At 42.1% G+C, this 72089-nt stretch overlaps 5 protein-coding genes across 5 annotated transcripts; 3 read left to right on the top strand and 2 right to left on the bottom strand.

Annotated features, from left to right (window-relative positions):
• Positions 1-5903: 5903 nt before the first annotated feature.
• On the top strand, positions 5904-9203 carry dmbx1a (diencephalon/mesencephalon homeobox 1a; the record flags this gene model as incomplete). The annotated part of the gene is made up of 4 exons (XM_080726716.1): positions 5904-6057; positions 6794-6972; positions 7832-8252; positions 8764-9203. 4 exons carry the CDS (start codon positions 5904-5906, stop codon positions 9201-9203), a joined length of 1194 nt encoding a protein of 397 aa, XP_080582842.1.
• Positions 9204-16317: 7114 nt separating this feature from the next.
• LOC308285066 (uncharacterized protein) lies at positions 16318-18338 on the top strand (the record flags this gene model as incomplete). Its single annotated transcript, XM_080725786.1, has 3 exons — positions 16318-17694; positions 17908-18221; positions 18329-18338. The coding sequence occupies 3 exons, from the start codon at positions 16318-16320 to the stop codon at positions 18336-18338; spliced, it is 1701 nt and encodes a 566-aa protein (XP_080581912.1).
• A 4173-nt stretch (positions 18339-22511) lies between these two features.
• nsun4 (NOP2/Sun RNA methyltransferase 4) lies at positions 22512-41631 on the bottom strand. The gene is made up of 8 exons (XM_080726271.1): positions 41538-41631; positions 40578-40803; positions 40293-40428; positions 39629-39783; positions 38865-39022; positions 38461-38585; positions 37752-37884; positions 22512-22796 (listed from the first exon to the last, which is right to left on the bottom strand). Exons 1-8 carry the CDS (start codon positions 41628-41630, stop codon positions 22743-22745), a joined length of 1080 nt encoding a protein of 359 aa, XP_080582397.1. The 5' UTR covers position 41631; the 3' UTR covers positions 22512-22742.
• Positions 41632-41851: 220 nt separating this feature from the next.
• LOC308285727 (cytochrome b-c1 complex subunit 6, mitochondrial-like) lies at positions 41852-49333 on the top strand. The gene is made up of 4 exons (XM_080726574.1): positions 41852-41990; positions 43674-43778; positions 46625-46786; positions 48638-49333. The coding sequence occupies exons 1-4, from the start codon at positions 41943-41945 to the stop codon at positions 48668-48670; spliced, it is 348 nt and encodes a 115-aa protein (XP_080582700.1). The 5' UTR covers positions 41852-41942; the 3' UTR covers positions 48671-49333.
• Positions 49334-50283: 950 nt separating this feature from the next.
• Positions 50284-61423, bottom strand: pif1 (PIF1 5'-to-3' DNA helicase homolog; the record flags this gene model as incomplete). The annotated part of the gene is made up of 12 exons (XM_080725781.1): positions 50284-50331; positions 52030-52221; positions 54269-54414; positions 54661-54748; positions 55370-55476; positions 57330-57469; positions 58281-58387; positions 58848-58962; positions 59237-59390; positions 60126-60251; positions 60569-60695; positions 60854-61423. 12 exons carry the CDS (start codon positions 61421-61423, stop codon positions 50284-50286), a joined length of 1920 nt encoding a protein of 639 aa, XP_080581907.1.
• Positions 61424-72089: the final 10666 nt, after the last annotated feature.

Raw genomic sequence — 72089 nt, 5'->3', positions numbered from 1 at the left:
ACGTCCTCGTGCACAACATAGATTTGGGTGCCATGCGCTGTATTTGGCCATAGCACAGTCAGTGCAGCGCAAATATTCCACATTCCATGAGAAATTTTGTCTGCAATTCAAATTTCTCAGGATGAGAAATAGATGCTAAAACTGCGGTTATGGATTTTCACCCCGCGCGGCCCGAGCGCCATGGATCTCTCAACAAAATATGCAAGCTTTACATTAAAAGGCTACTTTGCGCTGCCCTTAATTCCACACCTAAACGGTTTTGCTCCGGGAGAAGAAATCTTCTCTAAAAACCCTTCAAGAAGAGAAGGGCATTATTGGCCTAATCCTCTTACCCGCAGTCATTTTAAGACAGGGTTTTTTGGAGGCTGAGATGGCGTCTTGTCTTTCATATCCCACCCCAAATCCTTCAAGGCCGGGAAAGATTCTAAAGGCGCTACCCTGGCATCTATTAGCAATCTCTCTCCCTCTCTAACACGCGCGCGCACACGCACACGCACACGCACACACACACACACACACACACACACACACACACACACATTACGCTCTCTCCTCCAATGGCATGATGGCCGAAAAGCCTAAAAGCAAACAAGACCATGCAGAGTTGGTATTTCGGTTCACTAAAAAACACTTAAAGCCCGCATGCACTTCACTATCAGGGTGGCAATATGCTGCCATAGGCCTACACTACACACCCTATATTCCCTTACACCTTTTCGAAAACAACTAAATTACTTGAAAATAAAGTTCACACGACACGACACGACAATTGTTTACAGACTAATCATCTCTCAAAGCTTATGGATTTCAAATAATCGACACACGATAAATTCCATACAGAAATTCAATATGCTTGTGTCAAAAAAATAATAAATTACAGTGCATGCTTTGTTAAATATGTATTTCAGTAAAATAAGCTATATGTCACATGCACACACACACACACACACACACACACACACACACACACACACACACACACACACACACACACACACACACACACACACATATATATATATATATATATATATATATATATATATATATATATAGTTTTTTTTTTTAAATAGGCAGGCCTATATAATCCAAGAGAAACACACAATTTTGAAATGAACACTGAGTCTATATGAATATATGTGTTACCTAATATCTATAAAACAATTGTTTTAAAACCTGTTTACCAAAGCTTATGATTAAGCCTTAAAATGCCATTATGTTTATCTGTTTCAGGAAAATAAAAGTAAAATAAAATATGGGCTCTAAAACGTGTTGACAGAGACACAGGGGATTTTTCTGACATAATATTCTTAAATTCATAATTTCGAAAATAACTAGTCATTGGACGAAAGTCTGCAGTGTGTGTGTGGGGGGGGGGGTCCTCTTTACTTGACTGACAGCTTCCAGAGCCACTAGAAAGCCTGCATGCGTCCACAGAGCTCTCTTTAAAACCCACCCTGGGCTCATTCTCCACTAGATGCATGGCAGCTTCTGGTGTTGGCGCGACACGCACAGGATTCTGACACGAGGAGGAGAGTTCCCATCAGATCAGCGCACGCGGAGGAGAGCAACACATCAGCCTGTCTAGCTGTGGACTTTCTGCTGTTGCGCGAGGATAGACACACACATACACGCACACACCAAGACAACGAGCACTAATTAACACTAAATAAGTGACTGAGGAGCTTGGATATTGTGCACGGATATACGAGGAGTGTTTGGACAAGAGGTAAGTCCTTTTTCTGGTTTCTTTTTAAACCACATTATGCGTTCTTATATATTTTTGGTGTCATAGATGAAAAGAAAATAGCACAAGACTAGATTATGCGAAAATAGCCGATTTAAAAGTTCACAGGGCTGCATATCGGCTAATTTAGTCGCACCGTCGAGCGACAAACTTGAGGGGAGAAGTTCTATAGTTCTAGTGAAACTTTACAGATTGCAGCTGAATACGTTCAATAGGACATCTGTGGGAAAAATTGCGTTCATATTTTGTTTGCAGCTTATATTGCTTAATAATAATAAACACATTTTTAGGTTATCCTATATTGGTGCCAAAATATGTTCTAGTAGGCTATATACATTTTATATTATGCGTGTCAGGGGAAAAGCTGTCTTTATACTCATTTCACATTCACCCAAGGCGTATATAGGGGCAATCAAGTAATTTGAAGGTTTTTCTTCTTTTCGATTAAATACTTTTTAGCTCAAAAGAGATATTAGACATTTGCCCGGGACCCAAACTAGTGAAAATAGCAGATCTACAAGTTCACAATGCGTCACATTTGTGTTCTAATTCATGGAATTTCTTAGATTTTTTTCCTCCTTCAAATCATTGAATTTTTTCTTTTTTTTTTTTACCATGAAAAAATAAATGTTGGAAACAAAATACAAAGGGACCCATACACATCTGTCTGCGACCCACAAATGGGTCCCGATCCAGTGTTTGGGGGACTTCTCTGACCAGGCCTTCCCAATGTCACATAAATGATAACAGAGCAGATCATTATAATATCATAACATACAGGCTTACAAAATATATGTTTATGTCCATTGATTCAGAATGTAACAAGACTACTTCAGGATAATGTGACACCCACACACACGTACACACGCACGCACACAGCGTGAAATTCACTAATCAAAGTCGTGCGTCTCGCCCTTTGACAGCTCCCAACAGAAATATGAGTGACACAGCAGCGAGCAGATTGTCACAGGTCGCCTCAGGCCTCAGGGCCAGAGCAGCACCGCAGGCCACAGCAGGGCTGTTTAGCAGAGGAACATTTTTCCTCATTTAGCCCCGGATCAAAGCGTTGCACTGTACAACAACACGGCAATTTACATAATGACGTTTTGATAATCGAAGCGTTCAACGGGACGTTGCCAGGAGGGCTTTTGGAGAATATTACAAACAGGCCCGATGCCCAGAGCGAGGAAAGGGCTTTACAATGACAACAATAGCACAGACACGATGCACCGAGTGCTGTGCTGAATTTAATACACTAGACAAAAATGCACAAAGGATACATTCACAACACAGTGTGGAGGAAAATTGTTAGTAAATGTCAGGGATATATCGTGCATTGGCCAAACCATGACATTTTCACTTAAGCGCGTGCGCGCGCGCGCGCACACACACACACACACACACACACACACACACACACACACACACACACACACACACACACACACACACACACACACACAAAATCCTCAGTGATAATTTACCCAAGTTTAACTCTGCAAGTGTGTATACAAAATGGTCCATTTGGTTACACCTGCACACTCGCAGAGTTTAAATTGACTGAGGGTTTTTTACTCTGAACGCAGCCACACATGCAGCTCCACACGCTCTCTCTCTCCACACTGTACGTCCGTCCGTGTCAACGGTGATGATAAATGGAGGGCCTCGCAGTCGAAACCTATTTGCACTTCCATTAGACGGGGAGCCAAATGGGGATCAACGTGCATATTTTACCCGCGGAGAAGCCATACATCTCAGCCAAAACGTTGGCCCGGGGCGATGGGATAAGAGGCCGCTGGAGAGGGGAGGGAGGGGAGCGGGGCCCCATTCAGCTCAAATACTTGGGGGAGTAAAGTAAATGTTTAGCGAAGCACCTTCTGTCCCGCAGAATTAAACTATTCCCCATTGCCCTCTGATCACATTCATCAGCCCGCCTCGGCCACTTAATAGGTTGGGAATGGGCACTGCGGGCGTCATTCTGTGCGCGTGTGCGTGTGTGTGTGCGCGCGCAAACACGCACGCACACAATCATTGCGGCTGGATCTATGTTGCAGTCAGTGCTCGCTGAGAAAGTAGCGTTTTCAGAATTGCAAGAAAGTCTGATATTGCAAAAAAAAAAAAAAATCTTTCTTCTGAAAGCAACTGGCAAATATAATTTCATTTACATTTTATCGTTTATTTTAATTTATTTTAAAAATGTGCACTTGCTTTGTCTTTTTTAATTGAATGTTTCAGAAGTTTGTCTGCCATCAATTTCCCTGATTTAGGCTAAATAGTATGAACACACTTTTGTAACATTGATAATATTGTTGAGTATTAATACAGTTATTAATAGACTATAACAATAATAAATAGCTATTATTATTATTATTATTATATTATTAAGGCTATATTTCTTAATTTTAGCCTCCATCCCTAACTAATCAATGTAGCTTAATTTAAAGTTCGACCGATTTACATTTTATAAATCATGCCTAATTTAATTAAAATTCAATTACAAATTATAGGCCTGAGCTGGCCGATGTTGGACGAATGAATGTGAGAATCGTTGATTCATATAAAGTGGTCTTGATGTGAATTTAGAACAGGTCTGTGGTCTGACAAATAGCTATCAATAAATTACTTAGTTACATTTGACAACAAAAGTGCTGAAAAATTCTGCCTTTGATTACATTGAAATTGTTGAATAAAAGATATATAATAACTTTAGGATGCAAAAGAGTGTAGAAACCCTGTGCACAAAATGGCTGTTGAAACAGCCAAACAGGATACAATTTATGATGTTAGAAACTCAAGGTAGGCCTATTGTAGCTGCCATGTACAGAGAAGATTTATCTCATTTCCCGGTGGTCCCTCTGTAATAGTTATAATAATAAGTGTTTAGGCCTGGGAGATATCCCCTCCTGTCAGCCACCTCCATACTAATACATATCTAATCGTGTCCCGGAGCGCTTCATTTATCTAGCAAAATCTTGCTTGTGAAGGAGAACTCGAAAAATAGAGTTTGGGAAAGAGACATTTTCTGATTTTCTTTTTGGTCAATAATAGTTTCCCGTGTCCACCTTATTCACTAGCCCTAACTCTACATTATTTATAACAGTTAGCCTATCAATATTTCAGCCAGAAATAAAAATGAGTATATTACGATTTCCATTTCCAAGGATTATTATTTTCTTTTTTTTTTTCTTTTTTAAGCTTGACTGATAACTGCATTTAAGTAATATAATCAAAATCAAAATAATCCTGCTATCATGGTTTCAGGTTTGCCACCAAGCCCCGGAACAAATTGCCTTAAATAATTTTCCAACGGGAAGCTGTGATCTGTTAGAGCCATGCGTGGCTTCTGTGCCTTCTCACAAATTGAGTGAATAAATTCATGAATAACGCATCCGTCATGGTTCATTATTGGAACGTGCGATAATTACCCCCAATTTAAAGTATTTTGTATAATTAATGGAATGAACAGAGCGATAATTGGATGTTAATGGATAATGTTTTTGTCTGCGTCTACATATTAAAATGAATTGGCCCTTGAGCGATTAGACCTGCTGTGCCTGTCTAATACAGAGCCAGTGTGAGAAAACGGAGTGCTGAGTTCCTGTTAGAAAAAAACACAGATTTAGCATTAAAATGAATGAACATTCTATGAGCACTTGGTTAAATATAAGCCTATTATTTTGTACTTGCTCTCAATGGAAAGAAAAATACACAGTAAAACGAACAGTTTCAATATCTCATATCGTCGTTGTCGGGTGGAAACCTCGTATCTCCAAGTTTCAAATTTGTACGTTCTTTTGCAAAGCAAAGCCTTGCCTCCTCATACAAGGGTGTCGCACAAAAGTAGCGAAAACAGCCGATCTACAAGCACACAACGCCTCTGTGCTTGTAGATCGGCTGTTTTCACTAGTATAAATCTTTTTTTAAATGATAAATACAAAACGAACGGTTTTGGACATACAAGGTTTTCACCCGACAACGATGATATATAAAAATGGACCCTTCCATGCACAGAGTGAAACCGGCCCTCCAGATTTGACCGTATACTTTCTTTCACCTATAGTTTCCACTAAATCTAAAAAAATACAAATATGGCACCGTGTCTACAAAACCCCTCTAATATACAGTATGACTGTGTTTGTGACAGGTAGGAGTCGACATGCAGCACTACGGAGTGAACGGCTACTCTCTGCACGCCATGAACTCCCTGAGCGCCATGTACAACCTGCACCAGCAGGCAGCGCAACAGGCACAACACGCGCCCGACTACAGACCCTCTGTGCACGCGCTTACACTGGCCGAGAGACTTGCTGGTAATTGAGTACACACACACGCACGCACGCACGCACGCACGCACGCACGCACGCACGCACGCATGCACACACACGCACACACACAATTGACCATTTTGAATTATCACTGCTAAATGATCAAAATGCCCACTGCAGGACTATGCCATTGGCTACAAATAATAGCCCAGGGGTCTTCAACGTTTTCAGGCCAAGGACCCCTTAGTTGAGAGAGAGATGAAGCAGGGACCCCCACACAACCTTTTCAATAGTTTCATCGTTTGACAACACAATCATCAGTGTATTTTGGATTCGTGTCAATTTGTGTTTTCAGATATTTAACCACTTCACCGTCAATACATAATAAACTTGACCTTTTACTCTGTACTTAGTCTGCTCTTTTTTCCCCTCTACACCAAACCTCTTTGCCGAAGATAGCCGATCTACAAGCTCACAACGATCTTGTAGATCTGCTATTTTTGGCTACAGTTCTCAGAATATGGACACTAGGGTTCAAGTTGTTAATATGAAAAAGGATTGGAAGATTTGGAGGACCCCCTGTAGTAACTCCGAGGACCCCCTAGGGGTCCCGGACGCCCTGTTGAAGACCCCTGTAATAGCATATACGCTGTAAACATTGTTACTCAGAAAAAATACAACGTTAAAGTGTAGCATCATGCTCGCAAGTCATCTCACTGTCACGTCCAATGAATTAAACTCGCCGTGTGTCTCTTCCCTTCCAACGGCTGCACATTTCAAGACATCATCCTGGAGGCTCGCTACGGCTCCCAGCACCGGAAGCAGCGACGGAGCCGCACAGCCTTCACTGCCCAGCAGCTGGAGGCCCTGGAGAAGACCTTCCAGAAGACACACTATCCGGACGTGGTGATGCGCGAGCGCCTCGCCATGTGCACCAACCTCCCTGAGGCCCGCGTGCAGGTACGGAGAAGAGGAGGTGGAGACAGGCCTAGAATTATTGAATGCTTTTTAACCAGTGAAAAATAGCAGATATACAAGCTCACAGCGCGGCACCGAGTGCCACGCCACCGAGTGCCGCGCTGCGAGCTTGTAGATATGCTATTTTTGAAAAAGTCGTGAAAATTTGTCCAAATCTTTGAATACGTGTATTTTCAAAGGGAACGTTTGTAACTCAAATTTTGCTTCTGGGTGGTCCCTGGAACTAAATATTTTGAGATGGTGGTCCTTGGCCAAATAAATATCAGTTTGGGGGTCCTTCACATGAAAAGGTTTGAGAACCACTGACATAGTAGTCTCTCAAGAACAGACTAACTGAGCTCCAGTTAAGTGAAAAGGACCTTTTCTTTGACGATGGCTGGCCAGATGGCTGACATAGAAACATAGGGTTTTAAAAAAAAACCTTAGAAGGATTCAAAAGACACTTATAGAATCGGGTCAAAATTCTAATTTTCAAGATTTTTCAAAAATAGCAGATCTACAAGCTCACAGCGCGGCACTCGGTGCTGCGCTGTGAGCTTGTATATCTGCTATTTTTCAATAGTTAAAGCATAAAATAATGATACAGTGATGTTCAAATAGCCTGTGTTCCTAAAACAATTTTAGATTTATATATTGTGAATATAATACAGTATATCAATAGGACTTCTAGTGAGCATATACCCTTGTTCTGTGTCAGTGAGCTTATTAAACATGTTTTCTGGTGCTGATCACATAGTTGTTGTTGTTAGTTTTCTTTGGAGGGAGGGGGGAACAAAAGTCTGTCAAGGCAAAAGGCAACAAACTTCAACAAACCTCTTCTCTCCTTTCCCGATCTGAACAGGTTTGGTTCAAGAACCGCCGAGCCAAGTTCCGCAAGAAGCAGCGCAGCCTGCAAAAGGAGCAGCTACAGAAACAGAAGGAGGCGTCCGGGGAAGGAGGCACCGGGAAGGAGGACACACCTCCCTCCACCACAGCCCTCCCCGACCCCCAGCTCCCACCTCCATCCTCCTCTTCTTCATCCTCCTCGTCCACCACCTCCTCCTCCCTGGAGGCCGACGGTCCCGTGGTCCACCCTCTGCCCGTGGAGATGGAGCTCAACGTCACGTCGGCGGAACACTCCGGCAGCGAGTCGGCGACAGAGGACAACGCCACAGACAAGGAGGAAGAGGAGGGCAAACCTCCGGGGGACGAGATGAAGTGTGAAAGGGCCGTGTCGCCCGGGAGCGTCTCCCCGTCCTGCAAGCGCCTCAGCCCCAAACCTGGTGAGGACATCAGTGGTATATCCCTATCATATTGTATTGTATGCTGGATAATAGAACGGAAAATGTGTTGTGAATTCAATGTCCCCCCTTCTACTGCGTCTACACTGGAAACTTTAGGGTGTTCATTTAACTGAGAGTATAACAATGGACCCTTATTACATGAAAACAGAATTTTGCAGTCTAATTAACAATACAGTATATCGTCGTTGTCGGGTGGAAACCTTGTATGTCCAAAACTCTTCGTTTTGCATTTGTCATTTTAAAAATGATTTAAACTAGTGAAAACAGCCGATCTACAAGCACACAACGCCTCGCGGTGCGAGGCGTTGTGTGCTTGTAGGTCTGCTGTTTTCACTACCTTTGTGCGACGGCATTCTATGTTGAAGCAGGGCTTTACCTTGTGAAAAAACGTACACATTTGAAAATTGGAGATACGAGGTTTCTGCACGACAGTGACGATATACAGTTAGTGAAACTTTACTAATCATCTTCCTTGCCTCTCTCTCACCAGACTCTCCCTTGATATCTCCTTCGGTGACCCCGTCCTCCTCCTCCAGCGGCGGGCTGGCCGGCGCTCCGCTCCCCCAGGGTCACTCCTACTCCTCCTCCCCTCTCAGCCTCTTCCGTCTGCAGGAGCAGTTCCGCCAGCACATGGTCGCCACCAACAACATGGTGCACTACCCTTCCTTTGACATCGCCGCCCCGACCTCGCTCCCCTACCTGGGAATGAACGTCAACATGCCCCCCGCGCCGATGGGCTCTCTGCCCTGCCAGTCCTACTACCAGTCCCTGTCCCACCATGCCCAGCAGGTGTGGAACAGCCCCTTGCTCCAGGCCTCGGCCGCAGGGAGCCTGAGCAGCCACAACAGTAAGACCACCAGCATCGAGAACCTCCGGCTGAGGGCTAAGCAGCACGCCGCCTCACTGGGGCTGGACACCATGCCCAACTGAACGCCAGTGTCTGCCTGAAGGAGGCTGGACAACAACAGTCTGGGCGTCATCCCCATCCCACTGTGTGTCTGTGTAACTGTAATTCTATGATACACACTATGGTACACCCAGGGGTGTCGCACCAAATTCTGGGTCCTGGGTACAAGGATTCACTCGCATTTTGTGCTTTAACTATTGACAAATAGCAGATATATAAGCTCACAGCTAGATCTGCTATCTTTTTTTAATCGTGAAAGTTTGTGCAAGTCTTTGAATATTTCAAATCCTTCTAAGGTTTTTTGAAGAAAAAAAAGTTTTCATGTGAAGAACTCCCAAAATTATACATATTTGGCCACGGACCCCCATCTCAAAATATTTAGTTCCAGGGACCTCCCCAGAAGCAAAATTTGAGTTACAAATGTTCGCTTAAAAAGTACATATATTCAAAGATTTGCACACATTTGCACGACTTTTCAAAAATAGCAGATCTACAAGCTTATATATCTGCTTTTCTTCAATAGCTAAAGTATAAAACAATTAAGGCCCCTCCACCGTGGGCCCTAGTAACTCAGTCCCACTCCCCACCCCCCCTTGTGACGCCCCTGTGTACACCCTCTCCACATGTAGACATGACATGACACAGGGATGTCCAAAAACGACATCGCCTGGCAACGGACCTCTAGAATTGTACGGCTGTTTCACACAGACCACTCTGTGGCACCTCTCAGCTTCCAAGTCCACTAAAGATATCCTTCCAAAACAGACAACCCACAGGATAGAATAAGAGCCAGAGAATAATGTGAGTCCTGAGATCCAGAGAGGATCCCTGACTCATGATATGTTGATATACTTCGCTGGCCTTTAAGATGCTTCAGGCATCTAGGTTCGGAGCTACATAATATCTGAACTTAAAATAAATGAAAATAAAACACTCACAGTGATTTACCAGCTTGAGATAAGATGCACATACTTTAAAAAAGGCATTGCAGCGTAATGTTTACAAATATAGTATGTGAATTAATGAGGCACTTTTAAACAAATGTTAGTATTTTTTGCAAGGGCAAAAGGGTATCGTCACTGGTGCATTCAAGAGACCGCTTCCATCATCATGGGACCATTGATGATTCAATTAAGCAGTTTAGTTATGTACTTAGCACGTACTACATAACAGCACATAAATAAAAATAAACTCAAACCATGTTCTCCTCAATTGCATAATTAAAAGTGACTAATTTACCAGTCTAATGGCCAGTAATACACCACTTTGTATGGAGACTGGCTTGATAATGAGTAAATGATTTCAGTGAGTAAATGTGCAAAGCTTTTAATTACATTTTGCCCTGGGCTGAGGGAGCGGAGGCATATGCAATTACCAACATGCATACCATTTAACACTAACCCTTTTCTTTTTTTTATTCAAAAGGTCTTTTTAAAAAACGATTGTCCCTAACTCACAACAATTCATTCTATTTATTATAAAAGAACCAAACAGGATATGAAATTGACATGCTAAACAAAGGGACGTTAGGCTATAAGCAACTGCCAGTTACTTGAATCTCATATTTATTTCAGCCTTAACTTCGCTTTGTTTCACTGGGGTTCAGTGGTGAGGGTATGCAGTTTCTCATAAAGGAAGACTGACTGTTAGCACTTGGTGAGGTAAACCACACATCTGTTGCTTTGTGTTAAATATGTGTTCTGGAAACAAATGTCTCGAAAAAGATGTACATTATTTTAATATGTAAATTAAGAACAAAAAAAAAGAAGTCTATCTATTAATGTTTACCATTAAGGCAAAATGTAAAGTTCTCATGTTGTACAATTGATTTATGGACTGTCTCAGTTGTCAACTGCTCTGCTGTAGCTGTCTTGATGCAAGACAACCTTCCCAGTAGCCCTCTTCTCTCCCTGGACATCTTGGTTGTCTACCTGTATATGTCAAACCTGGGATATATACTGTATATGTATTTGAAATGCATTCAATTGCTTCTCATGCACAGACAAATCCTCGGAATTAAACACCTATACTGATTTATGTCAGAAAAGAACTGTGAGTGTTAACATGCACCCAAATAGACCCATTTTATGCACTCAAGAGTTACATTAACAGTTATGGTTTTACTGTGTGGGACTGACTGATTCGTGCCCGGGAATAGGACTATTTGGGTGGCCAGGAAAAGTGCCAACTCAACAGCCATTTTGCAACGTTAAGCAGAGAAGCAAAACGAGTCAGTAAGTAATTGAAGGGATTTGAATGACTAATTGACCCATGTCCTCTGTGTATTGCTGTCCGGGGTCTGTTTGAGTTACATTGTTCTGTTGTAGATGTGATTGTAGTGCCCCCCCCCCCTCTCCCTCCCTCAATGTCTCCAGTGGTAGATAGATTAATAATGGTGGAGAACAGAGTGCTCCTGACAACCATCAACAATGTTACTACTTTTACTCCTGCTTAATGGTGTAGATTTCAGCGTTGTTGTAAATAATCACTAAATAAAAAACATTGCTTGGAGATCTTTATAATCCAGCTTTCAGTCTCTGTATTGGGTTATGCTATTATTGCGACCGTAGGTCGCAATTAACTATGAAAAGCATCACATCTTGTCCGTACGTGAGTAACGCCTCAATGTCTATAGCTGCTGACCTGTTTGTTGACATGTCACATCACCTCATCAAAGATCAAACCCTGGATATCCATACATGGAGACGACTGATCACCACCTAGATCTCCATATATGGAGCTCAGCTGACCTTACATCTGATTCCCAGATGATGCACTGTTAGGGCAACCACACTAATAGAATCCCTTTTATGCCATCAATATTAAGCCCATATTGCGTGACCTCACCCTTTAGGGCGAGGTTCTTTTCGCCCTTAGGCGTCTTACTGGTTATATTATGTCTCTGTATTGAATCATGAATCAATTGGGTATATGTTCTTCTAATTAGTGTACTGGGACCTAATTAACACAATATGCCTCTGCTGAAGTCATGCTGTGTTTGTGACCCTATCATAAACACCTCAACAGTTGCTCAAGTAATGCTCAGGGGAGTTGAGTGTTTGCTCACACTGTTGAAAATTAGAGGGAACATTGATCTCAATCCCTGCTTTTATGGGTTGCAGCGCCAAGTGTCCTTGATCAAGAGTGGACATTGAGCTCCTAACCCCTATTGAGCAGGTTTGTGTCTTGCATGGCTGCCTCTGCCGTCAGTGTGTGAATGGGTGAATACAAGAGTTGAATAAATAATATAATTATTGAGCCCAGAAGGGAAAATGTAATGTACATTGTAAAGTGCTTTGGATAGTAGGTCGAAGTGGCTTATTGTCGATAACGAGGGTATCTATCTCTGTCTCAAAAGTGCTAGGCCCCTGGGAGATGGGCTGTTGAGGTGGAGCATAGGGATGGGACGATATGAAAATTTCATATGAGGATGATTGTGACAAAAGAAATCGCGATTTGCGATATTATCGCGATAATCAAAATCCATTATCCAGCTGGGGCGGAACATTTGTCAAAAAATAGCTGATCTACAAGCTCACAACGCGTTGCAAAAAATAAATTTGATATTGAGTGAAAAAAGGCTGTATCAAGTATGTATATTTTAAGTACCTTTTACCAATTATAGAGGGTTTAAATGATACCGGATATGCAGCTCGGCAAATAAAAGGTGAATTGATCCCAGTGCATGACGGAGGATGATATCACGATAAATGAAATCTCCACCATGCGATTATCGTGACTGTTTTTTATGACGATAAGCGATAATATGGCTTATCGTCTCAGAACCCTGGAACTAAGAACCCTGTTTCTCGAAAACAAAGGCGACTGCTCTACCAACAGAGCTACCCAGATAAAAACGTTGTAGAAATGAAGACCATTTAACCCTGGAACATGTTTAGCAATAGTAACAGGCCCTGTGATTGAACATGAATTATTTAGAGACATTACAAATCGACATTATTTCATAAATATGCTTGATGATGCTTGTAATAGGCAACATACTTATCGGTTCTTCATTAAGCTAATGAGAAAAAATCACACCCGTGTGAAGTGGAGCTGTGTGTGTGTGTGTGTGTGTGTGTGTGTGTGTGTGTGTGTGTGTGTGTGTGTGTGTGTGTGTGTGTGTGGATCATGTGTACCGATTTTTGTGACATTTGAAGAAAATATGTAGGAAAAGGAGCAAAAAGTGTGTTTTGGAGAAAATTCAAGATGGCGGAAAATCTATCATGGCGCAAATGGGCGTGGCCTATATGGGGAGATGCGTCATGACCCAAGGAATCCAGGGAAAAAATATTTTTAATTTTCCGACCTACGGTTCAAGAGTTACAGGCCAAAACGTAAAGTGGGGTGTTATGGCGCCACCATGCGGCCAAATGACACAATTATTTTTTATTTAATCCTTGAAATCATTATGAACCTCCTCTCCAAGTCTTGAAACTCTAGCCCCTATGGTTTGCGAGAGACAAATAATCGAATGTGAGTTTTTGCGATTCCCATTATAAGTCAATGGGGAAAATTAATTCACTAATAAATTAATATCAATTAAACTATAGAACCTTTCTCTTAGAAAAGTAATAGCCCACGATTCCCGAGTAAGGCGGTCGATTTGACATATGGTGCGAGTGTGTGGTGGCAAAACTGTGGGACTAGTGGCGTGCCGAAGTTTAGGACGTTCAGGCTACATACACACAGACAGACAGACACACAGACAGACACACACATGTGAGGGGGTGGAAGACAGCGTTATTCTTTTTTTCGTTAAAATGTATTTCTTTGGAAACTCTTGTGTTTTATTATTATTTCTGTTAAGTGAATGCTATTTTATATGTTTCCCTTATTATACATTTACTTATTTGTTTGTGTTTAATAACGTTATTTCTCCCTACATGAAACTCCCCTTCTGATTATGTGTGTGTGAAGAGCCTGATAGGTTAACCAGCGGCCGCTACTCGGCCAATGAGAAGAGACTGACGTCATGCCCGGCCAATGAGAGGCTAGTGTCGGGCAGGGGGCGGCCTTTATAAGTGGGACTCTGTCACTCTGTTACGAACGTGAAAGGAGGAGGACGTGTGTGTGAGGCAGGTGAACAGGCAGAGGTGACCAGTGTTATGAGGGACTGAGGACAGACACAGGAGGGCATGAGCAGTGAGCCCTACCTAGAACTATTGATGATGAACTTGAGTGAGCTCCACAGTGCAACGCAGTGAGTCAGACAACACGGTGGCCCAGCAGAACCGGTGAAGTTCCCGCGGACCATCTATCCTGACCAGGCGAGCCGAGACGAGCCGCTCCATCCGAGCTGACTAGAGGGGTCGCAGTGGTGACAGTGGTGTCGTGCGCAATACCCGCACAGGCAGCCATTGGCTGCCTCCGTGTGAGTAGAGAATCTGTGCACCATTTGTCTCTTCAAGCCACTGACCTGAGTTATGCCAATAAGTTAAAGTATACAAGGATACTGGCCTATTTTCCTTGTTCGCAGATACGAAGGCCTGAGACGTAGATGTTACTGAAGAGTTGCTGTGTCCCTCTACACGTCTTCTACTCACCCTGCTTATTATCATAATTATTATTATTATTATACCTGCCTGTGCCTATTAGTACTATATATATAACACACGTCCTATTTGAGCTAATGATTTGCAATATTCATATTATTATATATACGCCTTAAATTGCTAAGTGGCGAATATTGCACCCGCACTTTAATTGTGCGGTGGGAATTGATAAAGGGAGGAAATTACCCGGGTTGTGATCTTATTGTTGGTTGTTTTTAGGTTTTTTAGTTAGAAGCGCTATTTAGGAGTGTTAGGGTTTTATTTGTGTTTTGAATGGTTTTATGGCGTATAGAAGCCCCTGTAATTTAGATAATAAAGAACTTGTTATACCTTTGGAAATACTGTGTCCGGCTCCTTCTCTCCTGGGTTTATATTGCTCTGAACACCTGAAAAACGTACCTGTGTGTCTTAAAAGGGTTATTATTATATATCTCCTTTTCCTCTTTTATAGAGGTGGCGTTGTCGGAAGTCTTATAATTATATATGGAAATGCTAATGATAATACTGAAATAATACACTTGAATCAAAAGGTGTGTACTATAATTATTTATTTGCAAATCCAAGAAAGTAAGGTGTTGACAAAGAGTACCAGTTTATTCTGGCTGTTAATGTGAGTCTGGCCACGCTTACATTTGACGTGGGTCGGCAGGATCGGGTACAGAGCAATATAAAGGAGAGATTGAACAATTGTGTGTGATTTAAACTTGTGGTTCGTAATGATGATGATGCCGGTTTACCCAGGCGCCCCCTGGCTGCCAACGTTTAAAGGTACGGAGGGCGAAACGAAATATAGAGAATGGAGGGTACAGATTAGAGGGCTATTGAGCACCCAAGATGTCACAGAGGTAAAGAAAGTTGCTATCTTACTACAAACCTTAACTGATGAGGCTAGACGGCAGGTCAATGTATTGGATGACGGAGATCGAGACACAGTAGAAAAACTGTTTGCTTATTTAGACAGTGTGTATAAAGAAACGGTCCCTGTCTCAAAAGTACGCTCACAATTTTATAGTTGTACACAGCGCTCAGGGGAAAGTGTTAATGCGTTCATTCTAAGATTGAGAGAACTGTTTTGTGGGTTGCGACGATACGATGCCGCTACAGCCCCCTCCGATGCCGTTCTCCGAGATCAGTTTCTCCAGGGGTTAGCTGAGGGCCCGCTTGGCCAAGCCCTGCGCATATATGCTCGACGTCATCCCGACGAAGACTTCGCCGCACTACGACAGGAGGCCTTGACCTTGGACGTGGAACATGGAGGTACGCCAGCTACTGAAATTGTTTGTCATGCTATTAACCCAGTAACTGTCCCTGTGCCATCACAGACCTCTGCTTGGAGAGAGGAACTGAAGCGAGAAATAATGGAGGATGTCAAAACACAGATGAAGGGGTTTACGAAGGAATTGATGAACGAAATGAGACCGCTCATGCAAGCCGCCGCTCCAGCTGTGCGCCCCGCGCCGCCGCCACCACAGCCAGCCTACGTGCCACCGCCGCGCCGTTATGCACCACCACAGAGAAATGAATGGGACAGGGAAGGCAGGCCCATCTGTCGACAGTGTAATCAGCCGGGCCATATAGCTAGATGGTGTGCGAACGGCCAGCCGCCGTTAAACTGAGTTGTCCTGTCGCCGCGGTCCAGTCGACAGGAGGTGAGTCATCTGTGCTACGAACCAGGGCCAATGATGTGTTTATTGGGCAATGTCCCACGGTTAATGTGCTAATGGGGAGCGTTCGATTACAAGGGCTGCTTGATACGGGGTCACAAGTCACTTTAATGCAACAGAGTTTATTTACTGAACACTTTTCCCAAACTGATTTAGGGACGGGGCCGCTCGTTTTTAAGTTACGGGCAGCAAACGGGCTGGATATACCCTACACTAATTATGCGGTATTTGATCTAGAATTGGAGGGAGTACGAATCCCGGGGAGGGGGGTCGTCATTGTTAAAGATGAACACTGTACGCAACCGCTCATTATTGGCATGAATGTAATAAGTGCATGCTGGCGTACTCTGTTCAAATGGCCTGGGAGGGTTGCTTTTCCCCCGCGCCAAGCAAATTCTCTATGGAGAGATGCGTTTGCTGCCTGCCAGCGCATTGAAACGGTGACGAATGATGATGGCTCCTTGGGCTATGTGTGGCCTGGTCGCCGTCAGAAGATACGAGTACCTGCTCAAAGTGAAGTGGTTGTATGGGGACGCACGCGCCGGGGCCCGCAAGGAACTGACTACGAGGCGTTAGTGGAGGCCTTGACGGACAGGCACCAGCTGGGGGTGGCGCGCGCCTTGGTCACTGTGCGGGGAGGGCGGGTTCCTATTCGCCTCTGTAATCCCTTTCCCTATAGTGTCACCGTGGGACGGTACCAGAAGCTGGGGAAATTGTATCCGGTCCAGGATGCTGATGTCCGGGGGGACCGGGACCTGAGTCTGTCCATGTCTGCGGATGGCCTGGTGGAGGTCGCCCTGGTGAGTGCCACGGAGGACGGACCCGTGCGCACTCTGTCCCAGGAGCTCCAGGGGCTCGCCGATCGAACTGATCTACCCCAGGGGGAACAAGAGGAACTGCAGGCTATGCTGACGAAGTGGGAGAAGGTGTTTGCTGTACATGACGAGGATTTTGGACAGACGGAGGCAGTACAACACCAGATCCATACCGCTGACGCTGCGCCTATACGTGAGCGACACCGGCCGCTGCCGCCCGCCATGTATAAAGAGATGAAGATCTTGCTAAGTGACATGATGGACAAGGGAGTGATCACTGAGAGCTGTAGCCCGTGGGCCGCGCCGATCGTTCTGGTGAAGAAAAAAGATGGCAGCTGGAGGTTCTGTGTCGACTACCGTAAGCTGAATGCAGTAACGCACAAGGACGCGTTTCCCCTGCCGCGCATCGAAGAGACGTTGACGAGCTTGACTAAGGCCCAGTGGTTCTCGACTCTTGACTTAGCCAGTGGATATTGGCAGGTGAGCATGGATCCACGGGATCAAGAAAAAACTGCCTTTACGACCCCTTTGGGGTTATTTGAGTTTAAACGAATGCCCTTTGGGCTGTGTAATGCGCCAGCCACATTTCAGAGACTTATGCAACACTGTTTAAGTGGCCAAGTGGCCGAGTCTTTATTAGTTTATTTAGATGATATTATTATATACTCCCCTGATTTCTCTTCTCATCTACAGCACCTGGATCGCGTGTTCCAGCGGTTATGGAAACACGGGCTTAAACTGCGCCTGGACAAATGTAAGCTGCTACAACGTGAGGTGAAGTTTCTGGGCCACGTCGTGGACCGAGAAGGAGTGCGGCCGGACCCAGACAAATTGGTGGCAGTCCGGGGGTGGGCCACTCCAACGACGGTACGGGAGGTTCGTGCGTTCTTGGGCCTCGCAGGTTATTACCGCCGGTTTGTGGAGGGCTTTGCTGCCATTGCACGGCCACTAAATAACCTGTTAATTGGGATCTCCGTTGATAATAAGTCCTCACAGCAGCTGATTAGGTGGACCACTGAATGTCAAAATTCATTTAATGCGTTGAAGAGTGCCCTCACTCAAGCTCCTGTACTGGCGTATGCGGACTATGATCAACCTTTTGTGGTTTATACAGATGCGAGTAACCAAGGCCTGGGCGCTGTGTTGGCTCAAATGCAAGATGGGAGAGAACGAGTTATTGCTTATGCAAGCCGCAGTTTGCACCCCACTGAACAAAATGATGCTAATTATAGTTCCTTTAAACTGGAATTATTGGCTCTTAAATGGGCTGTCACGGAAAAGTTTAAGGATTATTTGGCTGGAGCTCATTTCACGATTTTCACAGACAATAACCCGGTGGCGCATCTCCAGACAGCTCGACTAGGAGCCATAGAGCAGCGTTGGGCGGCGCAACTGGCGTCGTTCACGTTCGATATCAAGTACCGCCCAGGAAAAAATAATGCTAACGCTGATGCCTTGTCCAGGTTCCCCGTACAGCCTACGACAGTTGCGGCGGTGGAGCTGACGCCTGCAGCCACGAACAGCCTTGGTGAGTGGCAGAGCGCGCAGAGACAGGACAAGGATATCCAAATGGTGATGCGGTGCGTAGAGAGGGGCACGCACCCCACCTTGACGGAGAAGAGGAATTGGACGAGAGGGGCGGTCCAGTTATTACGGCAGTGGACGAGGCTGCGCGTGGAAGGGGGGGTATTGTATCGTCATGTGACTGACCCTTATACCCAAGAAGAATACTTACAGATTGTTTGTCCCAATTCCAGGCAGGAGGAGACGTGGAGAGAGATGCATGTGGCCGCTGCGCACGCTGGTGTGGATAGGACTCTAGCACAGCTCCGCAGACGATTCTATTGGCACGGCATGGAGGGGGAGGCACGTCGCTATCATCAGGGGTGCGTTAATTGTGGCTTACAGAAAACTAGGATGGAGCCTAGGGCTCCTTTACAGCCGTTTGAAGTTTCCTACCCTCTAGAAGTGGTGGCGATTGATTTTCTCACGTTGGGGCGACCAGCAGACCCCTGTCAGAATATCCTTGTAGCAACTGATTTATTCACTAAATATAGTTGGGCTATTCCGACACGTGATCAAACTGCTCAGACCACTGTCCGTGCGCTATGGACCCATGTAATCCAGCCTTTCGGTTGTCCAGCTCGTTTTCACTCGGACAGGGGGGCCAACTTCGAGTCCGCCCTTATGCAACAATTATGTAATAATTATGGTATTACCAAGAGCCGTACGACGCCCTATTATCCGGCCGGAAATGGTGGCGCGGAACGATTTAATCAAACGTTACTTAATCTGTTACGTTCTTTGGATGCTGACAAGCACGGCCGATGGCCTGAGCACCTCCCCGAACTGGTTCACGCTTATAATAACACTCCCCATAGTGCCACTGGCTATGCCCCAACGTTTCTGATGTTTGGTCGCCATCTGCGACGCCCCGTAGATGTAGAGCTAGGAGTGCAAGCTCAGCAAAATAGGCTTACTGTAGGAGACTGGGTCCATGATCACAGACGGAAACTAAATGACGCTTATCGTACTGCAGGGCATAGGATGGGAGGTATGGCCGAGCAGAGAAAGCGCATGTATGACAAACGGGCGGGTATCCCACCGTTGGTACCGGGTGAGCGAGTGTGGGTGAGGAATCGGAACAGACAAGGCCAAGGGAAGCTGGCTTCATGGTGGGACCCCGAGCCGTTTGTAGTAGTAAGCACGGTAGGAGATGCGGGGGTGGTGTATAGGATTCGGCCAGAGAAGGGAGGGCGGGATCGAACGGTGCACCGAAACGCTTTGAAAGTCTGTATAGCGCCTCGGGAGCTGGGTGGAAGCGTTGAGCCGGTGTCTCAACCACCAGCGACTGGACCAGTCTGGAGGCAGTGTTATGGGTTCTTCCCCACGGCTCTGCGCCGTTCGGGGAGAGTAAATTTGGGACAGCCACCACAGCGGTATAGTCCGGGTTAAGCTATAGCTGCAGGGACTGCCAGCGATTTAAGTAGGGGGGAGTGTGAGGGGGTGGAAGACAGCGTTATTCTTTTTTTCGTTAAAATGTATTTCTTTGGAAACTCTTGTGTTTTATTATTATTTCTGTTAAGTGAATGCTATTTTATATGTTTCCCTTATTATACATTTACTTATTTGTTTGTGTTTAATAACGTTATTTCTCCCTACATGAAACTCCCCTTCTGATTATGTGTGTGTGAAGAGCCTGATAGGTTAACCAGCGGCCGCTACTCGGCCAATGAGAAGAGACTGACGTCATGCCCGGCCAATGAGAGGCTAGTGTCGGGCAGGGGGCGGCCTTTATAAGTGGGACTCTGTCACTCTGTTACGAACGTGAAAGGAGGAGGACGTGTGTGTGAGGCAGGTGAACAGGCAGAGGTGACCAGTGTTATGAGGGACTGAGGACAGACACAGGAGGGCATGAGCAGTGAGCCCTACCTAGAACTATTGATGATGAACTTGAGTGAGCTCCACAGTGCAACGCAGTGAGTCAGACAACACGGTGGCCCAGCAGAACCGGTGAAGTTCCCGCGGACCATCTATCCTGACCAGGCGAGCCGAGACGAGCCGCTCCATCCGAGCTGACTAGAGGGGTCGCAGTGGTGACAGTGGTGTCGTGCGCAATACCCGCACAGGCAGCCATTGGCTGCCTCCGTGTGAGTAGAGAATCTGTGCACCATTTGTCTCTTCAAGCCACTGACCTGAGTTATGCCAATAAGTTAAAGTATACAAGGATACTGGCCTATTTTCCTTGTTCGCAGATACGAAGGCCTGAGACGTAGATGTTACTGAAGAGTTGCTGTGTCCCTCTACACGTCTTCTACTCACCCTGCTTATTATCATAATTATTATTATTATTATACCTGCCTGTGCCTATTAGTACTATATATATAACACACGTCCTATTTGAGCTAATGATTTGCAATATTCATATTATTATATATACGCCTTAAATTGCTAAGTGGCGAATATTGCACCCGCACTTTAATTGTGCGGTGGGAATTGATAAAGGGAGGAAATTACCCGGGTTGTGATCTTATTGTTGGTTGTTTTTAGGTTTTTTAGTTAGAAGCGCTATTTAGGAGTGTTAGGGTTTTATTTGTGTTTTGAATGGTTTTATGGCGTATAGAAGCCCCTGTAATTTAGATAATAAAGAACTTGTTATACCTTTGGAAATACTGTGTCCGGCTCCTTCTCTCCTGGGTTTATATTGCTCTGAACACCTGAAAAACGTACCTGTGTGTCTTAAAAGGGTTATTATTATATATCTCCTTTTCCTCTTTTATAGAGGTGGCGTTGTCGGAAGTCTTATAATTATATATGGAAATGCTAATGATAATACTGAAATAATACACTTGAATCAAAAGGTGTGTACTATAATTATTTATTTGCAAATCCAAGAAAGTAAGGTGTTGACAAAGAGTACCAGTTTATTCTGGCTGTTAATGTGAGTCTGGCCACGCTTACACACACACACACACAGACCCACACAGCCACGTATAGGGAGCCTGTGCTTCACACAGCTCCAAAAATATAGCAGATCCAGTGGTATAAAAAGAATTGCTCAAGAACAAAATAATAATGTTCAGTGTTTTTAAATGTTATGGTTAATATTAGATCAGCGCACCTCAAACTACACTATGAAAAATACAGAAAGAGGGGAAATGGGTTCATGAGTCGTGACAAGGTAAAGAAAAACACATCAGCGTTGCAGACAGGAGCCGAAACTCGACAAGGATATCCAGGACAAGGACAAATAAAATATGTAAAAAAAAAGAAAAAAGGAAAAAAAAAACATGTTTAAGAGAGCTGGCGAGAATGTGTGTGTGAGCGAAAGAGACAAAAATAAAGAACCAGGTAATCTGGAAAAATAAAAAAGGCGCGTGGAGGCGTAAGCCATCCCCAATGAATAAGCAGGCCATTATCCTGAAGAATGACGGCCCGGGGCGGTGATTATGCTGCTATTATATCTTAAACAGCGTGGTTTGTCAAAATGCATAAGACCCCTCCAGACTCTGCAACTCTCCTCCTACACACGTACATGCACACACACACACACACTCACACACAAACAGAAACACACGTGCGCACACACATGCAGAGGGTTGTCGGATATCAGTCTCTTTCGGTGCGTTCCGTTATTCTTTCCAAACTATAAGCGTAGGTAGGCTATCACCCTCGCAAGTGACATTGCTCCGCTGTTAATTGAATCGGCCTTGAAAATAAAGACACCCCCCCCCCCTCATTCCGCCCACCCGCCCCTACAGTGTGTAAACACTGAGTGCACCTGAGGTTTTCTCATTGAGCAATTTCTCCACTCGTTATGGATGAGCGCTTCCCGAAAGGCGGGCTAATAGGGGGTAATGCTATCCCCAGATTAGCAGTGTTAATGTGCATGTTAACACCTCACCCTCACCTTGTTGTGTTTTATTACACCGGACATGCGTGCGTGAGTAAAACATGTCCTCTGCCAAGGGCATCCTTGTTGTATCATTGATAGGATCCTGGCAGGGATATGCAGTCCAATGTCCTTGTTATCCAGGGTGGTCGTCTATACAGGAACATAGCCACGTTTCCTCCCCGGGGACCTGGAACCACAGAACACAATGCTCCTGTTCCAAATGCTCTCTCTTTTGCACCCATCCCCCAAAACTGATTCTTATTACACACACAGATACACACACAGACACACACACACACAGAGGCCTGCCCGAGGGCCCAGCAGGGAATGCTAGATTGTAATGCCGTGGGGTCAAGTGTGTTGAGACCTTGATGCAGGATCATTTGCTTCCAATCTCTAACACTAAACGTTGTATATTTACCTCTGTCCTCTTCCAACAAACTACTTATCTATATACACATCTTCCCATCTACTTTTGTTTAATCGAGTAATGGCATGTGTTGTGTTGTGTTGTGTGACTGTCTCTCCTTGATCATATACTATCTGCAAGACATCGTTGACGTACTTGATGTTTTCAAAGTTTATTTTTCACTTTCCACATTCAGAAATGGAATTCATGAAATGGAAAAATGCACACAGACACACACAAACAAACCCAGACACACACCCACACACACACACCCACACACACACACACACAAATGTGCATACATACGTGTACATGCACATAAAACACCACTCAAACAAGTACCACTCAAAATCACAGGTAGTTCAATCTGTGTTTTTCTCTCTGCTAACTATGTGGTTCTCTTAAAAGGTCTTTACTGCAGCAGGAGTGAAAAGTGCCAGCGTTAGAAACCACAAAACCCATTGAGGAGGTGTCAAGGTCTGCCACAAAATGGTCCTAATCCTGTTTCCGGCATTCTTTTAGCCCGCTGGCATCGCCATTTCGCTGCATATTCTCTAGGCTGTCAGGCCCTGGGAAATCCCTCTAAAGTGCATTGTCCAGATACACATCAAAGTCCTAAATGCAGACTTTTCATTCAACACCTAAGAGTGTAAAAGAAATTAACTCTGCACTGTGTAGTAGAGCTTAGAGGCAAGGGACAACACACACACACACACACACACACACACACACTCTCTCACACACACACACACACACACACACACACACACACACACACACACACACACACACGTATAGTGCCAAAGTTTGCAGTCCTGAAACCCGGGGGAAACGATTTAGCATTTTTGCACTTCTAGTTTCCTCATCTCAAGATCTAGTGGTTTTTGATTGGATGCTTGAAATAAGGCCTGTGGTTCACACAAGCTTAAGGGATTTTCACGCTTTGTTCTTTTTTTTTTAAAGATGTGTTTTTGGGCTTTTTTATGCCTTTATTGATAGGACAGTAGACTGACAGGAAATGAGGAGATAGATGGGGAGTGACATGTGGCAAAGGTCGTCCGGATCGGGAATCGAACCGGCGACGTCAGCAGGCATCATAGCCCAGTATGTGGTATGCGCCTTGACCACCAGGCCAGCGGGCGCCCCACACGCTTTGTTCTTTGACATAAAATACGTGGGTAAATACCCCCACTTTTTTCTTTCGTTTTAACGAGTGGCTAAATGAGACTTGATGCTGTCGGGGACATAGAGGTTATCACGCCAAATAGGGCTTTAGTGGTGGTGAAGTCATGTGACTGTGGTGTAGCTTGTGTTTAGATTAACATTAGATTTTTATTTCTGCATTCATGCTCAAAAATCATAAACTTGTGTATTCAAGATTATTTGGCTGAACTCTATCACAAGCTTCTATTTGACAGAGAGCGTATAGCTTATTTTCAGCAATAATACTTGTTATAATAAAAAATCCCCCCATAGGCGTCTAAGATACAAATTTCCTCCCTCCACATACAAAAATATATCATCCCGGGAACACTGGGCAGCAATAATATGATTTATTATTCCTGTGCCTAATCACTAATTGGACCAAAGAGACCAGGAAGGTGGCTTTACTGTCCACACTCCATCAATATAGTTTTGTTTTTACGGCATGTCTTTGTAGTCTAGCCGTCTAGAGAGAGTCTGTCTGTCTGTCTGTCTGTCTGTCTGTCTGTCTGTCTGTCTGTCTGTGTGTGTCTTTGGAGCTAATCTTGCAAACAGCTGGAGCGATAAGCACCAGATGTCTGGTGCACACTTCGAGCAAGCCACATATTAAGTACCTCCACCATTTTATTTCCACATTATGAGTTAGACTTTTAAGTGTAAGTGTATAACTTGCATTTTATAATGGAAGTCAACAGGCTCTGTTCAGGCTGAAACCTTGCCCAGCTTTGGAGTCATGTGTCATACTGTAGATATGACAGAGTTGTGATGCTATAAGTCTGAGATCCACACGACTGACTTCTTTGTGTTAGTAATAGTTTTGAGATAATTATGAATATGAATATTAACATCACTTGTTGCCATATTACTTTTTGCCTTTCTGGAATTCATTAAATACTTTTAGAAGAAGTCTGATGCACACCTCAAAGGTTGGTGACAGGTGTGAAGGACAACCAAAAGGGTGCAAATGTTCAGAAGGGGAACTCTGATAACAAATCAAAGAAAAAAGGTCCCGCACAGGCCGTCACTGTCTGGAACTTGCAAAGGGATGCTGTTTATTAAGTCAACGTTTTGGTTGTTACACCTTCATCAGGACAGACATAATCCATGTCTTGAAGCATAAGTAATGTGTTCTCTTGGAGCTATAATAAAAATTCAACCTTAAGACAAGTTCAGAACAGGACTCTGGTAAGATGGCTGTCACAAGAGTACCATTATGAGATTGGGAAGACTTGTAGCTGCGGACTTTACGCACGCACGCACGCACACACACACACTCTTATGTGAATTATTTGGACAGAGATAACAATCTCTTTCTACTTCACGTTTTCGGGAGTGCTTATCAAACATGCCAGAGCGAGAGACAACAGGTGGTTGAACTGTGCACATCTCTCCTTTAGTTCCACTTCATCTTTCATTTTCTTATTCTCCTCGTTTCTTTAACACTCTGCCTGCCATCTCACCCCTCCCTGGCTAATCTTCTTAGAGGGAAGAAAACTCCCATTCTCTCTCAGTTTAATCCAGGTCCAGCCTAAACCAATGCTTGCATTCCCAATGTGGGGCCCTGCCTAAACCAGCGGGTATGCTGCTTGCCAGTTCCAGGAGTTATGGTGTCAAGCCAGTATAACGACACATCACACAAAGTCATGCATGAAATCATTTGGAGCACGATCCGTTCTCATTAAGGCCAACAGAGGAGGAGGAAAAATAAATCTACACGACTGCTGTAGTGAAACCTCCATACAATAATTGGACTACTTAATGAGTACAGTGTGAATGTAAGAATAGAAGTAAAAATGTAGTGTTTATTACAAATTATGCACTCTAAATACTGTTGTTTTTACAAACAAATTAAGGATCAATTTCAGAACTGGAAGCAGATGCAAATTGCTAATTATTTGTCATCCTATACTTGCGATTATATTTCTCATACTGCTAAATCCAGATCCCCTAATTGACAAAACATTAAGAAATATCTTGTCAAAGAAAAGAGGGAGGGTGGTGTTAGACTGGAAAGGGCCTTTTACATAACCCTAACCCTGAGAGAGAGAAGTCTGGCATAATGTATCAGTGTGACTGTGACCCACTAATGTGGGCATCCCTGTTTTATAAACATCTTAAAAACATGTCAAGTTTCAAAATAAAAATAGCGAAAAAGATTTTTTTCGCTGTTAGTCTGATGAAGTATGTAGGGCATAAGTGGTTAAAATGAATGAGAAACCTGAAATACAGAGAAAATGAATGTTACTGATGTACAATAATAGCGTGTACAGCTGTGGTGGTATGGGAGTGAGTCCTGCTGGGACCACTCTTCACAGGGTGTCCGGGACAAAGACCACCACTGGTGAGATAATCTCTCTCTCCCACAGCCTATACGCATGTCTGATCCATGCCCCTGGGCTTGGAAAAACATGCACTACTAAACACACACACACCAACAATGAATTTAGCTCATAATAGAGCCATTTAAAACACATAAGAGGAGTCAGACTAGAACGTACCTTGCAATGCAAGCATACAATAGTTACTGGCCACTTCTGAAGGGGACCATGGTCGAGCCAAGAAACGCAGATTAAAAGTCAGCACTCAGCTTCAATCGGAATTGTTAAAAACGACAGCACAAAAATCTTCATGTAGTCCTGGACTGAATTCTACCAGCCATATTAACAGTGGCTCAGGGGTAGAGTGGCCGGTAGGTAGAGCAGCCGGATGGAGAACCGGCGCAAGGTTCCCAGTTCGATCCTGGGCCCGATCCTGGGACCAGAGTAAGTGTCGAAGTGTCCTTGAGCAAGATGCTGAACCCCTAAGTGCTCCCGATGAGCAGGCCTTGCATGGTTTCCTCTGCCATCGTGTATGAATGTGTGTGTGGGAATGGGTGAATGTAATGCACAATCTACAGTATGTAAAGCACTTTTGAAGTCAACCTACAATCACCCTAATAAATCAAGAATTTCAGGATTTAGAAAAACTTGTCTATATGCTTTCATCTTGACTACTATAATGGTGGTTAGGGTGTTTTGGGCTCCCTAAAATAGTTCAGATGACTTAATTCAGAGCAGCTTGAATCCTTACGAACACCAAGAAAGTGGATCATATCACTCCAGTTAGATATTTACTGACTCCCTGTGTCAAAGAAAATATTTCAAAATATTTCATGGAAAAATATCTGGAGAAATATCTCCAGATATCTGTTATCTGGCCCAGTGGGAATGGGCCTTTACTATGGCAAAGACGGTATCTCTTGATTCAAGTTAAGTGATTGGTACACACTTTTTTACAACTGTTTTTCTTTTTGTATAAGTTCACTTAATTTGTATTTTTCCCTACTTTTAAGTGTTTATGTTACGTGTATGTCAGTGTATAATGTGTGTACTTTATTGTCTGTATATTTTGTCTTGTGTTTGTCTAGTGTCTGAAAAAAGACAAAAAAAAAGACAAAAAAGAAGTGAGCGGAATGGGATTCCTCATGACTCGCGTCACAGCAACCACACTTGCAATTTCCCAAAATAGTCCAGTAAAAATAAAGCTGAGGTTGGAAAAAATTGTGTTATTTAGTTTTTCAACTGATTCTGACAGGAAATTAGGTCTACTAGCCAGGATAAAAAATCTACCATAATCTGCTCACTGCAAATACCCACAGTGGCCAAATCAAGTTGGGCTCCCATCGACTTTCTATACAGGAGGAAAATACCCAGGAAAAAAATCTGCTTTAAGTAGGATGTGAGGGGTCTAACTAGGGGTTTGTCATGATGCTGAATCCATTGCAAGCATTTGTTTTGCACAAAAAACATTCATTGGCCCCAGAAAACGCCCACAAAACTGATGAAAAGTGATGACTCATCACTTTTCATCACTAAACCATCATTTTCTGGGGCCATTTTTAGCCGAAGGAATGTTTTTTGTGCAAAACAAATGCTTGCAATGGATTCAGCATCATGACAAACCCCTAGTTAGACCCCTCACATCCTACTTAAAGCAGATTTCTTTCTGGGTATTTTCCTCCTGTATAGAAAGTCGATGGGAGCCCAACTTGATTTGGCCACTGTGGGTATTTGCAGTGAGCAGATTATGGTAGATTTTTTATCCTGGCTAGTAGACCTAATTTCCTGTCAGAATCAGTTGAGAAACTAAATAACACAATTTTTTCCAACCTGAGTGGATTTTTTCCTAGAATTACTAGACTAAAAGTGCATCTTTCTAGTTTATTTTTATATGCAAATGTCCATTCATAAGGTTTTTGTTTTGCTGTGTTTTTGTCTTATTGCTAATGTCTTGTTTAAAGCACTTTTAATTTCCTGGTGCTGCAATGAGCAATAAAACAAAAGTTGCCTAGAAATATTTGACAAATTGGCTTAAAACGATTAGTTTGTCAAAATCGTTTTCATGTGACAAATACAATCCACTCAGCCAAGGTCAAACACATTTTTTATACTCTCCTCCCAATTAACTTAACTTTGACCAATTACAATTTCTATACCTGCAAAATATATTAAATAGAAATATCTGGAAAATAAAGTTCAGGGACTTTTGGTGCAAGTACTATTATATGGATTTTGATATAGACTATACCAACTCCTAACATAAGTTCCTATTTCGGGGCTATAAGATTGGTGCACTTTCATTATTTAATTTCAATAGGTACAAGGCAGGAGAACATTATTATTTTTTTGTTGGGGTGGGGTGGGGTGGGGGATATGTTTATTAACAAATATTTACACAATATTTGCATACATAGCAGAAGAACGCAGTATCAATGGTGTGACGTTAAATCCACAATATTCATCTTTCTGATATACAGTGTTTCTTTGACGCAAGCTTACAGAGATGCAAAAATACAGCGCATCATTGGCTAATTCAATAATAAAGCAGCCAGCCAGTCAGTCCACAGATACTAGAGACTAGAGAGTAACTCATCTCTAATAGTCTGCCATCTCCTAAGTGGTAAAACATGTAAATTTATGTAAGGGCCCATAAGAAACACATATTTACAATACGTTTAGGTAATCACAAGATGCGTGCATAGGCATCCAGGGCCCCCGGAGACGAAAGCAGTCAATACTAAAATAGTTTTTATGTCTCATTAATTCCCTCTGCATTCGCCGGTACATCCCCCTTTTACCGCGGTAATACAGTAATCACTCACAATCGCACTGAAAATTATCTGCACTCATCTGTGGAGGAGGAAAAAAAAGGCAGAGGGGGCAAAGTGAGGCGAGACGTTCCCATTTTAGCACTCTCTTGCCTCTTTAACCCATTTAGGCATAGAATTATTGAATGCTTTAACCAGTGAAAAATAGCAGATATACAGGCCGAGTATATCTGCGAGCTTGTAGACCTGCTATTTTTGAAAAAAGTAGTGAAAACGTGTGCAAATCTTATATATATAATATATATTTCAAAGCGAACGTTTGTAACTCAAATTTTTCTTCTGGGTGGTCCCTGGAACTAAATATTTTGAGATGGGGGTCCATGTCCAAATACATATCATTTTGGGGGTCCTTCACATGAAAAAGTTTGAGAACCACTGACATAGTAGTCTCTCAAGAACAGACTAACTGAGCTCCAGATAAGTGAAAAGGACCTTTTCTTTGACGATGGCTGGCCAGATTGCTGACGTAGAAACATGGGTTTTAAAAAAAAAAAACCTTAGGATTCAAAAGACACTTATGAATCGGGTCGAAATTCTAATTTTCACGATTTTTCAAAAATAGCAGATCTACAAGCTCGCAGCGCGGCACTCGGTGCCGCGCTGTGAGCTTGTATATCTGCTATTTTTCAATAGTTAAAGCATAAAATAATGATACACAATAATGTGTACCCCGTTTTAAATGGTTTAATGTTCATCTGGGAGGCGCGGAGCGCTCGGCTCCTCTCTCCTCCCCTCAGCGGCGATGGGACCATCGGCTCCTGCACTCCCGAGCCGCTTAATGACAGTGGGATGTCGATGACACCCGTGTGTGTCCCGCTCGTTAGACACTTGCACACTCTCGCACACGCACGCACACACAGCTTTTTCATGCTACATTGCCTGGTCGGTAGTACAACATAAAGGGTCATCGTTGGTGTGATGGAAAAAGAGGTACCTTTCCACTCACATTATGCTGTGATAAGAGCCTACGTTTCTCCTTTGGGTTGATGTCGACGCAAAAATGGAATCACTTCAACCAGAATAATGAAAAGCTCTTTGAGACCTGCATGTGAGAAGCCAAATGGTCAAAGATGTCATTACCTGTCTGCTCATTATGACCTTGTTTTGCATAACCCATTATTAGACGCGTATATTGAACCTGATAGTAGTGGTCTACAGAATAGACCTAAAACAATCTATATGAAAACAGATATTCCATATACAGTAGAATTGTCTTTGTCATGTTAATGTATTGACACTTTGTCAAAAACGATGTTAACTCTTTTACTGCCACAGAATTGAACAAAAAGCTCCATCCACTGCCAGCTAAATTGAGAATTGTCGCTCATCTTTGAAGGCCTACTGGAGAAATTTGGTTTCGACTATAAAGACAACAATTATATGGCAACGTAGAATAGAATGTCTACTTTGCAACAGAAAAAGATTTCGAGCTTTTATCTTGTTCTGTTCATTAGCTAGAAGCTGCAGAATGTGGCCTAAAAACAGCTCTTTGAGAACATAAAGCTGAGAAAAATGCATTTTTGTGAAGAATACATTTTCAGGCAGAAATCTCTCTTTAGCCTTTTATTGTTGGCTTCAGTAACATCACACCTATGATCAGTGGTTGTTTACAAACAAATTCAAAAAAATAAAAACAAGAAAAAGTGTCTTTTTACACACTTTTAGTGTGTAAGAGAAGTAAGAGCAGTAGTAAGAGCAGTGCAGAACATTGACACAGTGACATGAGCTTCAGCCTGAATCCTGCTTCAGCTTTCAGGGTTCTCTTTATCTCACTGTGACACTACATGTCTACAGAGTGTATATGTGTGTGTGCGTGCGTGCGTGCGTGCGTGCGTGCGTGCGTGTGTGTCATTCAGCCTGCACAGGGCCTGGGGCTCCATTCTGTTTCACTCCAGCCAGGCTCCTCCGGAAGGGCTCCACCGGGTCTGCTGAACTCGTACACGAGCCCATGGTCGATCTGTAAATTATACAAATACATAATTACTATAAAATACATGAAAAATAGTACACCTTCAAGCTCACAACGCGTCACAGCAGAATGCGTGACGCCCTCTCTCTCACACACACACACACACACACACACACACACACACACACACATCCTTGTGTGACTCGTACACGAGCCCATGGTCGATCTGTAAATTATACAAATACATAATTACTATAAAATACATGAAAAATAGTACACCTTCAAGCTCACAACGCGTCACAGCAGAATGCGTGGAGGTTGGGGGCCTACTATTTTCATCAAAAGGCCGTTTTAGAAATGTCAACCCCTGCCTCTCTAACATTCTATGCACTTCCTGCTTACCACACAAATATATATATATATATATATATATATATATATAGTAATTATGTAAAAACAGCATTCATGGTCTGGAGAGGGCACTTTTTACAGATGGATAAAAGGGCAGGGGCTCAAGCCCCCTTTGATGTCTATGTGAGCATGTGCATGGTGCTAAGTCTGATTTACAGAAAAAAGTTTGTTTTTTCTTTACCTATCCTTGTCCTTGGACGACCACGATGTGGAAATGAAGAAGTAGGCTCATCATCATCGTCGACTCATCATCTAAAATCATAGCCAGGAAAATATCAAATAGTTTATATCTAAACAAATCAATTTACAATTTTGACATTTAGCAAATGACTTACAATAAGTTCATATATAACATAAAATGCAGTTATAGTAAATAGTTACCATGCATTTACTGTCACAGTGAAATTCCCTTTATACCCTGTATACCTATATAAAATGTCACAATGCAACATAGCTCTGTTTACACAAAGCTGTACTCCCTCCAACTATGTTCCCCATTTTCAACAGTTTTTATTTGTAACACTTGCTTTGGCAATGTAAACGTATGTTTTCTCATGCCAATAAAGCTCCTTTGAATTGAACTGAAAAGCTACATCATCAGCTACTGATGATGATGATGATGATGACGATAAAAAGAAACCTCTCCCTCTCTCTCACACACACACGCATCGTACGCACGCACACACAAACTAAGCCAATAAATCCTAAATTCCCATCAAATAATCTTAGTAGGCTGTGCAGTGCACGTACACTACACGCGGTACGTGCACGCGCGTGATAGGAACTCCACGTGTGTCCTGAGTAGCGACAAAAACAAACAAAGCACGTGGATCCTAACTGCTTGGATCAAGTTACTGATCCGGTCCGGATACGGAAACATTTCTTGCATGTATGTGTACGTGTAAATAGCCGGATGCAGTAGGCGGGCTCTAGACCGGATCCCAATGTCGGAGTGGCAACACGTCGCAATGGAAAACCGTTACCCACTGACCATCCCCCCATCCCAGGCTTCCAGTTCCACACGGATGCTCTGTTATCACACAGTATACAACTATATACAGTACAACTATACAATACATACATGCACTGGATTGGAAGTCTTACTTTGGACAGTAGAATCGTGGCCTCTGTTCTCCGAGGGGTCTCTACGCGGAAGCCATTCTTCATTGGCCAAATCGCCCAGTTTGTCCGTCTTTTCGCGGCGGTACATGGGTCTCTGCTGCTGCGGCGATGTGAGCCCCCGGGCGGGGGGATCCATCCTACACGGGGGTCGAGCTCCGTCGGGATCGGTTTCCACAATATCACGAGGCTCTTGATCCATTTTTGGACCCCGGTTCTTCGCGACTGGCACCATCTTAGTCTGGGATCGCTTCCAATTTCGGGCTTTTGATCCGGTCGGGAGCGGATGACGTCCTACGTTCTTCAATCTTTTTATCTTCAATAACAATGGCTACAGTGATCTTTTTCTCTTCTTCATCATCATTATCATCATCATCATCGTCATCATCACGACCACCACCACCATGGGCGCTGGTCCTGGGTCACCAACACGGGTAGGTTGTGTAATCCTAATTCTAACAAAGTTTATTTCTATCGGTCAGGGGGGGTTGGGTCGCACTTCGGCGGAATGATACCAGCAAGTTGAGGCTGAGTTGGCCTAATACATCTCAATATTCTAGTACTGCTAAATACTACTACCTACTACAATTACTATACTACTAATACTATAAAACAACTGATTTCCGACAAAATGATCGCTTTTACCAACGTTTCTCTCTCTCTTTCTCTACTAACAGCCCGATGCATAAAACAATATAGTCCCTCAATGCTGCTAGCAGCTAGCAGTGGCGTCAGTTCAGAACAAGCTAAGGTATGGCAACATGACTGGTGTCTGGTGAAGACACCAGTCATGTTGCCATACCTTAGCAACAGGCACGATGAAAAGTACATTTTTATTATTTCCCCCTGTCAAGGTATGGCAGCTGCATACCCCTGCCATACCCAATTGACGCCCCTGGCAGCTAGTCGCTCTGGGCAGGCGGAGCCAGGACAGTCTGTTTACTTTTTTTTTTATGAAAGGTTTCCGGCTGTCCTCAAAATGACACAGACGACCAATTATGCATTCAAAAGTTGCGCAAGGACGACTTTTATCATAATCCATAAAAAACATCAAACGAACGAACGGGCGTATTGGCACAGAGGTCCCTGGAGGATTGGGGCGAACAGGAACGTTCAAAGCAGTATAAGAGTTAATGTCAATCTTTTGTGTTAAGGGTACACAGAAGCACCACGAAACAGCAGTTCTATTTATCTCATCTATGGTACCTAGAGGCACGCATTATTAGCACCCTCTAGTGTCCATGGATGAAAACTCAGAACTCAGCTTCTTCAGCTTGCACATGTAGATGGGTCCAAAGTTGGCTGCTAGGTGTGGAAGGACCATCTCACCCAAGGTCAAGTCAGAAGCGAAGTTAAAAGTGTTGCTGAACAGCTTTGTGAGGGGTCGGAGGTCGAGGACCTGAGATGGCATTGGATTAGGATGAAGGTGAAAAAAGAAAAGAAAAAGTTACCATTTGGATTTAGATTAACAATCATTTTATTCTGCAGAGAGGCATTGTCACAGGGCCATACAGAAAAAAAACATGTGCTGATGAATATACTTGTAATGAGATTCATGAAAAGTTTAGAGCCCTATTATATAAAAAAATCACACCCGTGTGAAGTGGAGCTGTGTGTGTGTGTGTGTGTGTGTGTGTGTGTGTGTGGATCATGTGTACCGATTTTTGTGACATTTGAAGAAAATATGTAGGAAAAGGAGCAAAAAGTGTGTTTTGGAGAAAATTCAAGATGGTGGACAATCTATCATGGCGCAAATGGGCGTGGCCTATATGGGGAGATGCGTCATGGCCCAAGGAATCCAGGGAAAAAATATTTTTAATTTTCCGACCTACGGTTCAAGAGTTACAGGCCAAAACGTAAAGTGGGGTGTTATGGCGCCACCATGCGGCCAAATGACACAATTATTTTTCATTTAATCCTTGAAATCATTATGAACCTCCTCTCCAAGTCTTGAAACTCTAGCCCCTATGGTTTGCGAGAGACAAATAATTGAATGTGAGTTTTTGCGATTCCCATTATAAGTCAATGGGGAAAATGAATTCACTAATAAATTAATATCAATTAAACTATAGAACCTTTCTCTTAGAAAAGTAATAGCCCACGATTCCCGAGTAAGCCGGTCGATTTGACATATGGCGCGAGTGTGTGGTGGCAAAACTGTGGGACTAGTGGCGTGCCGAAGTTTAGGAAGTTCAGGCTACATACACACACACAGACACACAGACACACAGACCCACACAGCCACGTATAGGGAGCCTGTGCTTCACACAGCTCCAAAAAAACTGGTTGTATAAATGTACAGTAACATCGCAAAATCATAGTGCCCATTCATTCTCATTTCAGGTTAACATTCATAAATTATTTTGTTGCCATAATTGAGCTTGTGTGCCCGGTACACTTTTAGATGATTTAAGGCTTTGTTCACTTTATTAGACCGTATAGGGCAGCGAGAGAGAATGTGAGAGAATGCCACTAGTCATAATTTGTATTATAGCACTTCATACAAAACATGCAGCTTAAAGTGCTTTACATGAGACATAAAATGAAACAGGAAACAGATTAAAAGGAGGTAAAAACTAAATGTTTAGCATAAAACAAAAGATCAGCCAAAATGCTCAACTAACACATAAGTTTATTTATTTTTTCCCTTTTTTTATTTCAACCCGTCTCTGAAATGGATAAGGTTTTGCATCTAGCAAGACCGCAGTAGTGGGTCTAAAGGCTTTTAAAGGAATAATATAAAGCAATGGAATTTGCGTGATGTAAGCCAGCCCATTGCGATCTTCAGAAATAGAATAAACTCTGAAAGAGACAGGGAAGCAGTATAGTCCAGGTAAGTCTGGAGTGACCTGTTCTCTATTTTTTGTCTAATAGAATTTTGCTGTAACCTTTCAATGGACCTGTAAAAAGAGTGTTCAACTTACTTGAGATAAAAGCATGAATTCCTTTTTTTCAGCATTTTGCAGAGTTAGGAGTGGTCTAACTTTTTTTTTTTGTTATCAAATATAGGAGTGGTCTAACTTGAAATTCATATGAGATGAAAGAATACCATTTTGGTCAATTTATTTATAAGGGACTTAAAAGTTGCAGTGCCACGAATTTGTGTCTATGGAGAGTCATTACTCCTCTCATAAACATTGCAAGGATCTTAGTATTTTTAAGCTGCAAGCTTCTCTGTCAAACAGGTAAGTACCAACAGACTGATTCTACCCACGTAACATTAATATTGAATTAGCTAATTCAAAATAACATACCGGTCGTGTCCCATGTAAACAAACAGACCACAACAACAATCAGGAAATGCGTGTGAAATGTCTTCATAGTCTGTGTAATCCATGCACTTAAAATGCTAGTTGTTGCAGTAACATTCCATTTTCAAGGAATATATTAATAGTGTTTATGAACGTGTTTTAGATACTATTTCAAACACTATACTTTTAATGAGTAAATAAGCAACAGGCTCAAGACAACAAGTGGAAGAGTTGCAACAGTCCTGAAACGTTTTGAGTTTGAGATGCTAGTGAACTTTCTCATTGTTGCCTGCCTTTCACAAGGTTGTCTGCAGAGGTTACCGGCACCATAATTTCAGCTCTGGTGGTTGTGATTTTATTGTTAAAAGATTTTCCAAATTTAGGGAAAGAGGCTTGGCTAAGAATGTCAGGTTTTAACGCTTTCAATGCCACCTTTTCACCACTAGAGGGCGCCCAGTGGCCATAGAAAACACCCATCCACAAGCGCTGTAACAGCACAAGCCGTGCGCAGCCATGACAAGCCTGAACACTTTCCTTTGTGTCATCAACAGGGACAAGATGAAGTTAGCTTGAAGTTAGAAATTGGCTACCAAGCATTTTAGAAGCCCTATTTTCGGCGATTTAGCCATGATTAAACCTTGCACACCTCATGGATATGCATGGAACAGAGAAAATGAGCTCTAAAGATCCTGGATTGCATTGGAGTGGATGGTAAATATCGGCGGCGCGACGCTCTCGCGGGCCGTGTAAACAGATGACGGCCGGCGGCCCGGCTCGAAAAAAATAATAATAATAAATGTTAAAAGCCGAACTAGTTCGGGATAGGCACCCAGGACGGTCCAAATCATCCCGAACTAGTTCGGGATAGGCACTAAAGCAGTTAAGAATGTATCAATAATAATCTACCAGCAATGTTTTAGAATGGCTGCTATTTTCTTAGATATGGTGTGTGTGTGTGTGTGTGTGTGTGTGTGTGTGTGTGTGTGTGTGTGTGTGTGTGTGTGTGTGTGTGTGTACACAGCGTTATTGCAGGTAACCAACTATGTATTTGTTGTACAGGTAAATCCTTTTTCAGTTGCTCTACAAGACCTATTCATCACATTGACAGTGCTGTCTGATTTTCACCATATCAAGCTGACAGAAAGGCTACAGTAACTCAAATAATCACTTGTTACAACTGAGGTATACAGAAGAGCATCTCTTAAACAACAGATTGAACCATGGGGCAGAAGCAGAAGACCACACCAGATGCTACTTCCGGTCGGCTAAGAACAGTAGGGAGCCGTTTCTGGAATACTCAGCAACCGTGCCACGCTCAAAGTCATTTAAAAACATCTTTCTTCCCCATTCTGGTGCTTGGTTTGAACTGCTGCAGATCGTCTTGACCACGACTACAGGCCTAAATGCGTCAAGTTGCTGCCAAATGATTGGCTGATTAGACATTACCGTTACCGTGCAGTTGGAGGAGGTGTGTCTAATAAAGTAGATAGTAGATAGTTCTTACGGCAGCACAGTCAGTCTGCAACTCATGAAGTGGATTTGAACCCAATATGTGCTTTACACAGTAAAGCCCCACCACCATGGCTATTTAGCTGCACAAGTTTGTATTGTATTTGTATAGTGTGTGTGTGTGTGTGTGTGTGTGTGTGTGTGTGTGTGTGTGTGTGTGTGTGTGTGTGTGTGCGTGTACTGACCTGAAGGTGGATGCCGAGCTTCTCTCTGGCCAGGTGGATGGCCTGCTCCACCACATACTGGTTCTGAAGCTGGGAGAGGGTGCAGGTGGAGTAGACGATCTCTCCCCCTGGACGCGCTGCCTCGATACCAGCCCTGTAGGACACACAGAAACAAAAGGGAAGCTTTTGAAATTGTCATGAAATTATACTGTATGCTCAGAATGTAGAGACTTGGTATAATATAGCATAAACTTCTTTATAGCTAGTGTGCCATGATTAGTGAGATAGCAGGTTTCATTAGATTTCTATCCAGATTTGTGTCTTGGCATAGGTTTTGTAAAATTCTGTCGTCTTAGATCTGAATATGGAGATTCAATATCGGCAATTACTCAGCTGGATGTACTCACGAGGGTCCAGGCCTCAATATCAGTTTAAGAGGCATGAAACTCATGCTGATTTTGTGCATTTTTTTCTAGCTTAGGATAAAGAATACAGCAGAATAAAAACATGGATGCATCTGCATTGCTTACATTTGTATGTTCTTCTTAGTCTGACACACACACACACACACACACACACACACACACACACACACACACACACACACACACACACACACACACACACACACACACACACACACACACACACACACACACACACACACACACACACACACACACACACACACACACACACACACACACACACACTCCTGTTGTCAACTTACAGCAACAACTCCATCTGAAGCTGGGGCAGCATGCGTCTCTCCTTGGTTCTGCTCCTGTTGAATATATTGTTGTCGTCCTCCAAGACTGAATGTCTATCTGTGGTGCAGGGGACATCAACAAGGACCTGAGCACAGAACAGAAGGTAAAGCCTGTAGTAATACTACATACATACTCTTAAAAAGGTGAGGTCAATAACAGTAGTTGCAGTTTTTCCCGAAGCTGTATCTATTTGTAAGCCAATGTACTTACTTAAACTTTCAAGTGCAACCTATTCAATTTAGTACAAATTCCAGTTGTTGGCTTGGTATTCAAAAAGGTAGTGTACACTCTAATATTTCAAAAATCAACCACAATCAATTCCATGTAATTTTAGTCCAGCAACCATTCTGTTTGTTTTGTTTACCCTGTCATAGACGTCCTTCTCCATTTCACCCCATGTTGTGCCATCGTGGGAGGAGATACGCAGTCTCCCTTTCAAAAACTCCTTTGGAATGTAGCTGTCGATGACCTTTCTTAGACGTGTGGTCCGAGACACCGATTTATCATTCACACATAGAAACCCTTTATCACACAACAAAATAACATAGGGTAACAGAGGGTGAGTTACATTTATAAACACAATCTGATTTAGCTATAATAGCAATCATGACATAAGCTATTTATTATAATCACTAATTCACTATGACGTGTCTTTAATTATAATTAAAGTAAAAATAGTCAAATAACAAGGACAAATTGTTCTGCCCACAACCTTATCAAACCAAAATGCTTAAACTACTGTAAATGTAGGTCTATTATAACTATGATAATGGTTCTTTTAAGTCCCAATTATTAAGTAGAATACTTGACCTTATAAATATAGAATGTTTATAATGTGTTATGATTATTTCTTGTGTTATATGTTATGAAACATCGCACGTAGGCCTATTATATTACCTATAACCTATACACGAGTGAGCTCTCGGCACCTCCGTGCGGTCCAGGCGAACACAACGGAGCGCTCCCTACCTCCGGTTCAGCCAATCACAAGCTTCCACTGCTGGAAGCGGGATGTTGTTTTGATACATGCCAGTCTAAAGGAGACATAGGGCTCCTGGGCTACAGGAAATAAGGAGCAAAAAAATATGAAACCAGAGACAAAAGATGAGATCCGTGCTCTGCTCTTACGTATGGCCTGGGTCTGAAGCAGAGCCAGGGTCTTCCCACCGGGGGCAGCACACATGTCCAACACGCTGTGACCCTCCTGGACATTCAGCGCCAGGCAAGGCAAGATGGAGGCAGCATCCATCAGGTAGTAAGACCATAAGCCATACATATCTGGTCTAAACAGGAACGAGACACAGAGAACCAAGATTAGATTGCATCTTGGCCTGCGGATAATGCTGACATTCACAATGCAAATGTTTCATAAATATACCTAAACAACACAGTCAGTTCAAGGTTGTACTTTATTGTTACGTCTTTTGTACAGGTACATAAGAGTAAAACTTAATTTTGTTCGGCTTCCGTCAGATAATGCAGTGGTATATATAACAGCAAAACAACAAAAACAACACTTCTAAAGATAAAATAATAAGTAATAATCTCTTAAGACTCAAGAGTGAGGCTCTTTCATAGCTCACTAAAGTAGCTGCGGTGAAGCTTATACAAAAATAAAAAAATACATAAAAATTGGCATTGGCTCAGAGGAGCGCAAGACGAAGCAGCCGTACGTGGCACTGTCACGTACAGTATGTGGCGCCATCTTGTATCCCAAATGCTATTGTTGATCTCTAGGAGTTCAGCAGAGGATAACTATTGACCCGTACTTTAATTGCAGAATAATGTTCACCTAGCAGGCTTGAATCTTGTGATATCTGTTCTTGGAAACACTAAACACTTGATGTTGGGGCTGAGCTGTGGCAGTGGAAGTTCTTGACCAACCCCAGTGTACACCTCCTCTGTCCTGCCCTCTGACTTTGCTCCACCTATTGGGTACAAGAAGAACTACAGTAAGTCATGACAATCAATCCTCAGTGAAAGCATGGCTTTAAAGCATAACATGTCAACCAAATTAAACGTGAAAAGGCACAGAATTCTTGGTCTGCAAATTCCCTCTTGATGACAGCACCCCTACCATCCTGATGTGTGCTTGTGATGAAGTCCCTGCAGCCCTGGGCCTGTAGCTCAGCAACAACAGCCTCATCAGTAGAGAAGCTGTTGAGCAGGGCTCCATACTTGCGCTCAGAGAGCAAGCTGACCCGGACTGAGGACCACTGCTGTTTTCCCAGCTGGAGGCTGTAGGTGGCATCAAAGTTCTGCAGGGCCAGACTGCTGGCAGGGTACTTGGTTCGAGTTTCTGCCTGTTAGCATTAGAACAGGGGATATGTCTCAGATATGTATCAGGTAGGGTAGATACAGATAGATAAGATACCTTTATTGATCCTGCGACCCGTGGCCGGGGGAGTCGTCTAGACTAGAGGCAGCACATCAGTTAAGAGTTACAGGTACAGTCTAGAGAAGGAACACAGTAGTACTGTCGTATACAACAATACAAAGGCAAGAAAAACAATAAGAAGCACCGTCAATACAGAATAACAGCATAATCGTATACACCTATTCAACTATGCTGCACTATGCAGAAAAAAACAACGCCACAAGGTTACACGTTACAGTGCCCTCACCGTTATCCCGCCCCAAAACAAATAAAGTGTCCATTACAGTCGGTGCAATGCAAAAGAAAAGTGACAGCGTTCACAATGCAGTCAGTACAATAGCCTAAAGTGTCATTAGAATAGAGGTCAGAGTCCTTGATAAATCTATTATTCCAGGTTATGTTACAGTTGACCTGGCACTGCAGAGCGACCAGGCATTGTAAATCCTTGTAGCTACTGGCACAAAGAGGGCATGCATACAGCTCCACCCCGGGTAGGGGAATCTGTTGTTTCCTCTCCTGCTCAGACAGAGATGCCACTATACCTAGGTGTTTCAATGGTGTTTACTTGAGACCCCCTTCACTGCCTAGTGCCTGCATGACTGATGCCACAGTGATTCACAAACAGTGTTAGGTCATGCGCATAGCTTTTCCGTATCATACCCATTTGGCCTTTACACGGTTTCTTCTAGGAGTTAGACAACGTAAATCTTTGATTTTCCTCAGCAGTAATCTCGTGTCCATGAGGGCCGCCATCTTGCCGTGCTACAGTTTTAATAATCCGTCTTTAGTTCTTTCTTTCCATCGGCCAAAACAAAGGTTCCGCATCCTGGCATCACGTGGGCGGGCCTGAAACCGATCCTAGGCAAATGATTGGAGCAAAACCACTAAGTGAAGTGTCGCTCTATCTCTCTCAGCCAATAGGAGGACACATCCGTCGAACGTTCTAGCGAGTTCCTGCGTTTGGTTTGACCTACCAGCTAACACGTCCTACAAGAGTTACGACACCTCTATCCCGAGTCTGACGCCGATTTATCGGGGAACTACTATTTTATTACTACTGTAAATATGGTTTTTGAGAACAAAATGATCACTTTCGGCGATCCCGATGACGAGGTATGAAATTATGCTGAATTTATGTGTTAAAAATGCGTTCACGTGTGAGTGATCAGCCATAGTTAACAACTGTGTGTGCCTCCTATGATCACAATATAATAGCCTCCTACAGTATGTCCTCCTCATTGCGGCGGCCGCGGCATTGCAAGTGGTAGCACTGCGTGTGTGTGTACTCACCCAAAAACATAATTGTTAATTGGGGTCAGCTTAGCTATTGTCATCCAGTTTCATATCCATTTTAACATTCTGGCAGAAAACGTGTTTAGTCAAATATATCCGCTCTTATATCCACGTACTTCACACGCACAAAAGTCTCCTCCTACGACTGAACACATGAAAACCTATTTTGGTGGTCTCATCACAATCGGGGCACACAGGAGTCAGGAGTGATTCATTAGCCAACAACGCAACGTGCCTGTCAATAATAGGAGGGCATAGGAGTGAATGATTTGTGGTTGTATATGGAAAACATGAAATGCTTGTGAAGCTGCAGTTTGTCGTTACGTTAATTATAATATGGGTTAATTTATTGATATTACATGAATATGATAATAATTTTATTGAATTTACAATACATTAATAATATAGTTATTGTGAATGTGAAGACTGCTTCATGTCAGTTTTGACAATGTCTGACAGTGAAAGACAATCAACATGTTTTTAGTGATTGTTTGATTGATTGATTGAAGACTTTATTGGAGTTTGCATCGGAAAAGGTAGTTTCATGATGACAGTACAGTTCACTGGTACAAGGTCAACTACTGTATATAAGGATGTCTCCAAAAAGCTTTTGGGCTTGTTTCAATTGGGGTCCTTTTTTAACTCATAACATCGAATGATGACAGACAAATAAAACACAGTAGTATGCAGAAAATATATTAAAAAGAAAAACGTAAAACACAATGCAAAATAAATGGTATTTATTTACAATATAAATGTCAGGTGGAGGTAAGGAATGCAATTAAACAAATGTTAACAATATTATGGATGTACACTGTAAAATCCAGAGTGTTAATATTATAACGCTGATAGGGTACAAATGTACCCAAATGGACCCTTATCATGGGTCCATTTGGTTACATTCGTAGACTCTGAGTAAATTAAGAGTATTTTACTGTGTATCTAGCCTGCATTTCTTTTTTCCATTTAACTTTAATACCTGGAACGTGCCCGAGTCGCGTTAGATTCTAACCACTTTAATCATTATTTTATGCTTTAACTATTGAAAAACAGCAGATATACAAGCTCACAGCGCGGCACCGAGTGCCGCGCTGCGAGCTTGTAGATCTGCTATTTTTGAAAAATCTTGAAAATGTGTTCAAGTCTTTGAATATCTTTGACCCGATCTTTGACCCGACTTCTAAATCCTTCCTCTAAATGAGTGGTTCTCAAACTTTCTCATGTCAAGGACCCCCAAAATTACAGGTATTTGGCCACAGACTCTCATCTCAAAATATGTTGTTCCAGGGACCACCCCGAAGCAAATATTTGAGTTACAAATGTTCGCTTTTAAATAGATATATTCAAAGACTTTACAAAAGAAAATCTTGATTTTTCAAAAATAGCAGATCGAGCTGAGCTTGTATATCTGCTATTTTTCAATAGTTAAAGCATTCAATAATTCTAGGCCTAAATTGGATAAGACGAGAGTAATTCAATTTTGTCAAACGTTGAATGTCTCAGGAGGAAGAGGAGGCTGCGGAGGAAGAGGAGGCAGCAGAGGAGGAAGAGGCAGCGGAAGAGGAAGAGGAGGAAGAAGAGGAGGAGGAAGACGAGGAAGAGATGGTGGTAAGGCAATATTGCTTCACCATGTTAATTAGGCTCCTTAGGATCCCAGAACTAGTTTATTTTTATAGTTAGAGAACATGGAAAAACTTTTGAAAATGATTGATTAATAATTGTATTAGACCAAAATGTATAACAGGAGTATAGTCGATACAATAAAAAAATGTAGTACAGTGCAAGTACTGTACATTTAAACACCCTGCCTAAAAGGAGCTTCCCAAATAAGTTCTTGTACGGTCTTTTTTAGGTCGGAAGTCCTTGGTATTCGTTTTCAATGTCAATTCATGGACATTGAAAACCTGAAAGGGTGAAAGGGTCTGTGTAGCTCAGTCCACAGTCTAATTGGGGTCATGGGCACATGTTCCCTTACCTCCATGTTCTCTCAGTTTAGGATTAGGCTTGGGGTTAGTGTTAATTAGTGCTAATCAACAAACACCTACTTGTGTGCTATTGGTTTTCCTATTGAAGAGACAAGCTGGCAAGCATCCATTCTTTGAATTAAAAGCAACTAGATCCTGCATACTCTTATCTCTTTGGGACACGATTCTTGCAAGGTTGTCAAGTTCTTTGCTTCTTGACTGTTAGTGTCGAGGTATTTTGCACTGAGTGACCCTGCTTGGTGCATTCAAGGCAACCACTCATTCTTGGCCTATATATATACACAGTCATATAGCCATCGCTGGTATTTCACTGCATGTTATCTGTTGTTGAAAAGAGTCATGCTCTTTTTCTTAGACCCATTGCATACCATTGTGGTAATTTTTTCTAGATTGATATTTCTATGCATTTGTTGTATTGATGTATTTATTACCTTGCTTATTGTATTGATGTATTACCTTGCTTATTGTAAATCGCTCTGGATTAAGAGCATCTGCTAAATGCCTAAATTGCAAATTGTAATTGTGCCACATGGAATTTTAACAGCATAATTTTCATGTGCATATAGACAAACATTTTGGTCACCTTTACTAAGAGTAATGGCAATTCTCCCCTTTGCAAATCCCACCCCATTCTGCCCTGTTACTATGGTGGTACAGATGACCCTGGGCAGATTGTTTTATAGTGGCAGTGAATGGGGGGAGAGGGTATTTTCATTGCCTCATTATTGCAATTTAAAGTACCAAAGGAAAAACATCTAGGTGATATTAATAAAAAGGGAAGACAAAGGTACAGTAGTTACATTGCAAAACAGGGGGTTTCCCCGAAAATATATGTTTTAATTTGTTTAATCCCAGTGGGACAGAATCACCTTAGCAGATTATTTTATAGTGGAAGTGGATGGGATTTTTTTTTTTCATAGCCTCATTACAGCTATATAAAGTACCCAAAAAAACACATCTACGTGATATTAATAAAAAGGGAAGAAAAAGGTACAGTAATTACATAGCAAAACAGTAGTTTTCCCCCGAAAATATATGTTTTAATTAGTTTAATCCTCTGGATCAGAGAGAGAACAGAAAGAGAAAGCGCAGTGCATCTTGGGTAGGAAGATGACAGCCAGATTATAGTTCTCCTCACATAATAGGCTGGCTTTCGTAATTTTCCCCATTTAAAATATATGTACCCAATCGTAACTCTTAGTTATATTGATAAGGTCCATGTGAACTAGTTTGTTGAAGCTTATTCATTATATTGAGCGAAATCGCGATCACCTCGCGTGGCCGTACTAGACGCACGCCGTGTTGCGCAGTGCGGACGGTTGTTGAAAGCCTGAAGCAACATTCTCCACTGCACAAACTCCACCCCCGATAGCAAAAAGTGAATGGTTTTTTCTGGTTGGCCAGTCAGGGAGTCTCAGGGACCAATCAGAAGGCTGACAAACGGTGGATTGTACAAGACAAGAGGTTTTCAAACCTTAAAAAAAAAAAAAAATATATATATATATATATATATATATATATATATATATATATATATATATATATATATGTTACCGGATGTTTGGGTAACGCAGGACGTTCTATGTAAGAGCGCTTGTTTTGTCGTTCACCACACACCAATCACCACCAGGTGGCGACAACAGCCATTCACTAGTGAAGGCGCTGACGTCACTCGTGTGCGACTCTATTTGCGACTTTATTTACTAGCCTAGCCTAGCCTAGCCTAGCTTAGCCATTAGCTCCATTGTAGTCACTTGGACAGGGCGTTTATCGTGGGCTTGCCCAGGCCTTACGGCCTGGGCATAAATATAACGATTGCATTCACCACGGCTTCGTAACTCGCGCGGCCGGCCCTGGCCCGCTCTTCGCGGCCACTCGCACCTGCGGTGCTCGGGGGCGAAGAGCAGGACCAAGGTCCGCTGGCCTGCGCGCCGCTTGCAATGACGTGGACAATCGAGCGGCTCCGCTCCGCCCCGTGCTGCATGACGAGTGCTACGTTTCTCGACCGTCCTGTTTCTCTATCATCCGGTGACATATATATATATATATATATCATTTTTCATCCAAGGCATAATGTAGGGGACATTATATCACTCCCAGCACCTTATATTTATACAATTTTGAAACATAAGCGCATTTTTGCCATTATTCTCCCTGAGATTATGTTTTGAAAGCCATTTTGGTTAGAACTGACTGAAAATAACTTTGTACTTAAAGTTTAAAAAGATGCAACAAGTGTCCAAAAAAAATTTAAATTATCTTGCGGGACCTCTGGACTGCCATCACGGCACCCACTTTGAAAACCGCTAGACATCTAAAATGTCCAATAATAAGTCCATGTGGTAGTCAAATATTTGAATTCTGTATTTTGACTGACTTCTATTGTATTTATGTCCTGATGAATATATAACTTTTGTTTTAGAAGTTTATTCCCCCATCACTGGCATGTTCTCTTTTGGTCCCCAATAGGACCCCTTAGAAACAATACGAGTCAAGTGTGAGGAGACTTCACACTGTGTACACCTCAAGGAGCGTCTGGATACGTGTGCAGACCGGGTGGGATCCAGGTCCCGCACAGAGGAGGACTGCACGGAAGAACTGTTTGACTTTCTCCATGCACGGGACCATTGTGTAAGTTTGTGCACAGGAGTGGGACAGACAAGAGCTTAGATGAAGGGAATGTAGAGAACTAGGAGATACAGAGACGGTCTGCTGCAAGTCATGCTGCAAGTCATCCTCTCTTATGAGAGAGAAACTAGAAGTGATACATTTTGAAAAGATAGCACGTTTGTGATATAGCGTTTCCAATATAATTATTAACTGATAATTATTTGCTGATACCCATAGGCCAGTGATTGACATTTTTGTATTTATCTATTTGATCTCCATAAGATTTGTCTTCAACAGTCTCAATCTAGAACATTGTATTGTTAGAACAGAGTTAGATTTTTCATCACATTTAGCAGTAGGGTAAGTTATATTCTTTTTGCTAAAATAAGTCTTAACTATTTCTATATTCTGATATTAATCATTGCTATGTAGTGTTCAGTAACAGGGGGTTTCTTCAGCTCTTTAACAGAAAATGCATTTTCAGGTCAGGATACCAATTTGTATCCAGTCAGGAGAGTCAACTCATACAGGATTAACAAGTGACATTGGAACACTGTAACATTTAAGCTGATAAATGGGTACTCTCTCCTGATTGGGTGAAATTGGTATCCCACCTGAAAAAATATTTTCTTGTTAAAGAGCTGGAGATACAGAGACACCCCTGTTACTGAACACACACTATAGCTTTAACAAAAACATTGTTTTACCTTACTTTAATGAACCAAATTATGCATCAAAACATATAGTAAAGTAAATGCTAACTTATTCATTTCTAAATAGATATGTGACTCAGACTCTGCACTTATAAGTTAACTCTCTTGATGCATTCAAGCAAGCACTGTGATTATCTTACATTATAAATGCCATTCGTGGCATATACATACTGTAAGGCACAGTGAATAGTCGTCGTCTGTTTGACTGCAGAAAGGCTGCCAATCTAGGGTGACCAGATATTCAGCCCTTCAAACCGGGACCCTTGAATGCACGTTCGTCTTGCACGCGTGCAGCCATTCATGCACGTCCATGCGCTCGCACATGTATATGTTAAAGTCAGTTTGGGTAACTCAGTTAGATTGTGGTAAGAGCGCTCGTTTTGTAGTTCACCACACACCAATCACCACCAGATGGCGACAACAGCCCATGCAACAACCATTCACTAGTGTAGGCGCTGACGTCACTCGTTTGCGACTCTTTCCTTGTTTATTTACTAGCCTAGCTCGGCTGTGTTTAGCCATTAGCTTACTATGCCTAACTCTAACCCTAACCCTAACCTTAACCTCAGTAAAACTATGCCTAACCCTAACCTCCGTGGGCCGACGCTACGTTGTTGTTGCCTTTGTTGTGGATCAAAGCAACCGCTTGTTCCGCCCCGCGCGACGAGCGCTCCGTTTCTCGATCTAACAGTTTCTCTATCTAACCGTGACATATACACACCATAGGTGTTGCATACAGGCAACAAACGGCATTCCCACCAGGCACGATAAAGATAGTTTTAAAATGTGTTTTCAATGGATGGTAGCGCCCACACCACAGCGATATAATTGATGAGAATGCAGACATAATTATCGTTAACGATAGCCATCGTTATAGTCATCTTTATCGTGCCCGGTGACAATGTCGCTTTAGCTTCACTTCAGACACAATGAATTTGTTCATGTTTTCTGATGGGTTGAGCATGTTTACATGAATAGAACGTCATTAACGTCTATGCAACTGCTGAAAACATTATTGTAATTCTGGCAACAACCGGAACAATTTTGTAGTGAATGTTGAGATTTGTTGGGACTCGCAGCTTGAAAATGGCACTATCCGGCCAAACTGGACATCTTGTCACCCTATGCTAATCATATTTATCCTTTTTCCTCATTGCAGGTATCACACAAGCTCTTCCACAGGGTGAAATGAACTCCATACCCATCTCCTCTAAATTCCAGTAACGTGTTGCAGCTGTAGGATCTATTTAAGTTCAAGATTAATATCTGGGAACACAAGACACCAAGTCATTTTACAACATCGGGGGAACACAAGAAACCGGGGAACACAAGACACCTCAAGTTATTTTATAATTTGGGCGGAACACAAGAAACCGGGTAACACAAGATGCCTCGGGAACACAAGAAACCGGGGAACACAAGACACCTCAAGTTATTTTTCTGTTTATGTTGAGTATAAATTACAACTCTTGTTAATATATGTTTAGGGACCTGGATTACATACATGTGCTTTAGTTGCACAGTGCATATAATTGAGAAGCTCCCAGGAATTGTGTAAATTGAGTGCTGCTTGTCTAGGCAGTTGATACATGTTTTAAAGGCAGTGCGCAGTGAGACTAGACTCGACTCTTCACACTTATGCAAAAACCAATACTATGACCAATCCACCCACCCTCAGAAATGGAGACTGTCAGTTTTAACAATCACTGTGACTGGGCAATAAAGTTGGCTTTTTTGTTACCAGTATTTATACTAATTAAGCATTTGAATAGTGTAAATCAATTCACTCTAGTGCATTGATTTGTCTGTAGTACAAACCATTGTACACCTACCTGGCTGATTGTACACTCAGGATTCACTGTATTAAACTTGCCAAGCACTGAAGTCCATTAATCACATCTTGTTTTTTGTGTCTGTGTGAATCAAAACACTACATTCTTGGGTGTTCAAATTGTATACTGTACCATGGCAAGGATACCAAATGGAAGTTAGCTACATCAAAACACTTTCGGATCTAAAGAGGTAAATATTAAGCAGTAAACCAAACTCAAACATCACCCCCTCTTCCATGAAAACACTGCCACTTGACTGTCATTGAACCCCCCTTTCTCTAGACTAGAGTCTAGTCAGGTTTTGCAATTGATTGAGAAATTAGGGTTGAGGTTAACGATTTGGTGTTACAAAGCGAAAGTTTACGTATGTCTGAGATTGCCTCATTCTTTTGGATCGTCATTGGGCTGTGTTTCATTTCAAATAATTTAAACAAGTTCAATGAACAATGTTGAAATAAGCTCCAACTTCATTTCTTTTTAGTTTACACCATTTGACAAAGCAGTGATGGGGTGAATGGGACTAGATTACTTTAAATAACCACAAATTTTAAGTTGACTAAAACTTTATTTGCGTAAAAGAAAAAAGAAAAAAAAATCAAAAGATCATGATTAATAAATAAAACGGGTATAAAAACATACTCTATTTGACAAGTGCATTGGTTTCACATGGTGGCAGTTCTAAGAATATCGCTTACAACAGTGAAGGGGAACTAGACCACTTACATTTCCAGATGTTCTGAGTAGGGACACAGGACTGACTGAATTAGCTTGGTTTGACAATGAGCAACAGACCAGTGGAAGCAGCTTGTGTCGCAGATCGAGGGCACTCGAATGATGATAACAGTGATGAGGTACAGAGATTGATACAGAGAAGTGATTTTAGAGACTGTCTCAAGGGAGCTTGAAATTAAAACAATTAAGTGTCTGTAACTATCAATACAGACACTTTTGGGCGGGTGTTAAAATGACGAAATCACCGGTAGTTTTCTTTGTTCATTCCAACATAATCTTCCATGGATGCCTACAGAGAGTGATTCAGAGAAGAGATCTTTTAGAAAAATGAAAGTACAAAAAGCATTATGATTCCTTGTCACCGAATGACAAGGAACTACTGTTTTCAATGCTTAACAGCAGCATTCTGCTGCCAAATTGAATCTATAAATAAAGTCAAGCATTCTGTTTCTTTGATTTATGTTATAATTGTTTTTCATTATGCAATCTTAATATAAGGGTACAGTAAAGAACAATTCATACATTTGGTGAAATGTTACTATAGTGTTAACCCTCCCCTACCAAAAAGTACACCTGCATTTTTCAAACAAAATAACAGGGCTTGACATTAATTTTTTGAAGCACTTAGGAGTAGTTCACCCCCAAAATGACTTTTTCTATTGATTACCGAGCCCATGGAAACTTGAGTTCAATATTTATTTATTTATTTTGTATTTCTCGCATTCCTAAGACAAAAATGTGGTCCCCATCCGGAATCAATGGGGGTACATTTATTGTGATAATCTTTTTGTCTTAGGAATGCAACAAAAAATATTATTGAACTCACGTCTCCATGGGGTGGGTACTAATCAATACATTTCCCCTTCACTTGTCCGGGCACAAAGGTCACTTGTCCGGATAAAAGACATCGAGACTTTTCACAGTAATGTCTTTCTTAAATGCATGCATAAGAGTCAGACATTGAAATAGAATAAATAACAAAAGGAGGGACTGCTAACGACCACCCTTGCTCCCTCCACTCCATAGTATCGCCAGTCCAGTCTGTACTCTCCACACAGCACAAAGCTGCCAGGAGCATCACAGAAAAAGTGAAACCAAGAGCCACTTGTCCAACGGCAAAGTACATTCTTTTTTTTTTAAGATTTGTTTTTGGGCTTTTTTATGCCTTTATTGATAGGACAGTAGACTGACAGGAAATGGGGAGAGAGATGGGGAATGACATGTGGCAAAGGTCGTCCGGATCGGGAATCGAACCAGCGACGCCAGCAGGCATCATAGCCTAGTATGTGGTATGCGCCTTGACCACCAGGCCAGCGGGCGCCCGGCAAAGTACATTTTTTATGAGCTTGTCCGGAAGGATTTATTACTTGTCCCAGACAACAGGACAAGCCTTAATGTAAACCCTGTATAGAGCATCGCAGCGGAAGTGGATTGCCTGGGGTCACTTTCACTTTCACCATTCATTTTCGCCATAGACTTTTACAAAAACATTTATAACAATTATGTTAAGCCTCGAACCAAGCCATCCAGGATGGAGGTGAATCATGACCATATAACCTTTTTTTCTATGAAAAGAACATTTTGAAAATCGCTAAATAAAGGGTAGTTATTAAATGTAGTATATCAAATAATGTAATATTAAAATATGTTTTCACATAGGATCAAAGGTTGTATGATCATGATTCACCTCCATCCTGGATGGCTTGGTTCGAGGCTTAACATAATTGTTATAAATGTTTTTGTAAAAGTCTATGGCGAAAATGAATGGTGAAAGTGAAAGTGACCCCAGGCATCCACTTCCGCTGCGATGCTCTATAGAATCACTGCTTAGATTGCAACTTGTTGTAAATATCATACAACCTTAAGTTAAGTTGGTGAGGATTTGAACATATGGCATCATTCAGGGGATACTAAGCAGGCATAACCAAAAGGCACAAAACAAGGAGGTTCAGGTTTTATTCAGTGCAGTCTAAAGCTGTACACTCACCTGCATGAGCAGCCGCTCTTTCCTGAGTTTCTTGTAGAAGAGGAGTACGTCCGGATTTGCCCGGACCACACCTGGGTCAAAGTCCATGACCCTCAGGCCCTCCAGACTCCTGGCCCGAGACAAAGCAACATATGCCTGGCCACTCTCAAACACACGTGCCAGAGAGATCTCCACACAGTCCAGAGACATTCCCTTTACAAAGAGAGATTTGGCTTAGTTACAGGATATGATGACAACTCTGGATAACCTTTTGTCATGAGACGATATGTTTTGAAAAAAATAAAACAAAGATATATAGCTTGATGCAGAATATTATATTCATTACAATACAGGAGAACTTGATGCATCTTACAGCACTGGTGTGATAATGTATCACTGCCTGTGTGGTCTATGAGCTGTTCTGAGAAATACTGCTTATTCAACAGCTCAATATAAAATATTTTAATTATCAATGTTTTGACAGGCCATCTTCATCAGGGTATGTGGCCAGTTCTCATTTAGTAGCCTAATTGTTACTTGCAGTACCAGTGAATGGCCATAAGATGGCAACATTGTATAATGACAGTCAGACTGAGAAAGCGAGCTCTAGTCTAAACCAATCTAGGAACCAATTCTAATAAGACTTGACTGTGACCGCAGATTTGCAGGCTGCTGGTGTGACAGCCGAGCGAGGGCACGGCACGGGTCAGGCTCTGCTGATTTAGAACCGCTAGATCCTTCATTTATCAAACTGCTCATGTAGGATTGATGATCTGGGGTCAACCACTTTCCCCGTAGCCATCTCTATTACCGTTTGAAGTGTGCAAGTGATCCTGTATTAGTATTCTGCAGGGCTTGAGGAATATCAGCAAAGAGTAATTAGAGTTTGATGTAAACCCAAGTTCAAATTTCTATAGATCATCCATCATGGTCAACCTTGACACCTTGACAAAATAGCCCATGTCCTTTAAAGAAAAAGAAGAGAATTAGAAGTGCGGTTGCCTTGACGTGCGTCACACTTGCAATTATCTCTGTATCTGTCAGTCCTAGTCCCTATTTGAGCGGTGCCAACCATTCCTTGTCCCTTAGGCCCATATATGGAGATTAAAATGGTCATAACCGACAATGCCCATATATGGACAATCTTTGTCAGTCTCATGTGGTCTATGATGTCAGATATCTATAATGTCAGTCATCTACATATTTGGGAAAGGTTGAATTTTTAATTAGTCAATGGAGAAAAATCACCAATAAATGTATATAAATTAAACTACATAACCTATCTCTTAGAGAGTGCAAGGAATCGATTCCTGATGAAGCCAGTTGATTTGACATATGGCCCAAAACTGTGGGAGGAGTAGTGTTTATCTAGGAGGGGAAAGAAAAAAAGAAAGATGGATGGAATAAAGTTACTATAGTCTGGTTGCCCTGCAGAGCCACCACACTAATAAAAAAAGGGAAGGTGGGGGACATGCCTCATGCCCTCATCTATCCAATAACATTGTCCAAGACAAGTCAATAGCAGATCACTGCCATATTGGTAAGGATAACGTGCCACAACTCTGCTGACCACTGCAAGAAATATTCCCGAGTTTGAATTGTTTCCGTTTTACAATCTACATAAGATAATATAAGGCGTTATTGTGTTGATATGAAAACCCACATTTGTTGCATTGCTCCAAAGAACAGCAACAATCAATGTGCCATCCAAGATTTGTCCTCTAACCACTGCAGATGAGCTAGTTACATTATTGTATTAACATAAACGTTTTATTCATTAAAATTAAGATCTTGATTGTAAACCCTTTGCCATTTTATCGTTCTCTTCCGTTCCCTTGGTGATTCTACGTTTTCATAAATGTATGATTTGTAGCCTACAATGACGGAGCAAAAGGTAGCAGTTTTATAGCTTTATAGGGATGAATCACCATGAAGGACAGCCAATGCATGTGTGCGTGTGCATGTGTGCATGTGTGCGTGTGTGTGTGTGTGTTGTTGATGATACGTTGATACGTCTTAATGCATTGGAATCCCTGGGAAAACTAAGAGGATAAAACTGGTTCACCCCATGTTTAACATACCCAATAACCTAGCATGTACCTGTAACCCACTTGCATCTGGAAATTCTTTTAATTTTCAGTTATTTCTCCGATTATGCATTGGCATGAATTAGCTGGATTCAAACCCATGATCTTCACCGGGAATCACCACAGTCAATAATTCTAATGGCTGATATACAGTAACTAACATCTGGGCTCACCTGGCTCTTATGAATGGATATGGCCCAGGCCAGTTTGAGTGGCAGCTGCTGGCGGCTCAGATAGAGCCCTCCCCCGGACTTAAACATCCAGCGCTCTTGCTTCAACACCTGAGTGACACCGCACAGAAATCGTACCCGTGGGAGACCTTGGTGAGGGAAAAGGAGAACGTGTCATCATGTACAAATACAATTACAGCGGCTCAGGAGGTAGATCGGCCGACACAACACATCATCTAGTCTAGTGCCCTAAGAGGCAGTGATTAGCTTGCTAGAATAATATAAAAGTCAGTACTCTGGGTTCCCAGGACCAGACTTGAAAGCTATTTGTTTGCATTACCATCACATTACAACCCATCATATTTCATGTATGAAAGTGTTAAGTAAATATTGACCTTTACTGCCAGGCTCAAAGTCCACCACCACTCCCCGTGCTCCGTTGACCAGGCCTCTTTGGACATCCAGGTTCTTGGTGAGCATGACCTTGTGAGAACAACAAGTGATACATGTCAGTTTATTCACCCTCATGTCTCTACACACTTAACCTCAGATCCCTGGCTTGCCTTCTCAGAAAGAAAGCCTGGGGAATGTTAAAGTGAAGTGGATAGAAGGGGGAAGGGCTCACTCAGATGCACACATCAATCATAATGTCCACATTAAACTACTAACAAACATGGCAATATCATGGCACACAACCTATATTCACAACATAAGCGCTAAATAGACTCTACACTATAACATGCGTTATCACACTATAAAAAGTTTTATTTACTAATGCCAAATGAATATTGTAACCACTTAAGCCCCATTTCATACTTTTAATACATTTAAAAAAATATATATATATATAAATAAAGGTTTAAGATCTGCATCTCTATTTTGGGCATCATGTCATTATCTAGTGGCTCAGGAGGTAAAGCAGCCTTTTGGCAAAACAGAAGGTTCCCTCCCCCCCGAGTAAGAGTCAAAGTGTCCTTCAGCAAGATAAAGACAAACTGGCGTTTGGGAACCACTGTACTACTAGAATATTATTTTTGGCACACCAACCTATATATTTACATTGACAGCAGTGTTACTTTCCACTGTAATCAAAATAACACACACCTGAGCTCCCACTTTGAGTTGCAGCACTCTGCTGACAGGACTCTGAGCATCAATAGTCTTCACCAGGGCCGGGTCGCTGTCAGCTGCCTCAAACACACGCACCGAACCTGCAGGACAGGAAACAGATAATGGTAGCATGATAATAGGGTCTATAAAACGTTAACAGAAGCCACGTCTTGCTGGGCATCCTCATAATTTATCAAAAAGGAGCATAACAATGAGGATAGTTGTGTGACTGTAGAGAAGCAGCAATATTTAGAGGCATCTGTCAAAAGCAATCACCATTATAATGTATATGCATGAGTGTTGGGCTACACAGCAACTTCAGAGCAAAAATAAATGTGCTTCGTTGCACACAAATTGAGCCTTCATTTATACTTTGTCACGTGACCTATTTGGAAGCCTTTTCAGTTGGAAATTCATCATTTATGTTGAGTAAAAGGGTCATGTGATGAAGTACTGTATGAGTAGAAGTGGTTTTGTAAACTGTTGACACAATCTCAGTTGCATAAAAGTGCCTACTGGATTTGAGTTCTTGCCCTAAGTTCTTCTATATCACATACAATGTGTCTCTCCTTGAACTTGCCCATAGTTTTAGCTGTAAACATTTTTCTTTCTTCACCGTCATATTGACATAACAAAGGTTATGTGGTACTGTGTGCCTCCCAAAATAATCTTGTGTGCCCTTTGAAAATGAGAATCTGTCCCCTCATGTTTGTGTGGTCTAACTCAGGTCAAGACCTGAAACCCAGGCTAATGAGATAACTAAGTCTGGAAAAGAATAATGAGATAACTAAGCCTGGAAAAGAACAACTCAGCCTGAAGAACATGTGAGTCACAGAGAAAAGATGATCTGAGCATACAGCGAAGATTAAAAATCATTTGAAACTTAATGTCATGGTGAGTTTGAGTTACACACCACTCAGATGGTCAGCTGATGACGCTTTTGTGAGCCTGCGTGAGGGGAAATAACTCCCTTCCAGGATGTAGCAGTAGTCTGCAGGAATCTGCAGTGTAATCCATCTAAGCCCCCACCCCTCACTGTTATAGACGGGATACATTGAGAGTCAGGTGAACGAGCCACACAGATGCCTCTCTACCACCGATGGTCATGTACACACCGAACATACTACAACCTATTAACGACAGCCAACGTTGGCTTGGTATGTAGAGGCCTCTAGACTGAACAAAAATAAAAAGGGACATAATGCCAACAGTTTCAGGTGGGAAAGGTGAGCACTTCCAAAAATACCTTCTCTATTGACTATATTCACACAGACTTGTTGCCTCTTAATGTCAATCTTGGGGGTGAGAACAATGCCATGTGAATATGGTCTACACCAAGGGTCTTCAACCTTGAGGACCACCTAGGGGGTCCTCAAGGTTACTACAGGGGGTCCTCCAAATCTTTGTGTGATACAGTGTGTGATACAGTTTTTCCCTTTTTATATTAACCACTTGAACCCTAGTATCCATATTCAGAGAACTTTAGCCAAAAATAGCAAATCTACAAGCTCACAACGCCTCGCATGAGGCCATGCTGATGAAGGGAAAAAGAGCAGACTAAGTACATAGAGAAAGGTCAAGTGTATTAAGTATTGACGGTTCAAGTGGTTAAATATCTGAAAACACACATTAACATGAATCCAAAATACACTGATGACCGTGCTGTCAAACAATGAAACTATATGGAATCTATGAAAAGGTTGTGGGGGTCCCTGCTTCATCTCTCAACTAAGGGGTCCTTGGCCTGAAAACGTTGAAGAGCCCTGGTCTACACAGCAAAAGTCTTCCACAAGTCTGTCTAATATGAATCACACTACTGTTAAGGATGCTACCACTCCTCCCATCGAAACTTCGCTAAATTGCACATTTACACGTTGCCATGGAGCTAAATTGCACACTTAGACCTGCTAAAGGGCTCAGAGGGTGAGAACAACAAAAAGGGAAGAATTCAAACCTGATAACTGTTGAAGTTTGTTCTCATTTGTGAGCTCAACGTCATCTTTGTGCGTACACAGCCTGGTCGCTAGGATACCGTCGCTCTCGATCTTATGGTAGGCACTGGCCATCAGCTTGGCAGTAACTTCCTCTGTGACTCTGAAATGGATCAAATGAGGTAGAATTAATTTATTTTTATGCTTTAAATAGCTCTGGAGGACATCTAAAAATAGTTTGTCAAAATGTTATCACAGCATTTTAAAGGTCTGGTCTGGTTTGAAAGGTCCCGCCGTAAAATGTCTCTGGTTTGATTTAGGAACTACATTTTGACGTTCATGAATTGTTTATTAGCCATGCAATGACGTTTTAGCAAACACTGACTCAGTCATTCAGGGAAGTTCAGCCATATTTGAATGACTTGGAGAAATTGCTAATATACTGTATGTGACATCTAAAATGTAGCCATTAGCATACAAATTGTCTTTTTATAAACAATATGTGGCAAAGTTGTGAATGTGAGGGACAGTTACTAACTAATACTCCTAGGGCTGTCACGATATCACATTTTACATGACTAATAATTGTCACTCAAATAATTGCAATTAACGATTTAACTGTGTATTTGTCTTTGACAATTACATTTCTGTTTGGCTTTTAGGCTTTGAAGTTGCACATGGCAGATATGACACATAACTTAAACATACAAAGAAATTACTGACATATTTATCAACTTTCTACTTAAAAAAATAACATTGATAGTGGAAATAGCCGATCTACAAGCTCACAACGCGTCGCGATGCGACGCGTTGTGAGCTTGTAGATCTGCTATTTCCACTATTTCTGAAAATGTTGTCATTATGACGATTATGACAAAATATTTGCGATTATGTCAAATAATTACGATTAGACGATTATGTAATAATTGTGACAGCCCTAAATACTCCTAAGTATGTGTGTTGCTGTTGAATACCTGCCCACCCTCACTGCCTGCAGGAGGGAGATGAAGGACTGGTCAGTCTGCCGCTTCACTTCCACCAGCTCCATGTTCACCTGGATCACCTTACGCCAGCTCCTGGACTGCAGGGTTCAGAGACGGGAAGATGGTCTGTTATAATGTGTGATAGATCTGATGTGGGGCAAAATGGGATTGAGTGTGTGCGACAGAGTAGTGTGTCTATCGATTTGTTTCTCTTGTCGATTTGAAGGTGGTAAATCATAAGGGAGAAAGGGACATTGGCCATTTATACTTATACTTCCATCCATCACATGATGTACATGATGTTCTCAACCTTTTCAGGCCGCGACCCCCCCAAAAAAACATATTTGAACTGGGGACCTCAACCTAAAAATAATTTGGGGACCCCCCTGGGGGTCCCTGACCCACAGGATGTGAACCACTGCATTAGAGGGTTAGAATGGTCATGTCAGTGTGTAAAAGTAAAACATGAGACATCAAATCGTATGGTTCATTGATGCTGCCGGTGATACTTTGTATAAAAACATTTTTACTGCTAGATCCATCCCAGGACAGGCTAACCTGGAAACAAAAGCTGGCCTTTTCCTTTCCCTTGGAGACAGGAGGTAGCTGAAGAAAGTCCCCACACATGATCAACTGTATACCTCCAAATGGCTCAGTAGATCTCCGCACAGACCTACAGCATGATTGATAAAATGACAAGACAAAAAAAAAAGAGAACATCTCAATATAGAATGTCCAGGTGGAGACAGTAACTTCTTTGCCCATTTAATTTTACATAACATATTTTATATTGTTAGTACAGATTGCATGTCACAGCAACATTTTACTGCACATATTTGTATGAATGATTGACAAATGAATCTTGGTTCCAGTCTACCAAGCAGTTTACAAAAATAAGGTCTAGTATGGTCTTTTGAATCATGCGCCTGATGAGGACCCCATCTCACCTGGCTACGGACTCCAACTTGTCAAAGAACTGGGCCTCTACCATGGAGACCTCATCAATGATGAGGTGGCGACAGCTGATCCAGTGCTGCCGTACCCCAGGTCTCTGAGCGAGCTCAATACACTGTTCTAGTGGCGCCGACCCCGAGCCTATACCTGGAGACACAGCAGGATGGACGGAAATGAACAACACACAGAGGGGAACGAAGGATTGGAGGTGGGAATGAATAGTACACACTTGTGCAAATACATTCATATACACCAGGGGTCAACGTTTTCAGGCCAAGGACCCCTTAGTTGAGAGAGAGATAAAAGCAAGGACCCCCACAACCTGTTAATAGATGCCATATAGTTTCATCTTTTGACAGCACAATCATCAGCGTATTTTGGATTCATGTTAATTTGTGTTTTTAGATACTTACCACTTGAACCTACTTATAATTATAGAACTTGACCTATCACTCTGAACTTAGTCTGCTCTTTTTCCCCTCTACACCAAAGTTCTTTGCCGAAAATAGCCGATCTACAAGCTCACAACGCCTTGCAGTGCGAGGTGTTGTGAGCTTGTAGATCTGCTATTTTAGGCTAAAGTTCTCCCAATATGGATACTAGGGTTCAAGTGGTTAATATAAAAAAGGAGAAAAAAAGTTTCTATCACACAAAGATTTGGAGGCCCCCCTGTAGTAACTCTGAGGACCCCTTAGGGTCCTCAGAGTTGCTCTGAGGACCCTACTTATTGCTACTTATTCATGCATGGTTCCCTCTACTGCTCCAGAGGCACAGAATATGAAACAAATACTTTAATCAGATGGAAGTCTCTGTCAAAAAGGGAAAAGGCAGCACAAGTCAAGCGCCATAGAAACGGAGGCTTTCAGCAGGGCAAAGACTGACCTGCAAAGTTGTGTAATGTTGTTCCGCCTATATGACAGGCTGCCACCCCTGTGCTGGCCGTGGCATAGGTGCTCTTCGGAGGCAATGATCCCACAATCCTTTTCAACAGGAATGACTTCCCTGTGCCTATACAGAAAACAAAACATTTTAGACCTTGCGCTTCTAGTTGATCATTTCAGAGAAACTGGTGAATGTGCATTTATAAATCTAAAACTTCCATCAATTATTGCAAGCTGACTATCATAGCTAGTTTTAGATTGAGTTGCATGTATCTGCAACTACAACACTCCCATTTCATTTAATGCCAAGACTACACTGTTTAAAGATACATTTCACCATCATCCATAACACTGAACTCTTCATGTTCTGTCATTTAGCCTACTGTATCATATGCTGGAGAACAATATTTAATATTGCCCATAAGTACGTATGTTTGCATATACCTGCACTTCCCGTGAAGAAGACATTCTTGCCACCCAACACAGCACTCAGGACAGCAGCCTGTTCTTTGTTCAGCTTACGTGCTGCTGGAAGTGACAGTGTGGGCTTCTTATTTGGATTAGACTTCACCTAAATGAAGGATATAAACAATCAATCAAGAATGTGTTATGCTTTTATATACATAAAGGGATTATTCAAGTGCTGTCATGATTCTCTCTCTCTGTGTGTGTGTGTGTGTGAGAGAGTGAGTGAGTGAGTGAGTGAGAGAGAGAGAGAAAGTAACTCACTGGACTAAAATCACAGTCAGCCCTTGATCTTTTAACCTGTTGTCCTGCCCTAGTTGCACCCATCTTATTGTTCCGGTCTGTTAACCCCCCTCTGGAAGGCACAGGAGCATTGACTTTATTCCTCAGCTCATTGGCCTTTTGAACGTCCTTCTGCTGCAAGGGGCTGATTGTCTCGAAGCTGCGGGGGAGAGCGGCTTGAAGCTTCTCTCGGTCACTCAGGGGCTTGGCCGTCTGCCAGGCCTGATGTTTGATGGTCAGGGTTTTGAGGAAAGCGTTCAGCCGGTCAGGGGGACAGTCCGATACGAGGACCTGGACGTTTTCAGGGAGGAGTTTGACGGTGCATTTCCCGTCCTTGACGAACTTGGTGAAAAGTTTGAACTCTTTCAGCGCGAGACTCTGTTGCGCTTTCCCGTCGTGGATGCGAAGAATCAGCTCCTGGAACTCGTTGCGTCCCAGAAGCACCGAAGCCTTTCGGATGAGCTGGCGTTTGATCGCCTGTCCAGAGGCGTTCAGGCGCTCCACCGCCACGCAGCACTGCAGGCTCGCACCGTCGTCGTCCCCGTGCAACATTGCAATCCACTGTGCTAAACACCACAGTTTGAAATTAAATCAAGAGTTAAATACGATTCATATCAACTTGGAAATCATTCGCGGCACCAATGAAAACTAAACCAACAGTGGGTGGTTGTGTACGCAGAAGAAAACATCCGAACTGACTGAACTCAATGAATACAATACAAAGTCATAAAACACGACCTCTATGACAGCATACGGTACGATTTTTAAATGGACCCTGATTGTTGTATAAAATGTTAAATAAAGGTCGGGTAACGTTCGATCCTTACCTTTTGATGCGGTAATAAAGTTATGTGTTCTTGTTCTGAGCTGGCTGATCCTACACAGTACAACACACACAGCTGCTGAAGTGAAAACTGAAAAGTGCTGCTGATTTCAAATTGTCGTGCGTGCAGAGTGAACCAATGGCTGTCTCACAATTCTGACCAATAAGCTGCAGGACATTTAATGTTATTGGCCAATAATATAAGAGACGACGCCCACATATCCCAAGCAACCAATCGCTAGGGCCGTGGAGAGCAGCGTCACCGAAACACATGGCTTGCTTCCTTTCCGGTCTTTGTTGTTTGTTATTTGAGATGAGGGGTTTGAAATGAGGCGAAATCCATCCATATAGTTATAATAATATTTATTAACCTGGCGCGACCAGACTTTCCACCTAATGATAGTGTAATAACGCGACTTCTGACAATAATAACGAACGAAGGTTGCTTAACAAGCAGTGGAACAAATGTCACTATTTCCATTAGGAAGCTGGACAGAATTAAGTAGGCTACATTTTTCACTTCAGTAGGCCAGTCTAGTAGGCCTACTGACTCTACACTACAGTAGGCCTACACTGCAAAGAAAAGCCAAATCTGTTACAACAGATTCTGCTGTCAGTAGAATCTGTCTGCACAACTGCCTTAAACATGAAGTTATGTTGTATGTAGGAATAAAACCAGTCAATTTAAAAAACACAGAAACCCAGAAGGATGTGGACTAAGAAAGGGGAGGAGCCAAACCGAGTTCCTATTTCTAAGCAAATTAGGAGCTTGTTCACTGTATCTGAATCACAAAAGAATTACATGTTCATTGTTTCAGCATTAAATTTAAAGCAGGAACATGTTCATTGTTTCAGCATTACATTTAAAGCAGGAACAGGGGGGGGGGGGGGGTGTCATGGTTTTCATCATACACTGTACCGGAAAAAGCAGATCTACAAACCCACCACATGTGGGTGGCATAGCTCAGGGGTAGAGAAACCGAGTTCGAATCTGGGCTCCCCCTGAGTTAATGTCGAAGGGTCCTTGAGCAAGACTCTAAACCCCTAGTTGCTCCCTGTGAGTAGGTTGGTGCCTTGCATGGTGTCCTCCGCCACCGGTGTATGAATGTGTGTGTGTGAATGGGTGAATGTAATGCACAATCTATGTAAAGCGCCTTGGATAAAAGTGCTATATAAATGTACCATTTACCATTTACATGTGGCCCTTAACTAATCATAGGCCTTAACTTTGACCAAGTCACTTCACCATTAATTAACATGAATTAATGTATGAGTTAATCATTAATTAAGCCCGTTGTGAGGAAGTGTTAACGTACATGCGCTCAAGCTGCACTGTGGACTGGACTTTCACTACTGTATGGGGGTTCAAAGCTTTATTGAGCATCTCTGTACAAACACGACTGGCTCGTGTTTGGGGAGGGAATAAGCCAGGCAGGGAGGGTGATATTTGTCACTGCAGGTACTCGTGCTACACGTGGAGCGGAACCTTTTTTTAAATTATGACTCAATGTTTATTTTGTTTTATATTTTTCACAATAACATCGAACAAAGTACACAGCAACCATAGAACCGACAAAAACAAAACAAAATACAATACAATACAATACAATACAATGCAATGCAATGCAATGCAATACAATACAATACAATACAATACAACAAACACAACCACAAGACAAAACAAACCTTGAAGCATGAATGTTGGGCAGAAGGAGTAGGACGGAGGCTCTACATCCTCCCAGTGCGAGCTCCTCACTGGCAGGTAAGCCAGTAGGATACAACAGCAGTGACAAAATACAGAAATGTGTGTGGGGATGAATTAATATAGCATAACTAAATTGCAGGGAAAAAGAAGGCAGGCTACCTTAATTTTTGCATAATTTCAATAGTCAGAAAACACACCATCAACAACGATAGAGGGTTGTTTATTGAATGAGGAATGAATATTTTATGGTTCCAGGCAGGAGGCGTTGCTGCTGACCCTGGAGTCTTTGGGATGGAGAGGTCATCACTCATGACTGATGGTGGATGCGGGAACCTGAAAGGAGTGGGAGGCAGGAAGAAAGAGGGGGAGAGAGAGAGAGTAGAAGAGAAAGAGGGAAACTAATGGAGGTGAAGGAGGAGGTGGAGGAACACTGGTGTTACCGGAGTTGTTAACATAACATTTAGGCCTTGTGGTCCTGCAGCCTGACAGCGTGTCAAGAGACATGCTGTAACGACAGAGGTTGTGCTGAAACAACAGAAACTGACAGAATATGTACATATATGGGCATTCCCAGAAATGGGCTTAATATTGATGACATCAGGGATCTCCATACAGTATATGGGCATAAAAGGACAAAATTAATTTGCAAGTGTGGTTGCCGTGACGCGAGTCACACTTGTGTAAATGAATTCTGTCTTGGCCATATGAAGTGTGACATGAGGCGTGACTCAGACTGAGTATCAGAGTGACTGACACACACGAGCTGCAGGTATTGCAATCTTACGTCCATGCTTCCAATGTTATTGCAACCGAAGGTCGCAGTATACAATGAGAAATGTCGCAGCTTGTCTCCATCTGTCTGTCTGTCTGTCTGTCTGTCTGTCTGTCTGTCTGTCTGTCTGTCTGTCTGTCTGTCTGTGTCAGTCAGTACACATTTTTACAGTCTATTGGTTCCCTTGTCACTATGACATCACTCTGACATCATGCTCTGATGTCACTGTGATGTAGGGGAACCACTCTTAAAATAATGGATTTGCTGCTCTGGCTTCATGTCCCTTTTATGCCCATATATTTTATGCCCATATATAGTCGAAAATGTGATGTCAGAACATGCCCATGTATGGGCATTCCCAGATCACATGTTTTATGCCCATATATGGAGATCCCTGTCCCAGTGTCATCAATATTAAGGGCATATCTTGGAATAGATAGATAGATACCTTTATTATCCCAAGGGGGAAAAATCAGTTGCCCAGAGGCAGCACAGCAGCAGTATAAGGTTATTTACAAAGATACAGAGAAGTATGAAAAAGATAAAAAGAAAAAACAAGGGTGATTGGCCTCGCTCCACTGCACAAAGTCCCTTACCACACCATCATGCTCAGCCTTGTTGTCACCCGAGATCTGGCTGACCACCACAGTGTCATCTGACTTCTGCAGATGATGGGTCTTGGAGTTGAAGCGGAAATCCGATGTATAGAGAGTGAACAGAAAAGGTGAGAGCACAGTGCCCTGCACCTGTATTGCATCAGACTGGCAACTCTGCAGCCTCACATACTGTGGTCTGCCTGAAAGGTAGTCTGTGATCCATGCCACCAAGCCCTTGTCCACCCTCATCAGCGCAAGCTTCTCCGCAAGCAGAGGAGGTTGGATAGTGTTGAAAGCACTGGAGAAGTCAAAAAACATTATTCTGACCGTGCAGCCCAGATCTTCCAGGTGGGTGAGGGCCTTGTGGAGCATGTAGGTGATGGCATCATGACCCCAATGTCAGCCTGGTAGGCAAACTGAAGTGGGTCCAGGTGTTCACTGACCGCCGGTCTCAGTTGGTTCAGTACCAACCGTTCAAGGCCCATATATGGACATGTTCTGACATGCCCATATATGGGCATTCACAGATCACACTTGCAAATTAATTACCTCCTTGTCCGTTCTATGCCCATATATGGAGGTCCCTGTCCCGACTGGCCAGATAGCCAAGAATTGGCGCGACCTCGCCCGTTAGTCGCATGTCGCCCTGAGGCGTCTTACTAGTATAGGCCTACATATGACATTGGAAGCATGGATGCAATAATTAAAATTCACATAATTTCTCTCTCCCACTCCTCTCCCCCATTTTTGTTTCCCATCACCGAATTACCAATCTCTCGAGACAAGAGTCAATGATGGCTACGCCATTGAAAAGGGACAAGTGGGCGGTCCCTTTTCGTGGCGATGGCTAGCCAGAATGCCGAATTACTGGATACAGCAGGCATCAAGATGGACTATTCCCAAAGCTCAGCTTTCCCAAAGCTATATGAGTCATATAGCTTATGACTCACTTTCATCCTGACATATTTAATGGAGACAGACAGCCTGTCCCCCTGTAGCGCGCACCACCATACATGCACACACAGGTCATTCATCATGTAGGTCTACAGAATATATTAATGCAATGCAGTGCTTCTCTGACTATGCAGCACTTTCTTTGGATCCTGTTCAAGTGTTATTTGGCATATCTACTGTACATGTGAAATATAGGCTGGGCTTAGTGGGCTATATGGACAAAATCGAATGGCACATTTGTTATACTATATTAACAATAATACTGTATTGTGATGATAATGTGATCTTTTAAAAAACATTTTCAATCATCTACTCATTCTTGACACACACTCACACACACTTACACGCACGCACAGATTCACACACACAGAGACTAAGGTGTCTTCAGGAATGCCTTAAAGAACAGGTAATGAGAAGGAATTAATGAAAAGGTCATGGAGAATCAAGTTGACACATACCATTTGTAATTTAAGGCAATGCGTTTTGCTAGCTGCCATGACCGAGGAAGGCAAAACTACTTTTGTAAAAGTAAAAGCATAATTAATGACTACTAGGTCTTTGTTTAAATGTATTTCTGTAACACAACAACCTGCAGACAAACTACTTGGCCTGACAACCACATGCATGTGAATGTGATAATGCCAAGATAGACCTGAGTTATTAGTTCATTAGACCTCCAGTTCCCTAGGAACTTCCCTTGCTCCTGTCACGTGTACTGTATAGGTTGGTGAGAGAATGTGGAACTCAGAGAGAGAGAGAGAGAGAGAGAGAGAGAGAGAGAGAGAGAGAGAGAGAGAGATAATGTGGAAGTTGTGGGTTTAGTTTTAAACATAAAGTACACATTTATATAGCATGCAAGGTCTAAGAACAACATCATAGACCCCTTGACATGCTAATAAGCTATATAATATATTTGTTTCATTGACTTCAATTAAGATAGTGTGTGTAAAGATATAGTATCTCACTATTTGTCAACCCAACTAATGTTATCCCTCATTGTGTAGGCTACCCTCATTTCCCTTGTTCAGAGTACTGGAGCTGGACCCATATCATTGACTAGATTATACATTCTACCCCTGAATATGTTGCTTCAGTGACCTTTATGTGGGTGCAATGTTAATCAGATGCCATTAGTGGAATTTCAGCAAAAAAGGCAGAAGCATTCTCACATTTCTGGACTTTCCATAAATGTTTGATCTTGAAGAAGAGGGCCATGAAAACACAGGATGGATAACCAGTAATAAGAATGATTTATGGAAGCTTTCTTTAAGCAGCCAAGAATCAAGAAGTAAAATGCTCCACCACAATCCATGAAAAATCTTCCACTGCTTAAAGGTAACAGAGAAGGTAAGATGTTTATAGGCCTATGGCTATGAATGCTGACATACTATACCACCCCTATTAGAGTCATATGAACTGTGATGCTGGTACAACAGATTCACTATAGTGCATAGTTTCACCTTTAAGCCTGATTTATAGTTGCTCTCTGGTGTCGTGCACCAAAAATAGTAGATCTTCAAGCTCTCAACGCATAGCAATGCACAGCTATTTTCTGTGCACAATCAAGTATGAATCAGGTAATATGTTATGTCAGTAAAGTCCAAGCACATCTGTCACCCTCTCGCTTTAAGCTAAAACACTTTTCTGTTCAAGGACAGTACATAGACAAGAAATGAGAACAAGAAGAGAGTAGCTTTAGAGCATTAATGCATAAAGTTACCTCTAATGAGAATGATGTACGGTCAGAAAGCTTTCATACATAATGCCCTTCGTCGTAATAGCGAATATCAAACAAGTTTGAATATTTAAGCTGCAAAATGGGAAACCTTCACTGGATTGTCATAATTATCTTATATGATGTGATATAGGAAAGTTTCAATTCAGTAAAATGAAATGGTTTAATTGAGTCAAGTTCTCATTTGCAATCAGTCTCATCCTTCTACCATGAATAGTAGAGGTAGAGGTTATATACAGTAATGTACAAGAATGTGTTAAGTGACATACAGCACATACAGTACATGTACAGTTTAAGTTCTTTCTGTGACTTTGTGGCTGAACTAATTAGAGTGGGTCAATTTGTTCAATGGCAAGGTTTAGACGTGCTTCCGTTGTGGTGAATGTTTACAATGGTTCTGACGTTACTTGGTTCTCACATGGGATAAGATTCTTCCAATCAATAAACCGACAAAGGAATGGCAAAGTGTTGACACCACCCCACCTTCTAGAATGCTTCAATACACCATCATTCGCTATAGATTCCCTCTGTGGAAGCTAAACCACTTCTTTTTCCCCCTGTCCTTAACTGTACACATTTACATGTTATAATTTTATGTTGATCTTAATGCACACTATTATGTTGACTACAGGTGTGTAGTTAAATGGTCTGTCTATCTACTGTGTGTTCTGTGTGTGTATTGTAATATACACTATGTAATTATAGTATTATTATAGAATATAATAATTATAATGATCTTATCTAAGATATTATCAAATAGACATCCTCATGTTTATCTCAAAATTCTCAAAATAACCTCCATTATTCCATTAGACATCACAGCACAATATACAGACCGTGCATTTTATGCTCTTTGTCCATATGCATGATAATCAAGCTTTTGTTCTCCATGCCTAGCTGCAGGAACACAGAAAACTGGAACAGTATTATGTTTAATCAACATCTACATATAAATTATTCATTTGTCATTTATGTGCACTCTGTGTTGTTGGATTTGTTTCTTTCTTTCTTTCTTTCTTTCTTTCTTTCTTTCTTTCTTTCTTTCTTTCTTTCTCCTCTTCACCTTCCAAGGTCTCTTGTTATCTGTCTCCATAATGACATGATCCTTTACAGTAATAAAGCACTTATAGAGAGATGGAGACAAAGACAGAGCCCTAACCTGTACACTGTCAGAGTAAAGGGCACCGGCACACACGCACACGCACACGCACACGCGCACACACACACACACACACACACACAAACACACACACACACACACTGCAGGACTGCTAGGAGTGCAGTGAGATTCTGCACCAGACCGGCAGTTAATTGCATTCCTGTCTTCATTTCAGAGCCTTGGAATCCTGTGAAAGCCATACAGGAGCTCCAACCAATCAGGGAGTCTTGTGTCTTTATTGTTGCAGTAACCTGTACAAAAGTTGATGTGCACTAAGCTATTTAAGACACCTGTCTAAAAATTCCAATGTGAGAGAGAAACTATACATCTTTTTTAGACCTATTAGTGGAGCTCAAAGAAAAGCCCTATTTCGGGGGCGGGGCTGGAACACTGGCATGAGAAACACAATGGACAGGTGAACTGATAATTTGCTGCGGCACAATGGCAAGTTCTTCTCCACCTACGTTAAGTATTTTGGGGGCTTGCCGTGTGTTGACGTGGGAAGAGAGGCGCATTGGAGTGTGTGTTATTGCAAAGCAGCAGTACAGCACCCAGCAATTTTGATATATAACCGGTCAACATGACATATAATTAAGGCACACACTCATATTGTGCTATTTTTGTCACAGTAGTTCACAGAAATCTCAGGCATATCAACCCACATGTTGCAATGGGCATATCAACAAAACTGTTGTAGAGCATATTGAAGGCATACCCTTATTATACTGAATGTTTCTAATAAAGAACGGTACTGATTGCTATCACACATAATTGTACCATTTCTTACATTGAGAAAAGCTTCTCATTATAAGACCAGCTCCAGACATAGGCTACATATGAACTGTTGTTTCCCCACAACCTTTGATAACACAATATCTGACTCTTGGTGGTCTATTTGAGGTGCAGTAGATTTGTTGTCGATGGCTGTATTTCCCTAGCCTAGTAAACGACCAACTTCCGTTCTCCAGGAAATGGTTTCCGGAAGAGGGCGGGTACGAGGCTAGTATTTCCCAGAGAAGTACATCAGTTTTCTCTTGGGAGAAAAGCCAGCAGAAATAAATCAGTTGGCTTTTGGGATAAATTATATTTCTTTACCATGTTAACATAGTCTAAAGTAGACTAATATGAATCTTGTGTTTATGCTCTGGTAGCTAATAATTATAACATACACATGCACGGTTACATAGTTTTGGTAAGAGGCATGCATGTGAGGTGAATCAGGACACCAAGTTTGAATAAAGCCCATGTTGTGGAAATGACATTAAAATGACAGATAGAAAGACTCGATAAAAGCGTTTCACAACCTATCACTGCTCTCCGTGTATGATTTTAAATGAATATATTTATTCCATGGAGATGCAGTCCAACGTATGTATAGGAAGCCACCAGGTAAATGACAGGTCTACATATCATCATAAAAATACTTTTCAGGATTTAAATAAAAAAAGCAAAAGTAGCATATTTACAGGCTCAAAATGCATTGCCTCACACAACGTTTTGAGCTGTGGATCTGCTACTTTTGCTACTTTTGTGTAACGCTGTAGTATGGTTAAGTAGGCCATTCATTTACGGGGGGACATGCAAAAAGTTAAAATATGGAGATAGAAGGTTTCTGATCGACAGCAATTCATGCATTCATTTATACTACTGCTAGTGCCAACTTCTCTTTTCCCTATGCACTGAAGCCAACTGCTCTGTTTCATTGTACAAAGTAGGTCCACATCCATCTCACAGGAAATAAGTAGCCCATTATGAACAATATGACTCACAGACACAATACTGTGTCTGGAACTCAACAAGATTGAACAGTGCTGGCAGGATTGTGACCTTGAGCTGTCTCCTCCAGTCTCCCAAGGCCCCTATTCTTTAAAGATGAAAGATGTGACAAGAGTGACAAGAGCCCTAAAGTGGAACTGTATTCAACTTCACCTAAAGTGACCACGAGTTTAGACTGAGACCAGAATAATTTGTACACACACACACGCACGCACACACACACACACTTATTTATACTTCAATAAAGGCTGCTCTCTCTTTTAACTCTGAGTGCACGGATCTCCCATTTTTCATCCGATGTCTTATCCGTGAGCACCTTTTACTATTTTAACTTTGTTGACTTTTGCGTCTCCGATGAGCACCTGGTTGTCTCGTTCTATCTCCATATACATTTATTTATGTATAATACATTTATTAATGAATCAATACATTTATATGTATATAATTTCCCTCTCAAAGAACTGCTTGAGACAGAGACAAAATATCATCAAGAGAGTATAGAGATAGTGGAAGATATATGAGGTAGATATATTGAGTAGGGCAAAGATGCACTTGATTGTGGACCCAAAGGGGCTTACGGGGGGACATGCAATTGCAAGTGTCTGAATTTACTTAGTGGAGTGTCTGAAAAGCACAACCATGCAGACTGAGACAGCTATTAAAATAACCTGTCCTTATCTCCCAACAGAAGTCAGCAGGCACTTTAACAGTCTGTGTTACTAGTAACAACAGTGTTTGAGGAGAATGGCACATTCCCTGGAAGTTCAGGTTCAGGGACAACAACAACATTATACGCCCACTCACCCCTCCTCGGCACTCCACTAAAAGTGACCCGGCCAGTCCTCTGTGCCAGTAGCCATAACATCTACACTGCTTGACCCCCATATGAGCACATACAGTAAGACATGCACATGTCTGTTACTGACTAATGACTCCTGAAGCCTATTCATTCATAAAGTATATTGACTGCAAATGTATAGCCTTATTTAATTGACTGTAGTTTACTCATTCAGAGACTGCAGTGCATGCAGATATCTAGTGCCAGAATCTAAAATATTACATTATTTGTTTTCTATTTGTTAAATATTATTAATATTCTATTATTATTGACAGTATCTTCCTGTTTACAGCCACAGAAGGTTGTGAAAAGCTTTCAAGACATAATGTTTTGTTATTATCTGCTGAGGTCCCATGTTTTTTTTAAATGTTCTCTCCATATCCAAACAAGCCATTGTCCTGATGCCATGGCAACACAAGAAGACCTCCTGCTTGCTCCTGTTATTGCAGTCTAAACTTAAATTAGCTTAACTGCCTACCGTATATTACAGTATAACACAGAATGAAATTAGAACAGTGTTTCTCATCTGGTGGGTCAGTAACCAAATAAGCAAAATGTTCTGTTCAGAGCTAGGTGTTCTTGAATCAGTTTCCTTATTAAAGTCATTCATTCAACTGTATAAAAGTCTGTACATCTATAGGTGCTAAGGTGCCGATATGATGAGTATGAACAATTTGTAACACTGTATACATGAAAGTTTGCTTGATAATACAAGCCATTTGAAAAACAGAACAAACAACACAACAGAAATACATGTTACCTTTTCTGAACATTTTAACTGACCCCAGACAATAACCCCCAAAATACAAATAAAAACTCAAACTCAGCACAGCTATAAAGCTCCACCAGTGTTGGCACCA

Source organism: Nannobrachium achirus, assembly GCF_963921795.1.
Source record: "Nannobrachium achirus genome assembly, chromosome: 5".
Taxonomy (NCBI): Eukaryota; Metazoa; Chordata; class Actinopteri; order Myctophiformes; family Myctophidae; genus Nannobrachium; species Nannobrachium achirus.
Note: the sequence above shows the minus strand (reverse complement) of the source record. Positions and strands in the feature narration are given on the sequence as shown.

What these genes read in the sequence shown, in the direction of transcription:
- nsun4 (XM_080726271.1), bottom strand. Translation starts at nt 41,630, where the DNA reads ATGGCGGCCCTCATGGACACGAGATTACTGCTGAGGAAAATCAAAGAT. An exon ending in CACAAGCACACATCAGGATG is followed by an intron (nt 40,429 to 40,577) that starts GTAGGGGTGCTG and finishes TGTACCCAATAG; the next exon opens with GTGGAGCAAAGTCAGAGGGC. An exon ending in GCTTCAGACCCAGGCCATAC is followed by an intron (nt 39,023 to 39,628) that starts GTAAGAGCAGAG and finishes TGTGTGATAAAG; the next exon opens with GGTTTCTATGTGTGAATGAT.
- LOC308285727 (XM_080726574.1), top strand. Translation starts at nt 41,943, where the DNA reads ATGGTTTTTGAGAACAAAATGATCACTTTCGGCGATCCCGATGACGAG. An exon ending in AAGACGAGGAAGAGATGGTG is followed by an intron (nt 43,779 to 46,624) that starts GTAAGGCAATAT and finishes GGTCCCCAATAG; the next exon opens with GACCCCTTAGAAACAATACG. An exon ending in TCCATGCACGGGACCATTGT is followed by an intron (nt 46,787 to 48,637) that starts GTAAGTTTGTGC and finishes TCCTCATTGCAG; the next exon opens with GTATCACACAAGCTCTTCCA.